This window comes from Zingiber officinale, chromosome 7A (genome assembly GCF_018446385.1).
Source record: "Zingiber officinale cultivar Zhangliang chromosome 7A, Zo_v1.1, whole genome shotgun sequence".
NCBI classification, from domain to species: domain Eukaryota; kingdom Viridiplantae; phylum Streptophyta; class Magnoliopsida; order Zingiberales; family Zingiberaceae; genus Zingiber; species Zingiber officinale.
In genome coordinates this window covers 8,862,759-8,923,706 of record NC_055998.1, presented here as the reverse complement: position 1 = coordinate 8,923,706, position 60,948 = coordinate 8,862,759, and the positions used below count along the sequence as shown (strand labels likewise).

The following is a 60,948-nucleotide window of genomic DNA, read 5'->3' as shown; positions in this document are numbered from 1 at the left end:
TAATTTAATATTTAAATTTTAATTTAATTGAGTTCTTAGTCATCTCACCCGATTTACGCTTTCAATCAGGGAATTCTGTAATTTTGCGAGCATGCTCTTGATCCAAGTCCAAGACTTCCGAGCACTAGGCCGGATTATAAGCAAGCATTCTCTCATGCCTCTACATTGTTCCCAAACTCCCTAGTTGTTCGATTGGGTTGTGAGCGAGCTTGATCTCACATGCATCTTATACATATTCCAAACAAATTAAAATTCTCGCTTGGTAGAATTGTGCCACTCGAGAGAAAAATTGTTTAGCCCATTTCAATAATGACAATTCATGGACTTATGAGTGTGTTGGCTCACATGTCTAGATATCCAACTACTACTCCATTCAGGATAATTCTTCTGTACGATCTTATTCTTCTAGTCGGTTTGATTATGTCACTCAACGTTATTCCGCCTAGACTATTATGTAGATCTGCTTAACAATAATTGCAATTATTCTTACCGTCCTGATTATTTCACTCGATGTAATTTCTCACCCAGCCCTTTGTCAACTCGACTTTAGTATAATAATTATTTATATGCTTAACCTCTAGATCTCCGTATTGTTGGGTCTTTCTCGAGGGGAAGTGCTCGCTCGAATTTCATCTCAAGAGGAAAGTGTCAACAAATAGTAAAAGTGCACAAAGATAAGTATGGTTTAATAATGGCCAATACATGTTTAGCATTTAATTTTTGTTTTCTTCGGCAATTACAAGGCATATAGATGATCATACTATACATTCACGTTCAATCTAACTTACTCAAAAGGTCCTTGGGAAGTTCTTTTAAGAGTTGCTGTAGGTCTATAAATCTTCTAGGTTCAATTGAGAGATAGTTGTTGGTGCAGTTAGCACTAACGATTTAACCCAGGTTTTGATGAATGACAAATAGGTTAAGTTAGATTTGTCGTTATCTAATGCTTTGATCGAGTATGCAGGCTAAGTCCAGACAGGTCGACGGGCTGACCGGATGTCTGGCATGAAGTCCAAGCGGGTCGACGGGCTGACCGAACGCTTGGCAAGAAGTCCAGCTAGGTCGACGGGCTGACCAGATAGCTGGCACAAAGTCCAAGCGGGTCGACGGACTGACCGGACGCTTGGCACGAAGTCCAGGTAGGTCGACGGGCTGACCGGATAGCTGGCACAAAGTCCAGACGGGTCGAAGGGCTGACCGAACGTCTGGCAGGTAAGTAAAGGTAAGTCACTGGAGGAGAGTGACTGTGAGGACGCATCCCAGTTAAGGGACAGTAGGCGTCGGTCCAGTTTAGGTCCATTTTGGATCCCTAAATTGAGACCCTGACTAGGTTCTGGTCTCGGGAAGACAGGACCTAACTCATAAATCTATATAAAATGTCTATACATATATTTTTTCTAACTCTATTTTGTAGATACAAATGTAGAGCTTCAAATTCTGCACGCGTAGCAACTACAGAGCTTGATTTCGAGTTTGAAGTCAAAAGTTATGACCTTCGGAAGATGACTGTGTCAAACAAGTAGTTGGAGACGACTCGGATTAGCCAGATTCGAATTCTCCTCATCTTATCCAAATTTTTGGGATCTGATAAGCTCTGGAGACCCCTCCAAAGGGCTATAAAAGGAGGGGGTGAGTAAGCTTCAAGAATACAACTCTCAGAACGAAGAATCTGCTTCCTTGTGCTCCTGCTGTGCTGCGATCTCTAACAAGCTTTTCCTTTCTGTTCTAAGTCTTTTTATTGTCGGTAATTTTTTCATTATTAGCAATATTGTACTTAACTTGTAATCTATATTTCGAATTGCTAGTGAATTGCCCAACGAAAGTACTCACAGAGTACGGGCCTTCGAGTAGGAGTCGTCACATGCTCTGAACGAAGTAAATCCACTGTGTTCAATTTTCTTATTTCACTGCGTTTATACTTGTTGTTTTTCGAATCAATATTCACCCCCCCTCTATCGACGTTTCACGATCCAACAATAGTCACCCTCGCATAGTTGTTGAACCGCCCCTTCAACTCTAAGAATGAGCATCCTTGCTATCCAATCGCCAAATATTACATTGAATTCTCAAGATTCAAGATAAACTTTTCGCCTTATCTCAAAACGCTCATCCTTTTCAACTTTGTAAAATGACAGCTCGAACTCAGTAGAATCTAGTTCGGCCTGTAATGATTCTATCTGAGCTTCTTGTGTATATAATTTCCGCTGATGTTCTAGGATCAACATATCTTTGGAGAATAATACTTTGGTTTGTTTAGCTGACCCTGAGGCATGAGAAATATTAATTCCTCTAGTAAGGCGGTCTTTTTAGCTAAGTCGAGTAAGACCTTATCTTTTATAGTGATTTTCGCTTGGAGCTTGGACTCACTGGTGTTCAACAGAATTTTTAATTTTCTTTTGTTTATCTATTGAGAATCTACCAGTTGTTGGGACTCCTTCAGGGTGGTCCCCATGTTTAATAGCAATCCAACTTGGTCATCTATTTCCTTCTGCAACCAGGCCACCACCTCGCTCGGGTTGGAAGTAGAGTTCCAACTCCTCTATGTATTCCTTCAAGATTTTGTTATCTCTCTCTAAGTCCACAACTAGGTAACTTAGATTTAGTCTGATAGCATAAAACTAAAAAAGAATATCATGAAGAATGTTATTAGAGAAAGCTTACCTATTGAAGGACATATCACCAACTTATCGCAGTGGCAACCCAAGCATGCTCATCTGCGCACTCGAAGTTAGAAGAGTCCCTTGGTTGTCTTCTTGTAGTCACGCATGTTTTGGCTAATGACTCTTGTAATCTCACCACCCTGTATGATTAAGAAGTGGAAGCTATTACATGTTAGGATGGCATACCATAGGTGAATTGGAATTGACAGTTCGGGACGGGACGAGAGTGTGACCTAGAAGAAGCACCTGGGACAAAGCTTATTGGTGGAGCTGGGCGGGCGAAAAATGAGGGCCTTGTACTTGTTATGGTTGGCTGGGGAGGTTGCTCGAAAGGCACAAGCTAGGTCATTCGGGTTAATCAAGTGGATGCAGGAGGCTTCAGAGAGAAATCGGTCGGCCTTAATAATGGGGTCAGTCGGAGAACGATCAACGGAGATAGGCTATTTTCTCGAGTGGATGAAACTGGAGGTGTACCGATAATGATATGCTTGGCCACTGGTCTCTCAGACAAAATAGGAACATTTAGTCAATGCCTTTTATGCTTGAAGTTGAGGGGCATGGTAGAATCTGACAACTCGGGAGAGGCAATTGGTAGTAGAAGGCGGTTAGAAGATGAAGATGCCAGTTCTGTCTCACCATTTCGCAAGATGGCTTCGCCTAACTGTTTTAGAGTCTCTTCATCTACTTGGGTATTTTGGAAGAGGAAAACTCTAGAGATAGTTGTCGCTGTATACATAATATTTGTGAGACACGACATAAATGGGGAAAGAGATTTCATACGAAATAAGCAAAGAGGGAAAATAATCCTTACCAAAGGAGGAGGTTACTCCAATTTTAGCTAGACTTAATCCAAACATATATAGCAGCTCCTTTTGAAGCAATACAGAGATATCAAACTTCAAGCTGGTTAATTTTGATATGGGCCTGTGGAGGGAGGGCTCCCTGTCAAGGTCACTCAAGGTTGGCACGAGAGGAAGGTCCTGTTGATAGGCATCTAGCCAAGATACCGAGGTTGGGAGATGGATGAAAAAAATACTTGTCCTTCCAGTCATCGCTCCGGAGAAGGGTCCTCTAAAAAAGGGTGATTTTCAATCGAGCGTGGAAGTGGAAATTACCCTTGACTACTCATTGAGGATAGAAAAAGTAATGAAACAAGCGCTAATAGGCGGAATACGATGACCACCCGACACATCAAACGAATGGAATAGGGAAGTAGTTTTTGGAGAAGAATCTAGAGGTACTTGCTTACTTCAATGAAAAATAAAGGAATAGGGAAGTACAATCCTGTCGAAACTTGTTTCTTAAAGATGGTTACATAACCAACAGGGGGAAAGTGGGGATAGTCTCACTCGATGAGTATGATTATGTGCATGGAATAGGGGACTTTATGTGAAAATCAGAGATGATCTGAATCTATCCTCGTAAAACTTGATACAAGACCATAATACCATAAGACAGAAGTATTCATGGCAGAAGTCGAGAAGGGAGGTTAAAGAAAAGTAAGAAAGTTTACCATAGTTCGTGAAAGAGAAAGGTTTGTTAACACTGATGAGGAAGAAGACGAAGGTGTTAGCATTTTTTTATAGGGTTTCTAAACAAACCCTTCAAATCCTCTTTTAATACATACAGTTGGATCATGGGGATAAAAGGTGGGTTGACGATCATGGTCGTTAAATTAGAAGTCGAAGTAACATGCACCTGGAGAACTATGAACTAGATGTTGTGTTAGAGGAAAAAGGTGTGTGAGCACGTGTCACCAATTAGGAACGCATGTTTATAACGGATGTGATGAGTAAATCATCACTTCAAAACGTCGACACACGCATCTAGATGAACCTTTGTTTTTAGTATTCGATGTTCAAGGCATTTATACCTTTATCGGTCCTAAGTCCGAATGGATTTTTAAGACTTCATTTCTCAAGCGTTTAAGTGGATTTTACCAAATAATTGATCGACTTTAAGGCTGGAAGAACCCTAGAGTCTAGGCGATCTTAGACCCGGATGGACTTAGTTCCGTATGTCTGGGGGAGACTTTGTTCTTGTTCAAACGATATTTATCTACACCCGACATGGTAAATATGCCCGACTGGTTAAAGACCCAGTCGGACATTCAAAGTTTTTACCACAAGGGATAAGACTTCCGAGTCACTTAGTACATGAAGTTGAACTCACAGGAAAAAATAATAGTAAAACAGCTAAGCGTAGCTTATAGGTAGTGATCCGGTTATAAGAACAGGGGATCCCCGTCCGGTGGAGTCAACGCCACATGGAAGTCAAAGTGGCAGGTGGCCGGCCGGAGAGGGGTGGGTTCGAGCGGCCGGGCGGTCGGTAGGTGTCCAGTTGATGGTTAAAGGCGCCCTGTCGAAAGTCAGGGTTCCGGCGCTCAGCGGGAAAGATCGCAGGGCCGAGCGGACTGCACGCTCGGCCAAAGCCATAAGGTAGCATAATGCTAATAGTCTCCACAAAGCACGTGGTTGAGAATCTCCCCAAGTAAACCACCGTATACGTCCGGCCGGATATCACGGGAGCTGGCCGGCCGGACGCCCTCCAGGGAGTAAGGGCAAAAGGACAAGTGACAGCTTTTTCTGACAGCGTGTATGTTCCACATGTAGGCCATACTCCAAATCTTATGACAGGGTTCCGTTGTCCCATCGAGGACATGCTTGGACTGTAGCAGTATGGGTCAGGTAAGCTCACTGACAAGCCCTTACTGGGGTATGGGCCATGGACACGTGTACACCTCGGTATGTGTACACTCGTTTCTCCGCTACCCTATATAAAGGCCCTCATCCTTTGCCGGAGGTACGCATTCTGATATTTTTGGAGCCACTTTTTTCACTGCTAGCTTGCCTGACTTAAGCGTCGGAGGGTCGCCGCCGGGAACCCCTTCCCGGCCCGACTTCTATGCAAGTTCGCCGGAGGTTCGTGCAGCCAGTCGAAGACCCACGTCGGCAACCGGAGAGCGCCACGTGCCCAGTGTCCGTTGATTCAGCGTTCGGACAGGATCAGGTAGATTAACAAAAAATAGAATTTTAGTTACATGGAAGGGAAGCTCAATTACATAAACTCTATTCATGAGGAAATTAAAGAAGACTACTTTAGAATGGGAAAGAAGCCAGGCGGGCACTCCTTGATTAGCCTTTGGCCGTTGAGGAAACGAGTAGGAGGTTCGTGTTAGATTTTGAGGAATGTACTAAGACAATCACTTTACGATTTTTACTAAATATAGATTCACTATTTGAGTACATATTATATGTTTGATTATCTTAAAGTCATTTATTGAATGTCAACAATATAATTCATAGCATGAAAGAAATTGATTGGATCACAACTAGTGATTATCTCTACATGTGCAATTATGAATATATTAGAATTTTTCTAGCCGTCAAATTGATACATTTGGACATCATCAATTATGTAAGAGTAACACTGATTATACTCCTTGGTTCGCCAAGTAGTTGTTTTCTCACTGGATGGAGACATTGAGATGTTAAGAGTTAAACGTGGATACTAGTTATGGTAACTGGTTCATTGGAGTGACTCGTTGTAAGACTTCATATGGTTATCTATATATATGGATATGTCTGTAAAGCTCTTACTGCAACTCGAGTGCAAGTTTCCTTCGACTTGAGGTATACAATATTAGATTTTGAGGGATGTCCTAAGGCAATCATCTTACAATTTTTACTAAATATAGATTCACTATTTAAGTGCATATGATATGTTTGATTGTCTTAAACTCATTTACTGAATGCCCGCAATACATTGTTAGTACTCTAAGATAGTTTTGATGTGATCAACCAAGTCAAGTTATGTCATGTTGGTTTTAACCCATGTGTCTAAGTGTGCAGGAACTTAGGAGCACAGGAAATCAAGCGAAAAATATAACTAGCGAGAAGAACGATACGGAAGAGAGCCGACGGGCTTGGTGCGTTTGAGGGACGAGGTGCTACGGAAAAGTATGCAGGCGGACGAGAAGGAGGTGCGCGACGTTTTCGAGGGGCGAGAAACCGAAGCGGAAGATTGCTCGAAGGCCGGAAGTTAGATTCAGGTGAGCCCTATTCAGGATGGCCGAGATCATCCAAGCGAGCAAAGCAGGAGCAGAAAAGCCGGACTAAGGCGAGCAGAATCAGAGCGAAAGACCGGGACCAAAAGTCAATAGGATGTTGACTTTCTTGGTCCGGGCGCTCGGACTCGCCGTACTCCGAGCACCCGGAACCCTTCTGGGCGCTCGAACCAGGATGTTCATTCGGAATGTGTCAAACGCGATCTGTTACGATGGGGATAAAGTTTTATCTCCCTCCAGGCACCTAGAACCCTTTCAGGCGCCCCGACCAGGGCTATAAATACAGCCCTGGTCCCAGAAGCTCAGATAGAACACTTGTGAACGATTTCTTTTGTCTAGCTTCATATTTTTAGTACTTCAACTGCTGTAAAGAGGCTTCTTCACCTGAAGGAGAAATTAGTGTGTTTTTCACTTCCTTGGATTAACAACCTTCCCAATTATTGTTGGTGCAACCTTAGGTCAAGGTTGACCTGGTTGACCCGACTCGAGGTGACTTGACTCGAGTTGTATTTTGATGTTTGACTTGGGAAGATTGTCGGTGCAACCTTAGGTCAAGGTTGACCTAGTTGAGTTGCATGTTGATGTTTGACACTCGTGAGAGAGTTCTATTCTTGATATGGGACAAGAATAGATGTTTGGGAGATTATTGGTGCAACCGTAAGTCAAGGTTGACTTGGTTGACCTGATTCGGGAAAAAGTCCAAGTATGGAGACTTGGCAACGGGAAAAGTCCAAGTATGGAGACTTGGCACTGGAGAAGTCCAAGCAGGGAGCTTGGCACGAGGGAAAGTCCTAACTGGGATGTTAGGCAGTTGGAAAGTCCTGGTAAGTGAAGCCAGGCAGTGGAAAGTTCCAACTGGGATGTTAGGCAGTTGGAAAGTCCTGGTAAGTAAAGTCAGGCAGTGGAAAGTCCTAACTGGGATGTTAGGCAGTTGGAAAGTCCTGGTGAGTGAAGCCAGACAGTGGGAAAGTCCTAACTGGGATGTTAGGCAGTTGGAAAGTCCTGGTGAGTGAAGCCAGGCAGTGGGAAAGTCCTAACTGGGATGTTAGGCAGTTGGAAAGTCCTGGTGAGTGAAATCAGGCAATGGGAAAGTCCTAACTGGGATGTTAGGCAGTGTGGAAAGTCCTGGTGAGTGAAGCCGGGCAAGGGAAAAATCCAGATGGATCAAGGGTGATCGGACATCTGGTTGGGAAAAGTCTAAGTGGGTCAAAAGGATTGACCGGACACTTAGCGGGGAGTGCTAGCAGGTCAAGGGAGTGACCAGATGCTAGGGATGATGTACCAACAGGTCAAGGTTGACCGGATGTTGGTGTGGAAGCCTTAGGTTTAGGGCTGAGAAGTTTGGATCGGTCTGGTGACCGATCCAGTGATACTGCGGTTGCCCTGATCGGTCTGGTGACCGATCAGAATCAGATCAGTGGCTCACTGATTGTAATCTGATCGGTCTGGAGACTGATCAGGAGGCAACGCAACCTCGCTAGGAGAAAGCCGTGGATCGGTCTGTTGACCGATCCACCCATACCCTGATCGGTTGGCAGACCGATCAGTAGCTCTACTTCTGGAGCTACTTCTTCTTCCTTCTGGAAGTTCTCTCCGGCCTGAAGCTTCTGCTTCTTCTTCCTGCTGAGCTTTATTGAGCTCGTTGGGTGCTAAAGCTTCGCGTGAGCTTCTTCCTGTTGCTGGTTTTCTAGCTAGGCTTGGATCCGAGAAGCTGCTGCTTCACCAGGGTTCCTGCTGACTTCAAGAAGGCAAGCAAGTGTTGTTTACATTTCTGTTCTTGTTTTCTTGTTCCTATTTGTACTCCTATTGCTGTTGCAAAGATTGTGGTGAGGTTTCTCCACCCACAAGGAGTATCTATTAGCCGGGTTTTCGGGGACTCATCCACCGACGGGTTGGTAGGCTTCGTCCACCTTACGGACACGCCGAGGAGTAGGAGTTCATCTCCGAACCTCGTTATATGGTTTGTCTTTCTTCTCCTGTTTTCTTTCTACGTTGTATTTCCGCTGCACTAACCTAATCGTAGGAAGAAACGCGAGCAATTGGGGTTGGCTATTCACACCCCCCCTCTCTAGCCGTACGAAGGGATCCTAACAAGTGGTATCAGAGCAAGGTTTGCTCTTCATCGGATGAACACCCGGGGAGCACGAGCTAGAGGATGGATCTACTCGGAGAAGATGTCACCATTCCACCCTTCTACGAATGCGGTGACTTCGCGTATTGGAATGTAAGGATGAAGTACTTTCTTATGACTAACATAATGAATTGGTTTTGTGTACAAGAAGGTTTTACTTCTCCGGTGGATAAGGAAGGAAAACCTCTTGAGAAGAAGGAGTGGACCAAAGAACAAATTCACAAATCCGAAATCAACGAAGAGGTAACGAGAATAATTGAATTTTCATTGCCTACTAACATCTTGTGTAAGATAGGTTACAACAATGCCAAGGAATTATGGGATAACTTGGCCAAGTACCATGAGGAGAGCTCCACTTCAAATCATGAAGAGGAGACAAGTAAGTCATCAAGTAGCTCACATCATGGAGGAGAGGAATTAGAAGTTGAGGGTTACTCAACATCTAAGGACGAAGAGGAGGAGAGTTCTTCTTCAAGTTCGGAGCAAGAAGAAGAAGCTTCTACCTCCGAAAGGGATGAAGAAGAGAGCTCGCATCCACCCTCAACCCTAGGTAACTCAAGCAATTTAAGTTCAATTAAATTACACATTATGTGCTTTGAGTGTAGGGAACATGGACATTACAAGAGTAAGTGTCCAAAGAGGGTAAGAAAGACTCCACCGGCGCCAAAGGTCAAGGAAGTCGGAGTCCCGAAACGCAAGGGCAAGGAGCACATCGTGTGCTTCCAATGCAAGCAAAGGGGACACTATAGGAGCCATTGTCCGAGGGGGAGGCAACCTCACAAGGGCAAGAGACCGGGCACATCGATAGGGGGAGCTAAGGCAAACCCTAAGGTAACCTCTAAGGTTCATTTTTGCAATTCTAATAAAATGCATGCTAGGAATTTTATTGCACTTGTCGATAATAACAAGCATGATAACCTTAGGAATCAATACATGTGCTTAGGAGCTAAACATGTGAGTCTAGGTAAGGACAATGCTAGAAATGATAACACTAGGATTAACTCATCTAAGGTTAAGGAGAACCTAGGTAGAAATCCCAAATCATCTAGACATATGCCTAGAAATACCTCAAGGAATAATGATAAATTAAAGCTTGAGGTATTAGAGAAGGAAAATCAAGTCTTGAGGTCAAGACTTGATAATTTAGAAAAGGCTCTTAAAAACATGGAGAAGTCATCTCTAGGGTTTAAGAGTCAAAAACCCAAGTCCAAGGAATACCTCAAGGAAGGTTTGGGTCACAAACCTAAGTCCCAAATGGTCAAGCCCACTTATCATAATGTTCCATTCGATTATGGAACAAAACCTAGGGCTAGGAAGACCACCACCAAGGTCACAAGGGAAGTCACCCCTAGAGTTGATCTTGATGAATCCCAAATGACCAAGACTTCAAAGCCTAAGAGGGTCATTAGGAGGGTTGCTAGGGAAGTTATCCCTAGTGAATATTTAGTGAACCCAATGAGCTCAAATAGGTATTGGGTTCCTAGGAGCATCTTCTCTACCCCATAGATGGGTTAGAGAGTGTCAACTCCAATTAGAAGGGTAGTTAATCCAACTTTGAGGAAATTGACACTCAAGGAGCATTTTCGAGGTTTTGATAACCTTTGAAAATGAAAAAGAATTATTATTTACTCCTTGAAGAGTAAATTGTGCCATATTTAAAAAATATCGATTTTAATCTTATTTGGCACAATTTAAGAAAACCTAGAGAAATACCATAATTGGGATTTTGGTTTTCTCTTAGGGATATATGGGCAATCTAGGGTTAGATTTTAAGTTAGCTAAGGCTAAGGATACTTAGATAGGGAATTTAGGTTTTTTTTTTTGTGCTAACTTGCCATGATTGGTTGCCATATGCCATGCCATGACATCATATTTATTTTATTATCATTTGAAATGTCATGATAATGCTTAGGCTAGTTGATATGTCATGCTTTATTTAAGTTTTCAAACCTTATGCCAAGACATCATGACATTGGCACATGTTTTTACTTATGATATCATTATATGCCATGTCATCATCTCTTGCATTATAATCAATGAAATTGATTTGAGGACAAACATATAATTTGATATTGAGATCAAATTGGTGTTTAGAAAATGCATGAGAACTTAGCCTAAGTTGACCTTAACCCATATCTCACATCGAATTGACTTGAATGTGGTTTGATACACCTTAGATGTGTGTGAGATATTAGGATCATGAGTTAGGATCGAGGTGCATTGTCCATGTACCTAGATGACCCTAATTCAAGAAATGGAGGATCATAGGGAAAACTTATGTACAAGTCATGTACATAGAGTCCTAAGATTATGATCCTAAATTAAAGGGTTGAAAATCATTTCAAAATTGTTTTGAAAAACCTTGATGAAGCTTTCCTAGTGATTGCATTCATCATTGAACATTGTGATACAAAGTTGAGTTAAACTTGAACTATTTCAAAGTTTTTGAACTTTGTATCAAGATTGAAAAATGGAAGTTATTTTCATAGAAAACTATTTTTCCATGATAGTGTATGATATGAGGAATGTATCCTCAAAGTTTCATAATTTTGGAATTTTCTTGAATTTATTAGGAGTTTCGATTTTCCGGAAGGGAACAACTGAGGTCGGATCGGTCCGGGGACCGATCCAGAAGATCTGATCGGTCCGTGGACCGATCCAGATTGTGGATCGGTCTGCCGATCCGAGTTCCGAGTACGAGTGCGATCGATGAAGGGGATCGGTCTAGGGACCGATCGTATGCGTCAATTTCGATTTTTCATTGTCGAAATTTCAGTTATGGAAATGGTGTTTTTGGATTTCTAACGGTTTGGAACTCACAAAGACATTGTTGGTGCAATGGTCAAGGGGGAGTTGACCTTTAGGGGGAGTTTTACCTAATTGTCAAGGGGGAGTTGACTTTTAGGGGGAGTTTTTACTCCTTGAGAGTTTTGAGGATTAGTGATATGAGATTATCACTAAGTTGATTGTTGAGTTTAGTATCAAGGGGGAAATTAAGAGTTTCAATGAAAGGTATGGGACTTTCATTAGGAAGAAAACTCTTGACCTTGATACCCTCCTTTTTTTTTCTTTTTGATGTGTGTCAAAAAGGGGAGAGTGTTCATTGGAGAATTATTGGAGAACCCAAGTTAGGTTATCGGGTTAACCTAAGCTAGGGGAGGAATGTCAAGGAATGTTCGAGGAAGAACATTGGAATTCTTTTTTATGTGTGTCAAAAAGGGGGAGAATTATTGGAGAACCCAAGTTAGGTTATCGGGTTAACCTAAGGGGAGAATGTCCAGAGAATGTTCAAGGAAAGAACATTGGACATTGGAAGATGGTTGGAAAACCTAAGTTAGGTTATCGGGTTAACCTAACTTGATTATGAGTTTTGTCAAACATCAAAAAGGGGGAGATTGTTGGTGCAACCTTAGGTCAAGGTTGACCTGGTTGACCCGACTCGAGGTGACTTGACTCGAGTTGTATTTTGATGTTTGACTTGGGAAGATTGTCGGTGCAACCTTAGGTCAAGGTTGACCTAGTTGAGTTGCATGTTGATGTTTGACACTCGTGAGAGAGTTCTATTCTTGATATGGGACAAGAATAGATGTTTGGGAGATTATTGGTGCAACCGTAAGTCAAGGTTGACTTGGTTGACCTGATTCGGGAAAAAGTCCAAGTATGGAGACTTGGCACTGGAGAAGTCCAAGCAGGGAGCTTGGCACGAGGGAAAGTCCTAACTGGGATGTTAGGCAGTTGGAAAGTCCTGGTGAGTGAAGCGGAAAGTTCCAACTGGGATGTTAGGCACGTTGGAAAGTCCTGGTGAGTAAAGCCAGGCAGGGGAAAGTCCTAACTGGGATGTTAGGCAGTTGGAAAGTCCTGGTGAGTGAAGCCAGGCAGTGGGAAAGTCCTAACTGGGATGTTAGGCAGTTGGAAAGTCCTGGTGAGTGAAGCCAGGCAGTGGGAAAGTCCTAACTGGGATGTTAGGCAGTGTGGAAAGTCCTGGTGAGTGAAGCCGGGCAAGGCAAAAATCCAGATGGATCAAGGGTGATCGGACATCTGGTTGGGAAAAGTCTAAGTGGGTCAAAAGGATTGACCGGACACTTAGCGGGGAGTGCTAGCAGGTCAAGGGAGTGACCAGATGCTAGGGATGATGTACCAACAGGTCAAGGTTGACCGGATGTTGGTGTGGAAGCCTTAGGTTTAGGGCTGAGAAGTTTGGATCGGTCTGGTGACCGATCAGAACTTCCCTGATCGGTCCGGTGACCGATCGGGCATGCTGAATTGGCTGAATCGATCGTGGTCTGAGACCGATCAGGAGGCAACGCAACCTCGCTAGGAGAAAGCCGTGGATCGGTCTGCTGCAGTTAATGCTATTGGCAGAGATCGGGAGAAAGCGCTGATCGATCTATGGACCGATCAGGCACAGCTGGATCGGTCCACAGTCATGTATGGGCCATCGCTATAGCTCGATCGGTCTATGGACCGATCAGGAGGTTCCCTGATCGGACCATGGACCGATCAGGAATCTAGCCGTTGCGACGCAACGGCTAGTTCTCTGCTCTTCTTCTTCACAGGTATAAAAGAGGGCTACAGGACTACGGTGAAGGTCTCTACTTCTGGAGCTACTTCTTCTTCCTTCTGGAAGTTCTCTCCGGCCTGAAGCTTCTGCTTCTTCTTCCTGCTGAGCTTTGTTGAGCTCGTTGGGTGCTAAAGCTTCGCGTGAGCTTCTTCCTGTTGCTGGTTTTCTAGATAGGCTTGGATCCGAGAAGCTGCTGCTTCACCAGGGTTCCTGCTGACTTCAAGAAGGCAAGCAAGTGTTGTTTACATTTCTGTTCTTGTTTTCTTGTTCCTATTTTTACTCCTATTGCTGTTGCAAAGATTGTGGTGAGGTTTCTCCACCCACAAGGAGTATCTATTAGCCGGGTTTCCGGGGACTCATCCACCGACGGATTGGTAGGCTTCGTCCACCTTACGGACACGCCGAGGAGTAGGAGTTCATCTCCGAACCTCGTTATATGGTTTGTCTTTCTTCTCCTGTTTTCTTTCTACGTTGTATTTCCGCTGCACTAACCTAATCATAGGAAGAAACGCGAGCAATTGGGGTTGGCTATTCACACCCCCCCTCTCTAGCCGTACGAAGGGATCCTAACAATTATAACCAAGTAATTCGTTGTGTCTCTTCTTTTATTTTTAATCAGTCTTATATATTTTATGCAAGTGTTAATTTTGTTAAAGTTATAAAAGCTCAAGGAAGGTTTTTCGTTTGTCTTTGCAGGCCTATTCACCTCCCTATAGCCGACCGCCAAGGGTCCTAACATACAATTCATAGCATGAGAGAAATTTTGATTGAATCACAATTAGTAATTATCTCTACATGTGTAGTTATGGACGTATTAGAATTTCCCTAGTCGTCAAATTGATGCATTCGAACATCATTAATTCTATAAGACTAGCACAGATTATACTCCTTGGTTCGCCAAGCAGTTGTTTTCTAAGTAGTTGGAGACATTGGGATGTCGATAGTTAAATGTGGAGCTAGTTAGGGTAATTAGTTTATTGGAGTGACTCACTGTAAGAATTTATATGGTTATCTATATATATGGATATGTCTGTGAATCTCTTACTGCAATTTGAGTGCAAGTTTCTTTCGACTTGAGGTGTACAAGTTATCTTGGTTATGGAGACTTATACTTTGACATCTTAAGCAAGCACCTCATTGATGTGTTGACCCGGGATGATTGGGTATATATCAAAATGTCCAAAGATGTTTGGATAACCCACAAATGATTCACTGCTCCTTATGAGGAGACGTATACGCTATGATCACTCGTTAGGATTATTACTCAAAGTCTTTAGCCAAAGTATCACATGTTAAGAGTATAAGACTCTTGTACACATGTACGAGTAATTGGAATCTATAGATGAGAAAGTATTACTTGGGCTAGGTGTGACATAGTCAGTGTAATAAGGATAGACACATAGACCATGTCCCGAACCAAGTGGGTATAAGATGAGTGAAATGAATAAGACACGACTCACTGTAGCTGTTAAAAGGTTTAGAATTAGTTCTAAGATCAATTATGATTTTTTGGCTAATTGGGGATCATGATGTACTACTAGGTGTCACTCATAATCGTTCTATAATTAAGTAGTTAATTATGGATAACTAAGATAAACCAAGAACCTATTGGGTCACACACACTAACGAGTCTCTAAAAGACATAAAACAAGTTAAAGAATAGGATTCTTAGATCAAGAGATAAATATTTGATTGGACCATATATAAGACAAATATAAAAATATTTATCATAATGGAAGCGTGGATGAGCTAAATCTCTTATGGTAGAGTTGAACCATAATTGATTTAATCATGAATTAGTCATGAATCAACTTAGTTTAGTTGTGAACCAAACCAAAGGGTTAATGAGTTAATTTTTGATTAAGGGATAATGGGTTGGATTTGGACTTTCTAATCCAACTCATTAAAGAGGATTATATATAGATATAATTGGGAGAGAATTAGATACAAGTTTTATTATTTGGTTGATTGGCATTTGGAAATCTAATCCTCCTCTCCCTCTCCTCTCTCTCCCACCACCATGACCACCACATGGGAGAAAAACTCTCCCTTGTATGCTTCTCTTCTTTTTTCTCTTCATCTCTCCTCTTCGGTCGTGTCTAGTAACTTCCAAAAGAGAGGCTTGTACTCAATGGGTTATTTTGAGGAGCTTGGTGTGGATACGAATAGAGGTGAGATTCGACAACGTCGCTATAGTTGATGTCCTTCTCGTTACAGGTCATCCATAAGATATACTTAGCGTAAATTTACTTCCCGTAAAATTTTAATTATGAGATCATGTTAGACATGTTGTATTCTTGTATGCGTGCGGTGCTTGTGATATAATAATTAGGAATTATTATTATTTTTTTTTCGCTGCGCATGATTACGAAATGTGTTCTAGCACGCACTCGTATCGGGCGTCTCCCAACAGTTTGGATGCTAAGTAGCTCCCCTCCCTGAGTTGTGTCACTACACTGTTAGCCCCATAGAGGAGAGCTTTGTTGATGAAGTTGACGATGGGCACAACGAAGTCACGTGATTAGAAGAGGGTTGTCTTTTTTTGCTTTAAACTGCTCATCCTCTCTCGTTCAGTAGGTTGCTAGCTCCACCCAGGCAGCTGTCAGCTCTGAAGAGAGACCGATCGATTTAGATTTTGAGGTAGCTAAAGCATTCCGGTAAACCTCTAAGTTCGCCCGGAGGGATTCTAGCTCCGTATTTTAGACGTCCAAGCTTTGTTGCTGCTCGGACGCCAATTGAACTTCGGTCGCTAACTCTGTCGCATGCCTGGTATTCATTTCCTCTAGTTGAGCAAAGAGGCGCTGGACTTATGATATCTTACCATCCAGCTCAGCCACTATGTTCACTTAGCGGATGTCTCCAAGTGGAGCCTATCTTTTACGATTTTCAGGACGACCTCTGATATTTTTACCCACTCGGCTTTAGCTTTACTCAACGTCTTAGCCTCTTGAAGTTCCTTTTCTAGTAGCTCAGTCGCTCGAGTTGTGCTCGACTCTCTTATGGGGACAAGGTTGGAGTATACAGGGAGCTGACCTCTGCTAGACATTTCTTCAAAGTCTCATTTTCTTGGGCCAAAGTTATGAATTGTTTTAGAATGCTCATTCCGAACACCCATTGCTGTAGAACAAATATCATCAAAAAATAGTCAAGGTAAGAGATAATTAAAGGGGTAAAAGCATATCGTTATCAAGTCAAAAGAATATTCATCCATCATCTCCGCCGGTGTAAAATCTCCTAACCGGTTCATAGCTGCCTCTCAGGCCTCCATCGCATAGCCTCTTAATAGTATGCGACCACTGATCGGTGGGAGAGATGATGGGGAAGCTATGACCATGGCGGACGATAGGTCATAGATAGCAAAGAATTTGCAAAGCCTCTTTGGCTCAATCCTAGTTATGATCAGAGAAGCCTCGACAATAGGGGTAGCGGGGAGAGAGGTATACTATTGAGCTAACCGACTGGAGAGTCGACCAGCTAGGAGGTGACCTCTTAAATTGGAATGCTCAAGAGGGGAGTTGACATTGAAGGATGAGTGGACAAAGTCTACTCGGAAGATTATGTCGAGGTCTCTTCCCGGATGTGCATGAGTTGAGGTGAAGGTACTGTGAGGGGGATGCTTGCCCCTCAGAGACTTGTGTGGCAAGGATAAGTTGGCGTCGTTTGCGCCTCCTCTTCAAAGGCGCCTCCACCTAATCGGGTGAAGAATCTTTATAGGCCAGGAGAGGTCGGCTGACACTTCTTCCTACGCGGCGGTCTCACTCGGCCGCCTGGCTACTGGACGCCCCACCAGAAGGACTAGCTTGCTATTACTCTTGTTTGGCCAGTAGTAGTGCTTTGTTTGAAGTAGTTGGTCCTCATGTAATAGAAGACGCTCAGAAACTACGGACTTGAAGGAAGCATCCACTGTATGAAACAAGAAAGACTTTAGTTAGTGTCAACTTAATAGACAAATTGATAAGATTTTCTGAAGGAGCACAAAAGCTTTTCCTGAACATGACTTAAACCGAATAGGTAAAGGAGACCCTCGCGCAACAACTTAGGAGCCTTGAATTGAATGTGTCCTAGTTTCTTTGAGTAGGAGAGGAAGGTCAGGTCTAGTTTAAAATTCCCACGTTTGGGAAGAGGGGGGGGGGGGGGGGGGGACACCGCCATATAGTTAGTCAGGAGGCATGCTCGGGTAGTTCGACAAAAAAGAAACCGGATTTCCATCCTTTATTAAAGGAGGGCAGGACCTTAAAGAACACTACTTTAGCACGAGATTGAAATAAAAAAAATCTCCGGGTTCGATTTCTTGGGGTACAAGAACAAGTGGAAATTATGAGGAGTCGGTGGGATGTCATACAAGCGAAACAGAATAAATATCCCATGCATGCTGCAGAATACGTTCGGAGCAAATTGAGAGAGAGGGATATTAAAATAACAACTTATCTTAGAAAGGAAACTAGGAATCGAAAAATGCAAGCCATCTTTAAGTTGGTCCTTAAAGAATGTAACAAAGGCCGGAGGAGGACGATGAGGGTGATCCTAGAAGGTTGGAAGGAGAATGTGGTAGTTCTTGGGGATTTCAAATGAAAGATAAAGAACCTCTCAATCACTACGGTCGAAATCCGAATGAGTAAAAGTATACCAGGAGCGATAAATTCTTGAGCCATGGGAGAATGCAAGAAAAACAGCAAGGAGTCCAAGGAAGAACTTACTGATTTAGATTGAAAGGAAGACAAGTTGGTCGAAGGAAATTACCGAGAGAGGATCGAAGAAGACGAAGCGCAAAGTGACTTGTCTCTATACCACTTAGGGGGTTTAAACACAAGCCATAAGATAAGACCCCACTACATTCGTCCGATTAAAACAATATGTTCATTTATGACCGTTGATTTGCAAGGGAGAATGTGTCATTGGTCTATACGAAAAGACGTACATCAACGGTCACTTCAAAGAATATGTTATTGGGACACATGACATATGCCCATAAATGAGTATTTATGATGGATGAGATAGTCGAATCATTACATTGAAGAGTGCTTTCCCGTGTATCAGTGGTGTACTACTGTGTATATCGATTATGCATTCTTTCAAAAAGTATGGCTAAGTGTAGTAATAAAGGGCGAGTGGGAGCCTGATTTAGAGTTCAGGCCGAACATATATTCGCCCTATCGGACCAATAAAGGAGATGATCGGGAAATACAAGACTTGGGTCAAGTCAGTCGGCTACCAAGCCTCCTTTGACTAGACTTGAAGGGGAGGCTAGTGATACGGGTTGTTACGAACGGACCTAGGTATGACATAGCAGTCAAAATCAAGAGGACGTGACAGTCAAATTTAAGATAAAGTGGTAGTCCAAGTCAAAGGGAGGTAGCAGTCAGGGGGTCACTCTCAACAGAGCCTAGTTCCTCACCCAACGTTAAGGTCCTCAATACGAGGACGTCCGACCAATAGGCCGGTCGGACCAAAGGAGCCTAATGCTTCTTGCTTATAGTAAGACACCTAGTATATACCCGATCAACCATTATCTGCTCGGGTTCAAGAGAATCTCGACCGACCATAAGGTCGATCGGGAATAATATTCGGATAGGACCTAGGGACCTAGCATCCCGCTTTGGGTGCTAATTAGTATACGGTGGATTGATCTGACAACCGGTTAAACATACGAGCTTTCACTATTCATTCTCCCATCCTCCTGAATATGGGCGATCAGATATACAACTGACTAGAGTTACAAGGCTCATTATCCTTATCTTCGCCGAGCAAACATACAAGGCAAATCTCAAAAGAAACATGATCGAATTTTCAGAGCTTAGATATCACTTCAGGGACAAGCCTCCCAGTACAAGGACGATTGTCGAAAAGTACCGGTCAGGCCTCTCAAGGCGCATTTCTCCATTCTTTAGAAATAAGTATCCCTACATATGGTCAGTCGGTCTTAAGAACCGTCTGGACCTATGGGACTTGACTTTCCATTACTTCATAATCAGATCTCCAGCATTACACAATATATATCCGAGCGGTCATAAGGGCTAAACGTCCTACCATACTCGGTACTCTATTTTTATATATACACTCGGTCGGCTAAATATCCGGCCGAGATATCTTCGGGGACCATATTATCAGAGAATTGCAACAGCTTGTTAGAGAATATTCTTCTATTATTGCATGAGCATTCAATAGAATCTTCCTCGAAGGTGACTCTACATTCTCCATTAGCCGACACTTTATAACAACATATTTCTTTCACCGCCTCATTAATGACGTCAGTTATAAAAATGGTACACACGAGTAACGAAAGATTCCTCAAATGGTGATTGTACACCTCCCAGGATATATATTCCTTTACTCGATAATTTCTGACATCCGACATTCTCTACCACCTCATGATTGCGGAGGTTATTAGAGGTGATATATAAAGGGAGTCTTCTCTATTGGTAAGGTATACTTTGGAACATATTTTTACTATGCACATGCTCTGCTACACGTCTACTGTTTAATTTGTCGCTCGGGTATTACACTGATTTGAGCATCGAAGGGCCTTCATCATGGACCGTTCCCTGGTTTTGGGCACTAATGTCTGATTGCTCGCTCGAGTGTGCGAGGAAGGATTTTCGCTCCCGTTCATAGTCCCTGCTCCAATCTAAAGTCTTCGTTCAATTAATCTCACCGTCACTTGCTCAGCGCGCCATCTCTTCAGCTTTTAGACATGATCAATCATTATGTTAAATATAGCTATAAACCACATTATTAATGAAACATTAGTACAAAGTAAAAGAGGTTTGAAACTCTTATTTAGTATACTAGAGATTCAAATGACAATATGATGTTCTGATTGATGCATTCTCTGCGATACTTAACTACAGCCATGCATACTTTTTGCCTCAATCAGTTACCTTAATCAACTTAGCACTGTTAAAATGGACTTCCTTTCCATGAATTAGTTCCAACAGAAGCCATTCAAGTCAAACTGCTTGCACCCTGATGCACCTCCATTGTCTTCATGGATTTTCAGTTCTAATTCTGTGGTAAGACATGGAAGACCAAACCCATCTGGTTGCTTTCTTCTATCGTGTTGCACCGATGCTCTCTTGCTGCTTGGATGTTCAAGCGACTTGTTCTCTGTTTCTGGATCTTTTAACATGGATAAAGTCTTCTTCTGCTCGCTTGGATCGCTGCACCATGCGTGTCGAGTATGCTCGAGCTTGCTGCGCCCTCCAAACTGTTTCATGCTCAGAGAAAAACCTTCCTGGTGAACAACAGCAGCAGTTCTCAACCCCATACCCGCATCATGCATGTCTTGGTCTTTTTGTGAACCCTCAGATGAAGTCAAGCAACTTTCCACTGAGCAATCAGCAAGTTGGGATGGATTTAGCTGTAGCATATGTTGGCTGCCATTTCCTTCAGAACCTGGAAATGATGAGTTGTTGATGTACTCGCTTGAGAGTTTGGAAGCCAACTCTGAGAGTTGGAGCTTAGTAACTTCCAGCCCTGCAGAGCCCAGGTTTTGCTGCCTAAGCGTCTCTTGAGCCTTTTCCAGCACCGACTGTAAATACTTTCCCTGCGCCTCTATTTGGAATTGCAAATGCCTTTGCACCTACATTTTGGTTGTTTCTTCATCAGAACAAACTTTTTTTTTTAAAAAAAAATAGGAAATTGGTGGAGGAGCATTAGGACTTGCCTCAAGTTGTTCATGTAACTTTTGCTGCACCTCAATTTGCATTCTGAGAGCTTCATTTATATGCATGGTTCTGAAATATATTTACTGTTAGAGAAACGTCTCTATAAATTTCAATAACCATAGTGAAAATTGATCTTCTCTTACTTGTTTGCCGGAGCCACAGTATTTATCGCGGATCCATTATCCTCTGTTCTCTCTTCTGGTATTGTACACCCAATAACTGCAAATAAATTAACCCGACCTTTTAACTGATGTATCTGGTTTGAAGGTCAATATATAAACCCCAGGATTTGTGTCACTTACAGTTCTTTAAACTTCCAGTGCTTGTTTGAGCTTGGAGGTTTTTGCCAAGCCTGTATTTCTAAAACATAAACGAACAAAAGCAAGTTAGTTATCAAAATGAAATTGGGGTCGCTTAGATATGACATTCGAGTACTCAAAGAGAACCTGAAGATGGCTTTTTAGATGATACAGAGTGAGTCCTGGAATGCCCATCAGTCTCATGATCGTCTTCGGAGTAGCCTCTGCGAGTTTATATACGGTGAAGATGGTTAATATTACTAGTAGATTCTAATATGAAACTTTCTGTATGTATACTCACTGTCTGCTCCACCTAGTTGATTGACGGCGTCAATAAATCTTTCATGGAGCTCAGGAGTCCATTTTAGTCTAGGCTTAGCATCAGTCGAAAGAACTAATCCAGACTCTCCTGGGGCACTTCCTCTTTGCAGAAACAAGTGCCTCTCTGAAGGATACGGTGTCCGAGAAGAAACGAGGCTACTGTGGGTTTGTTGAGCTTGATGCTGATACATCTGATTCAGGAAGCAAAATTTTAGGAGACAGGTTTAAAAAAAAGGAAAAACAGAGAGAAAAAGGAGACCATCACTGGCTTTCTATCATTTCCTAAGATTTTGTTACCTTGAGGTTTTCCTGTTGCTTTATCTACCATCCATTTGGGAGCTTCATTTCTGACAAACTGACTAGTTTCTGGAAAGCTAGGAGACACATTGTTATGCTCTCTCTCTCTCTCTCTCTGTGTGCTCCTCTTGTTTAGGAAGGAACTGGGGCTGCTTCAACTTCTCTCCTTGTTGCTGAGAGATGACTCCAAGGCCCTCCTTATAAGGCAATTGGAAAGAGAATTTGGAATCATTTGAACACAACACTCACAGGTCAAGCCTTCAATTCATTTCCTGCATTACCAACTTTCTGCGGGGCAGCTTTGGCTTGTCACATGTCCAAAGGAATAAATTCATAAACATTCATCCTTTTAATGCAAAAAGTCTCTTAGAATAAAGAGGGCAAGAACCTTATACTCATGGCAAGAACTTTCTTACTCAAATGTAAGTTTTTTCTTTTTCCCCTTCTGTCTCAGGCCCTTGCATTTCTCCTATATTACAATCCATCAGATATCGATCAGCTCTCTCTTTTTTCTATGGAGAACGGCTGTGTTCATGCCTTCATGGGACCCAAAAAGAATAAATTTACAAACAAAAACACCATTAGATATGAATTGGCTATGGTAGGAGGGAGAGGTCTGAAAAATCTGTTTGACTGGACGCATCCAGAAGCAGAATTGGATACAAGCTTTCTGTAAAGAATAGAAAACTCTACTGTTCATGATGCTCTTATGTACACTTTGAAAGCAAGGAATGGAATAAGGAATAAGCATTATATTCCATTTTGTCTCCTCCGCTAAGTTTGGTACTTATTCAGTTATCCCTTCGACGAAAAAAGAGAGGGAATCTTGAAACTTTACTACTGTTTTCTTTTCTCTCTTTTTTGTTTCAATCTTAAATTTCAGTATTTTTTTATTTCATTTTGAGTTCTTGGACCACTTCTTCATCATCCTTCACTAAGAACTCACTCGTGAATTTGAAATATATGCCAGAATCCATGTATGTCTCTTCATATAGGTCATGTTTTCTTGTTCCTGTGCTTTGAATTAGGTGCAAATACAAGTGCAATGAGCATATATACCTTGTCTATCATGACTGTGGTGCCTGTTCTTGGGGCCAAATAAAGAACAGGGATGGAAGTTGAGATTATCAGTGCCAAATTTCTATATTAGCGTGCGTTAATTATAGTGATTGACTGTTAATCCATCATGTTTTCTTCTACTAATAGTGGTCTTTGCTTTTCATAAACATACTTAATTAACTGATAATAAGAATAAAATTAATCTTTAAATAGAGCAACACTTTGCCCTGATCATATCTGAAACTTTTTTTACGCATGGAGTGGATATTATTCCATTGGAATGAGGAATGAGGACAAGGTTGGGCATAAAATATAATGCATCATCATTAGATTATTACTTTATGATCATCCAAGAATATATTGTTTGGAGTACATTTGAATTCGGAACATCAAAAATGTTTCAAGTGTTCTATGATTCTCCGTGGCACTTAGTGGCATATCTTCAACCACCTTCCTGATAAACAAATAATAAAATAGTGACAGGAATCAATAAAGATTTTTTTTTTAATTGAAAAAGGAAGGAAGAATTGATATTTATGTTTTTATCATTTTCACTTGATGTGGACAAGGAAATGCTTGTTGATGGGCATCTTGCAGAGTAATATGCTTTTCTCCTTTGATATGGAATGGGCCTTAGTGGGCTACACCGAATAGTAGGCCCTAGGCCCATATGTTAGGCCATGCAATGATAAATTAATTAATGAATAAGATAAATGATTAAATTTAAATGAGGTGAGATCAAATTAAATCTAATTCGAGTTCTTTCTAATTAGGGACATCCATCGCCCGATTTCATTCGCTGCACGAGTCCGATCGGGGGATTCTTACCGCAGCTCGTCTCCCTAACGGTACGGAGGGGAAGCTTTCTCGCCGAGAGATCGATGGGAGCCCTTCGAATCAAGTTTTCTGTTACGATCACTTGTCTTTTCGCGTTGTGGATCGCTGGATTCGCTTCTCTCCCGGCCCGCGAGTTTCTGGGAATCGCTCCCCAAGGTCTTCCTTCCCGTCGCATTGTTTTTTTTTTAATCTTTTGCTTGATCTGCGTTTTATCAGATGTTTTCGGGTTATTTTGATTTTTATTCGATTCGTAGATGAGGGTTACTATAAGTCGGACGTGATCAAATGCAAGGATGGGGCCAAGAAGTTCACCAAGCAGCAGCTGAATGATGAGTTCTGCGACTGTCTTGATGGAACTGACGAGCCGGGTGAGTGTTTCTAGAAGGGACTTTGCGTTTTGACTGTTTCTTTTGCTTGCTGAGGTTATTGTTGCAAAAAGTTGTTCCTTTTCTGTCGGTTTCGTGAACATAGTAGGATGTTGCTAGGAAGACAGCAAAAGTAGCTGATTTTTTTTTCTTCTTCTTTTCTTTACCTCAATGTTAGTCAATTGGGTTTTTGGAATTTCTTAATTGTGGCTGGAGTTTTGCAGGGACATCAGCCTGTCCAGAAGGCAAATTCTACTGCCGGAACTCGGGTCACATTCCACAGATTATTTTTTCTTCCCGGGTGAATGATGGTCTTTGTGGTAAAAATCGATCTTTATTTATTTTTTTTTCATTTTAAAGCTAATTTGTCGCTTCAATACTGTTTAACTGGACCAGAAGTTTCTCTGCATACGCATATAATTTTAAAGATAAAACATCAAATTTAGTCATACTACTTATAAAGTTGGTATAGATGCACTTATTTGTGGCCAGGTACTACATATTTGTAGGCTATAATATTCAGTCACTTGATGATTTTATTGGTCCATCAACCCATCATTTTCTCAACTTTGTTTAATTGACCTACTAAACAATTAATTTAAAAAAATAGTATACTATTTCTTCTATGATAGGCTCATGCAAAAGTTGAATCATTCTTTTCTTAAAGGAATTAGAACAAGATGAAATGAGACGAAGTGAAATTTGACTTTGATATTTCTAAATGCCTTTTTGTAAGCCTTAATATATACCATTAACTTTATTCAACAATTGCCTTGTTGGTTCTGTTGGAGCATTAGGTTCTAGTGACGTGCCTTTTTGGTTCTATGTACTTAATTATTCTTCCAATCATATATGGAGTAAGAATTCTCTATGCTTTAGATCAACATACCCTTGAACCATTCCTCTTTTTTTGCTCATAATGGTACATGTAGATTGCTGTGATGGAAGTGATGAATACAATGGCAATGTAAACTGCTCAAATACATGTTGGGAAGCTGGAAAAGCAGCACGAGAGAGATTGAAGAAGAAGATAGAAAAGCATCAGGATGGTTTAGTTATCCGGAAACAAGAAGTTGAAAAGGCAAAACAAGAGTTTGTGAAAGAGGAGGTGGAGCTATCAAAACTGAAAAATGAAGAGAAGATACTTAAAGGACTAGTTGAGAAACTGAGAGGTGCAATATTCTTTGCAACTGCACTGAAGTTCACTTGGCTAGTTTTGATTCTCATAATTGAAGATTCACATGTCTCATAAAAAAAATCATGTAGACTACCCTCCATACTTGATTGTTTCAAATAGAACATAGAAATTGAAATCTTATGATGAAATGATCCAAAATTCCTTTTCCTCTTATTTCTAACCTGCTACACAGAGCATAAAGAAAGGATAAAGAAAGCAGAGGAAGAAGAACGTTTGAAAAAGGAGAAGGAAGAGGCACAGAGAGTTGCTGAAACAAAGTCAAATGAGCAGAAGCAATTATTAGATGAATATCCAGAGGATCTGCCTGAGAGGCCTCATGACAAGCTGGAAAAGACTAGTCAGGTCAGTTAACTAATATGCTTTGTTACATAACTTTTTATCACACCTGAGTTATGCATTAAAATATCACATGGAGAGCAGTTAAGGGCATCCTATTCTAATGCATTATAAGCTCATGTGAGTTTTGAAATGACAACATCATTAAGTACCTAAAACTGACATGGGAGTAATCATTTAAATTCACAATATAAATGTGCAGTTTTGTGACTGAGTTACTTCTCTCATTTTTGAAAAAATTCGGCGAAGTTCTTATTTGTGCTATTCTAGATATTTGTTTGGTCAATGGGCAGCAAGTAAATTGATCTCTAAAACCTTGTAAGGAAGTTATTCAACTGATTAAGGAAAGACAATCCATGTATTCTATGTCTATAACGCTACACAGGAAGATATATTACTGAGTACGTGGCTTAAAAGACTCTGAAGGATCTAGCTTATTTATATTGACTATTTGTTTGGCAAAAGAAACAAGTTTGCAACAAATGTTCTATAATTGTATATGATGAGTAGGTTATCAAGGGGCATCTTGTAGACATATTGGTATATGTAGTATGTTAATTGCCTTCATGATACTAAAGGAAGTTTAATATATGTTCATGGGTTCATTGGATGCAGTTCTGTGAACCATATTGGCACTATCTGGAATTGCAAACATTAAACTTGTGTTTGAAACTTGTCAATATGATATTTTTCTTCATGGTATTTAGATTGACTGCTGAAATTGGTACAATTTTCTTTCTTAATAATTTATATTTCATTCTATTTAAGTACGTCAAAGATGATCATGGTGATTCCATTGCATATGATCATGGTTCTGATCATAAAAGCCATGAGGTACCTTCAGATCATTCAACAAATCAGGTAAAAGATCATCTCTCGTAAGGACATCATTGCATTTGAAAATTTGTGTTTGTTATATTTTTGGTTTGGTGATAACTTAATGTCTTGGTTTCTTTTACTAGCATGTCCTAGAAGACAAAGATATTACCACAGTTAAAGCTGGTGCTAATGAGGAAACTGGAACCAAAGAGGTCCATCCAGATGATGCTGCTGACCAGGTAATGGCAGATCCTTTGCTTCTGTTTTATTGAATATTGGTATAGTGATTGCATCTCTTCAGTGAGGTTCGAAATTTGAGATAAGAAGCTAATTTGGAATTGTTCATTGATTATGACTCTGAACTTTGAAGTTTGAATTTTTTTCATATGGGTATATTTGATAATGTTACTATTCCAATCTTCTACTAATGTATAAACAAAATCATGAAACCTTAAACTTAAAAATAAAAATTTGCCTACAACAGTGCCATTAGTAATTTTTGGGTACATCACCTGCATGCTATTTGAAAACTTATCTAAGCATGCGTGAGCATCTAATTTTTTATGATTTAACTTGAATTGTGTATCAGGGAACTTAAGTTTAAAAAAAAAACTTTATTGGACGCGTGGGCATCTAACTGAATTGCATTTCAGGGAATTTAAGTTAAAAAACTAAGCATGCAGCTGCAGCTGCAAATGTTGATGCATAATTGAAAGTTAGAACCATCAAAGATGCTAGCAGTTATTTTCTTGGTTGATCCAAAACTTGAAACTTAAGTATGAGAGATACACTGATGAGGACAATATTATTGAAGGATGATTGCTGTTGATGCAGATTTCTAGAAAGAGATATATTTTACTGTACTTCTATGATAAGTTTTCATTTTCAGTTGCTTTTAAGCTACTAGTTTGTCATCTCAGACATGCATTGATGTGACCAGGTTAGTAGCTAATTAAAAGGTAGGGTTTGTACTTACTTCAGTGGGTATCCTTTTTCTCTGTTTTCTTATAGACTACATGAATTCTTTTATACTAGAAATATGAAAAAATGTCACTGGTAATATATAAGCTATCATGATAATATTCCAACACTTGCTACAATGGAGAATCCTTTCTTATTGAGCAATTAAATTCCTAGATCCATGGATCGAAGTTATCTTTCATTTCTCATGGTGGATTCTTGCAGGTGCAAAGTCCTGAGACCACTGAGGGCTTATCAAGAGAAAAATTGGGTCGTCTTGTAGCCTCTAGATGGACTGGTGAACTCTCTGACAAACAGACAAAAGAACACAACGATAAAAATGAGGAAGAGAAAGAAAATCATGATTTTGCCGAGAGTGGGGAAGAAGAAAACTATGACAGTTATTATCACTCTGACACTGATGATGATAGGCATCAGTATGACGACGAGGATGATGACAATGATTTTCAAGATGATGCTGATGAGCCATATGGCAAAGATGAAGTCGAATATGATGATTCCAGTTACACTGACAAAGATTTTACATCAGAGTCTCCAGGTTTTGCGCAGTTTGATGATTTAGCTTCAACCATACAGTGTCTGATTCTTTAAGAATTTTGTTACATGAAAATGTTAATTTGAGTATTTGTTTCTGATGCATGCAGATACAACTACTGGTAGCCTATCATGGCTGGATAAGATACAGCATACTGTTCAAAATGTCATTCAAGCATTCAACTTTTTCAGGACTCCTATAGATATATCAGGTAAGCCGACATGTTTCTCATTCCTCACCTATGGTCCATGAAGCATGAGATTATTTCCACATTTGTAGAGTCTTCTCGAGTGAACAAGGAGTACGATGATGCCAGCTTAAAACTATCCAAGTTACAATCAAGGATTTCCAGTTTATCCGAGAAGCTAAAGCATGATTTTGGTGAGTATGAGGACAACCAGCATAGTTTGCTGATGAAAATCATTTTCTGCTAGGTGTTGGTTTTCTGCGAAGGGGAGCCTTGGCGCAATAGTAAAGTTGTTGTTTTGTGACCAAAAGGTTACGGGTTCGAATCCTGAAGACAGCCTCTTGCAAAAAGTAGGGTAAGGTTGCATACAATGGATCCTTCTCCGGGACCCCGCATAGCGGGAGTTTCGTGCACCGGGCTGCCCTTTGCAAAATAAAAAGATTTAGTTTCCTTTTTTAACTGTTGTTAGTCTCAGGTTCTAATCATAGAGCAGAATGTTTCATCTACTTGACATTTCTTCTTAAGCTTCTTTTTCATGGCTTTGCGCATTGATTAATTTGCCTATTGTGCTTATTTCTGATTTATGAGGTGTATTTATTCTTGTAAGTGCAACTAGTCTCTTTCTTTGATTTTATTTTTAAATTAATTTCTATGTCATTGTGGCTTTGCTAGGTGTCTCACAGGTTGTCTGGGCAGTCATCGGTTGTTGTAGGCCAAATAATTTATAGCTTAATATTCATAATATATAATTTACTCCACCTCATATATCTATCCGAGATGCCATCGGATTCTTTTTTGTAGTATGATGGTAAATTGTTATCAAGCGTTCACGTTAGTTACATTTTGTTGACTTTAATTTGCACAATCTTGTTATTCCTATCATTTGATTATAATGCCCAGCTTAACTACTTTTGCCAGGGAAAGAGAAAGAGTTTTATTCGTTTTATGATCAGTGCTTTGAGTACAAGCAGAACAAGTATGCAGTGCACACTTCATGTGTCCTTTTTTTGTTGGTCTCAGATGTGCACTCCAGATCTTTAATTTTGGCTTTTGCCTTTTTTTTGTCAGGTATGTCTATAAGGTCTGTCCATTTAGAAAAGCTTCCCAAGTTGAAGGGCATAGCACCACACAATTAGGGTAACTTCTGATTCACCTTGCTTGCAAGTTATTATTGTTTTTATAGGCCAAGGAAGCTTATGAGAGACTTAACTAGTGTCTTTTGGTGTTCCTCACAATGCTTTTTTTGCAAATTTGAATTCAAAGTTATTAAGTCTAATCGATTGATGTAGGAAAAAGTTGGTTTACTGATTTGATATCAAACACTTATAAAACGTGCTAAAAGTTGAAGGACTTATTTAACTGCATAAAATTATTAGGTCTTTTCAATTGTTCTGAAATGCATGCTGACAAACTGAATGCAGTACAGTAACTTTGGAAGTTCTGATGAGTTCTTACCGCTTTGCCAATCTATTAAAGCACAGCACCTCCTTTTGCACGAACTGTTTTTCATTAAGACATGAACACATTGCCGTTACCTTGACATTGACTAGGCTATCAAACTAATGTAGAAAATGCGACGTTCTTGCATAATTGATATACAGTGAAAGAAATGAGTGAAGGTCGATTAAAAAAACTTCAGCTTGTCATTATTTTAGGTTTAATACCAAAAAGCTGAAGCTCAATTAACTGAATTGCATGCTTCATTATCAGGCGATGGGCAAATTTTGAGGAATCTTACAGTGTGATGCAGTTTTCAAATGGAGAAAAATGCTGGAATGGTCCTGATAGGAGTTTAAAGGTACTTATCATAATTAAATTGGCACATGTGAGTTCCAGCAATGTTGCTTCTCAATGCTTGACATCTATCTATACAACAAACAGGTAAGACTCAGATGCGGCTTGAAATATGAACTTGCAGATGTTGACGAACCAAGCCGATGCGAGTATGTATCTTCCTATCTCAAGCCATTCATCTCACAACTGTTTTGTATGTTATTTCATAAAATATTTGTAGGTGACACATTCCATTTCTTTCTTATTTTCAGGTATGTTGCAATTCTCTCAACTCCTATCTCGTGTCGAGAAGAAAAGTTGAAGGTACATTATTAGTTTGGATTAAAATGCCCAAAATCCATTTTTACTTGGAACAAATATAAACTTGTTTAAATCAATTTAAAGCTTACCATACCAATAATGAAAATTGTGGTAGGAACTGCAACAAAAACTTGAGGATTTGAACAAAAGCCAACCCTTGGCTCATGACGAGCTATAGTTTTCATGATTTGCAAGATCTTGGAAGTTCCGGTCACCCCTTGACTTAGGTTTGAAGAACAACACACCTCCTACTTATCGACAATCAACTGCTATTTATTGAGAAAGCAGCATGCCGCACCGCCTGTTAGTTTTCAGGCTTGCTTCTTTTGATGTAATTTTTATCTGCTTCCAGTTTCACTAGTGACTGATTAGAAATAGAGGCAAGCTATGAGTAACCTTTTCTTTGAATTCTGCTATGGCATCCGTGGATTTATTGTGTTTTTTATATAGCTGGCGAAAGCTCCATGTAGAGTAGTTATACTTGAGACGGCTGATTCCTGGAGAAACATAAACTGGAGCCTAAAAGGGTCTGCAACTTGAGGATTGGAATGGCATCATATTTTGGCTGCTTAATCAATGTATATGAATAATACTATGATAGTTTGTTGACACCTTATGGTCTTCTTTGATGAATTTGTGTTCTAAAATTCACTCGTGTAAATTTATCAATGCTCTTAAAAAAGAATCGTAGCAAGTAGTCATCCTCGACAGAGATACAAAAAAATTTTGTAATAAGTGGATCTCAGTGGAAATTTCACCAGGAGGCTCCATAAAATTTCGTAACATTTCTCCGTTTGTAAATTATTTATTTGATTGACCGTCAAAATGACAAAAACTACAATTGAACACAAACAAGGAGACACGACTTAATTAAACGGAAGACTGTTGATTATCAAAGTTGACATCGAACAGAAAATCTAAATTATTTGGTGATTGAAGGCTGCATGGGTACGTAACAATCACGACATTCGTTCAGCGTGCTTGATTCGCTCAGTCTCCACCGCCGATTCCGCCACCGAACCCACCGCCTCCTCCTCCTCCTCCTCCTCCTCCTCCTCCAAAGCCTCCGGCACCTCCGAATCGGCCTCCCCCAACGCCACGCTTGCCAAAACCGCCTCCAGCGCCCTCTCCCAAGCCACCACCTAATCCTCCGCCGGCGCCACCACCGAACCCACCTCCGACATCGCCACCCTTGCCAAAACCGCCTCCAGCTCCACCTCCAAAGCCACCTCCTAGCCCTCCGCCGGCGCCGCCGCAAAATCCACCTCCTTTCCCTATGCCGCCACCGAGCCCACCGCCCTTGCCAAAGCCACCACCGGCTCCGGCGCCAAATCCACCTCCCTTTCCAATGCCGCCACCAAGCCCACCTCCTTTGCCGTAACCACCGCCAAGTCCACCGCTTCCACCCTTGCCGAAGCCGCCACCTGAACCGCCGCCGAACCCACCTCCTTTCCCAATGCCACCACCAAGTCCACCTCCCTTGCCGTAACCGCCGCCAAGCCCTCCGCCTCCACCAAGTCCGGCACCGGCGCCCCCTCCTAACCCAACACCGGCACCACCGCCCAGCCCACCACCCTTTCCGATGCCGCCACCAAGTCCAACTCCCTTTCCAAACCCACCACCAAGTCCACCACCGCCACCCCCTCCAAGGCCACCGCCAGTCCACCTCCTTTGCCATAACCATCACCGAGCCCTCCTCCTCCACCAAGTCCACCACCGGCGCCCCCTCCAAGGCCATATCCGCCACCAAAACCTCCTCCTCCGCCGAGGCCCTTGCCAAAGCCGCCACCTTTGGTAGGCCACAAGACCTCCTCCCCGGCCTTCCTGCCGACCAGCTGCCTCCCGAAGGCAGAGGCCGCGACAGATGAAGCAGAGCAGCAGCGCGAGCACGCTCCTGCTCCCCATTGTTAATGTGCCGGTGTAGAAGAAGTCTAATGACACTAGTAACTGTGTTGGAAAAGGAAGACGAAGGGATCGAATATTTATAGGAAAGAAGAACCAAACAGTTACTGATTTATGATTCCCAACTGTACGAAAGCAAAGCATTCATAGGGACGCAACTTCCGTCACCATCATCCTGCTCATAGCTCAATACTTTCTCAATAACGGATGCTCTGGAACAAGAGATTACAACTCAATACTCTCCACAGAACACTAGCTACTTGACCTGCTGTATTTGACCACTACTTTGTCAGGCAATTTTCTGCACCACACAAAGACCATGCATGGATTTGGATTGGTTGAGAGAAACAATCACACACAGCGGTTCGGAAAAATATTTTCCTTGCAAACTCGATCGTCAAGAACTTTAAACTAATAGCTAGAAAGGTGAGATTTAGTATCAAAGGCCAATCAATCTACAGAGTAAAATTAAATGCCCTTCTAAGAAGTGAACGTCATTGAAAGCTGAAGCTAGCGAATAAGATATCCTACAGTGCCGTTGTCCTGTGAACGAAGGAATTAAGCATGTGGGGAGAGACTGTTGATGGCTCTGTGCTGATGTTCAATGAAGACACAGAAATTGTTTCTGATTTGAACGAGGCATTGTATGATCTTAGCCATAAATATTGCATGTGCTCTAGTAGCAAAAGCTTCCAATCCACTGCACAGTTTCAACACTACGCTTCATTGATTGCCAAACAGACGAGAGTTTGATCGTAGGCTTCAAAGATAGGAGGATTCGATATGATGCGATTGCTAGTGCAAGTTAAGAACATTTAAAACCTTAGGGTCGAAAGTGGAGATTTTGATATTGGCTAGCAAATTGGCATTTGGAATTTTGTTCTTATATCTTTATTAATTAACTTTCATTTTTTTATTTTCTTTTTGAAAAGTACACAATAAGAGTGCAAGTGCTCACATCCAAGATTCAAGAGCCCAACTACATTCAAAGGAGTTGTCAGTGTTTATGTGTGCAAGAATGTCCCAGTCGAGCATCTCTTCTTCCTTCACAGCCACCTACAAAATTAGTCAAGCATCCTTTGATTGTGATTAATTATGTGATAACATGAGCAGCGATCGATAGAAGAGCATGCTTACTTTGTGGAAGTCATGGTTGCCGATGGCAGCATCCTTGGTTCCCTGACCTCGCTCATCATGCTTAACAAATCGCCCGCGGACTCTCGGTCGACTATCTGCTAGAGTTTTTCTACATGTATACTGATCATCGAATTTGATCATCAGACAGAGGATGAATCACTTACTACCTCTTTGAAAGTCTAGCAAATTAAAGTTTTAGGGCTTATTTTCTATTAGAACTAAGTTTAAACAAGACACATGATTGGCTCAATTACCTTGATTCTCTTGGTGAAGTTTCTATGGTCTCTCTTCTTCATGTATCTGTGGATCTTCTCCTTCCTCTCCTCCGGTGATAGTCGGAGGCCTACTTTGTCTTTGGAGAGGGTTACCTTAATTAAATTTCAAGGTAAATTAATGAGAGTTTAATTAATCTCAAAGTGCTAAAAATTGTGAAACACGTTTTATTTTTATAGGACAAGAAAAAAAAAATCATCTAACACAAAAGTATAGTAGATAGTGGGAGTTGGGGAGGATCTTTCTGTAGATTCGTCTTGCCATAATTGATAAGCTTACTCATCTAAACTTGATTATCCAGAACTAATTTTTAAATTTGATTGTGGTAATTTTAAAATTTTCAACTTTAAGGTGATATGTTGAATTTATAGGGCTAAATTAATTAACTTCCACGACCTTCACGTCAATGTATCATCACCTGCGACACTGACTGCGCTGGTTCGCAGACCGTGAGGCCACTCTCCTTCCGATGACCCTCCGTCATGTCTAGGCCCACAAATTCCCCAACGGCGCAGGTGATCCCACCTCGGTAGACCAACCCTCCGAGCTGGAGCAGCGTGCAAGACGACCGCGGCGGCGGCGCTTCCATTCCGATCGTCTCCATCGCCCGCTGGTAGTTTGGTTGGCCGCGGGAGTAGCTATCCGGGTAGTTGTAATCAGTTTCACAAGCGGAGCCGCCAGTGACCACCATGGGCAACTGGGCGAAGGGGCAGCGGTCGCCGGAGGGCGGACAGGGGACAGAAAACATGGCTGGACAGGTGACAGAGGAAGGAAGTGCTGTTGAGGGTGAACAAGCACGCCTGCTTTGCCGCTGCTATGGCTAGAATGCAAGGACACTTATAAAACAGACCGGATCATCTGGTCCACTGTTTTTATATCCACAATTTAATTACAGTTGAATTTTGATCGCAATCTGATCGTAATTGGGTTGCGATTTCGTTTGAGTTCATCTTCCTATTTAGGTTATAATTTGAGTCGGGACATATGGCCGGAGGCCCCTCTCTCGCTCAGTACCTGATAGCCTAGTCACTCGTCCACCACGATAGTATCTGGACAGCCTCCACCGCCTGTCTCAAATCTCGATCTAAATTATAATCTGGATGAGAAAGTGGACCTAAGAAAATCACAATCAACTGCGATCCTTTCCCTGATAAAAAGGGTTGTGATGATGAGTCTTAGCTAGTACGAGTCGGGCTACTTTTACAATAGTTCGAGGCGCGTTTCAAGCAAATTTAAGACAGGGGAATTGATCTAACTAAAGTAAACTAGAGCATGGAAAGAGACAATTAAAATTGTTTTAAGTATTTAGGAAAAAAAAAAGAAGAGACAAAGTTACCTATACAAAATAATTTAAATGCCAATCTTAATCTGTAATGCCACTTTCTGACCTGTTTTTAGCGTGCTGCCTCGGCTATATAAGTGAAACGCGTGTCTCGGCGTTGACTTCATTGTCAACTGAAGGTTTGACTAAAGTTTGTGGCCGGAGTGGTAGGTTAGGTTTTGAAAATGAAAGACACAGGGGCCGGCCGTAACGCATTGAACAAAACTTGAATACAGGCACCTTCACAATTTACTTGGCACTCAAATATCCATAACTTAAATATGATAAACAGATAAATTCAACGCCCCTTAACTGTGATCTTATCGCACGATATCTTTTTATTTGTGTATACACTTTAAAATAGTATAAGATTTATATATATGCATGGTTCGATTATATATGATTCTAATAAATTTGAGAAGATTCAAAGTGAGTGCTCATGCAATCAAATCCAACTCCCTGGCCTCGTCCAGCCTGGCTACATCAGGCTGGAAATCTAGTCCCACCGTATCTCATATTGAATAGTCCAACTGACCATTCAGTGACTCTTTGTTGCGCATATACGCCAAGCGTCGCATTCGAATAACAAGATTAGCATCCACTAGCACTCCATCAAACACTCTACGAGCATCACCGCTTGCTGTGAGAATAATCGAGATTAGCTACTAAAATTTTGGTTGCTAATTGATCACTAATTATAGTTAGAGATTGATTAGTGATTGAAATATTCGATTGCTAAAAGTTCAGTCGCCAATGTTGATTAGCGATAGAATTCAATTTCCATCCCTAAATTCGGTGCTAACATTAGTGATGGAAAAAAAATATTCCGTCGCTAAAATTAGTGATAGACGTAATCTTTTCATCACTAATTCAGTGACAGAAGTATACTTCGTTCGTCGCTAATGTTAGCAGTGGAAGTAAACTTTCAATCGCTAATTCTCAGTAAAATTTGAGTATCACCTCCTCTAATTGAGTTTTCGATCTTATTTACACATATCAATGATTTAAACAACAATATCACATAAACAACGATATCGACATCAATAATGATATCAACAATTACATTAACATTCATTGTATCAACAATAAAACAAATATAAATCAACAAACCAACACAATTACAAACTAATGATACATCCAACATTCATTAATTATATCAACAAACCAACACAGTTCATTGCTCAAAAACGTTCCAAATATTTCTATCACAAAACCAAACAGACAATGTTCAAATCTACATCATCATGGTAAAAAAAAATCAATACACTACTCATCATTATCACATCTCATCATCCAATCTTGCAACAAGTACAATACGATATATTATTATAAAATACAAACACATAGTATAAGCTTCACTGTATTTTCTATTTTGAAATAATCCTACGTATATGAATCTAAAATTAGACTAGATATACACAAACTCTAATTATTTATCAAAAAAAATGCAAAAACTTATTATAAGTGATAAATGAGAGTTTGTAGAAAAATGAAAAAAATACATACCTTAATGAGAATTTGAATATCTACTCAGGATGATAGTGATAGAATAAACCTTTATCTAGGTTATTGTTGAAAAGATGAAATCAAATACAATTAGAGATGCATATAGTATACAAAATAATAAAACCATTTTGTATTTTTTATAAGTGATAAACAAAAAAGTTAAGTCAACACACCTCGGATTGAGCTACTTATCAATATCGTTTGGATCCTAAGTCTCCTGGGAGTCAAAAACATATGGCGTTGGAAAAGCAAAATGACTCATTAATGGAAAACGAGTGAAGAATTCTTGCATATGATGCTCTGCTGTCATCTGGACCCGATCATCAATCAATGCCTCTATTGCCATCATTCGATCATTCAATTATTGATTTTCTTTCCTTAAGACTTCCGCTTCAGTAGATGATAAGAACCGAGCCGATCCCTAGGAACCATCACATGCTCATAAGTGACTTTTTCCTGGGAGCCAAACCCGTAGTGGAAGTTTGATACGGGTTATAAGGAACGGATCTCGTACAATAATGTGAAAAGAGATATAAGGAGAAGAAAGAAGAAGTAGGGAGGCTTGGGTGAGATAGATATGCTTGATAAGCAAATCCCGGTTGAGAATGTCGGCCGTGCTAAACCCGACTAAGGGCATGATACATGTAGATATGCTCGGTAGGCAAAGATCAGTCGAGCATGGAGTACCGGACGAATCAAAATAGGTGAAATATTAGCAAGCGCACATACGCTCGGCAGGCGAGCCTCGGTCGAGCATGCAATCCTGACCGAGAATATAAGATTGATTGAGAATGCAAGCCTGACTAAACTAAAACAGACAAAGGACTAGTGCGTTCAGATACGCTTGACAGTCGAGGTTCGACCGAGCATCAAGTACTGGTTAAACTAAAGCAACAAAGTGTCAATGAACCTAGGAACGCTCAACAGGCAAAGCCAGTCCGAGCTTAAAGGTACGCATTCCTAAGCAATCTCCATCATATAACCGGCCAAGCGAGGACCAATTGCGTATCATAAGTCTCAACGTGATTCGGTAAGCAAAGTCCAGTCGAGCATAAACACAATATAAATATAACACACTCGGTAGTAGAAGCCTGACCGAGCATAAACATAATCCGCTCGGTAATATAATCTCAGGCGGACGAGCAGACATATAACTTACTAAGGTTATTAGAATGGGCTCGGCTTGAAAATATCCGGTCGAGCATAAGTATAATACACTCGATAATAGAAGCCCGGGCGAACATATAGACATGCACTTTTCTAAGACTATTAGTATAAGATCTACTTGGTAAAATCCAGCCGAACATAAACAACCTTCCTTTACATTTACTTGACCAAAATTAGCTTAACAGAAAATATTCTCAATATACAAATACATCTGTTATATTAATGATATGTGAACAATATGTGATCATATGACAGTTTATTTCATTTGACGGAAAATATTTTCTAGAGACTTCTGTAGGTGAATTAAAAGACAAAGAAGGTACATCTGGGGTATAAAAAAGATTCTTTGAACTATTATTGCAGATGACGTCATCTCTTAACAAACTCTAACGAAACAGGGTCCACCTCATGACTACGGAGGTTATATGAGGTGGTATAAAAAGGGGAAATCCTCTCCGCTGGCCAGGCAAGGTGAACATCATCACTCAAACCCTAATTCCATTTCAGTTTTACAGTTCTTTTTCCTCTTCTTCCATCTTAAAAAGAGGGAACTGACTTGAGCGTTGGAGGGCCTATAGCCTGGGATTCCCACCCCGGTTTTAGGTCACTAACGCTTTGTTGGCGGATCTCGTGGTGTGTAGGCGAGGTTCTCTTTAGCAGATCTACTTCGCCGGAGTTCTTCACCGGATCCACTTCATCGGACTTCATCTTGTTCGAATCTACTTCATTGGAGGTTTCATTCTTCAGATCCACAACATCGAGAACTTCTTCATCAGTCTTCCTCGTCACCCCTCGGAGTCTCGTCGGAGATCCACCGCATCGGAGCCTCTTTAGATCCTCGGGATTCATTTTCTTCACCATCTTCATCCACCAGAACACCAGCGTTTCATCTCATCGGATTTAAACATGATCAAATTTGTAGCTGTCTGTGGGAACTCTCATTTGAATTTAAATCTTCGCGATGGAGGACACTGGAAAAACCCACACCGTCACTTTAACACAAGAAGATCTGGAATTACTTATCGCTGCAAGGGTACAGAAAGCTTTACAACAGCAACAACAAGCTAATACTAATGGAACACTGTCCATGACAGTAAATCTGGCCATCTCTGCAACCAATCCTCAAAGGGAAAGAGGTATGGATGAGGAACATAATATTTACATACCTCCTGCTATTGTTTCTCCCACCCGTCGTCCTCGGGCTTTTTTCCATACTCCTATCGAAGAAGGAGGACGTCGACCAGTGCTTCAGGAATCCTCTGGTGAAGCACCAGTAAAGGACAAGCATAAGGGGAAAATGGTGGTAAGTGATAGTTCCCCTGAGAGAATAGTCACTCCTTTCTCTCAAAGGGTACTAGATGATTCCTTACCTAAACATTATCAGAACCTAAATATTAGAGAATACTCTGGACCAACAGATCTAGAGGATTATCTACTCAAGTTCGAGAACGCGGCTCTGTTACAACAATTCACCGACGGAGTCAAGTGCCGAATGTTCCTAACCACCTTCGGAGGTGCTGCTCAAAGGTGGTTCAAAAGGTTGCCAGAGAACTCTATTAGGCGTTTCAAGGATTTTAGGAAGATATTTCTCCACCATTTCTCTAGTAATAGGAGATATCAAAAGACTCCATGGAGTCTTTTCTCTACTAAACAGGGGCCCAAAGAAAGTATTAGGGTTTATATTAAAAGATTTTAATCAAGTGGCTATTGATGTTTCTTCTGCCACTACTAAAATTCTAGTGAGTGCCTTTTCTCAAAACCTCAATGATAGTGACTTCTTCAAGGATCTGGTGAGAAATCCTCCCACTAACTTTGATTTATTAATTGAAAGAGCTACTGAATTCATTAATTTTGAGGAAGCTCAAACTGCTCGTAAGAAGGAGGGCATTCAACCTAATCCTACTCGAGTTAATGAACGTCCTATGGCTCCTGTTCAACCCCCCAGAGGACCACAGGCAGGTCATCCACATTGTCCACCGGAGCCACGACCGCAAGCAGTTCAGCATGTGGAAATGTTGCAGTCAGCTCCACGAAGATGGTGTACGTATCATATGATGAGCACCCACAACATAGAGAATTGTTTTGCTCTGAAGAATCAGCAAATGAATAATGCTCAGTATCGCTGACGTGCTCCATCTCTAATCAGTCATCTTATCCACGATAGAATAGTCCCCTCAAGTTGGAATATAGAACAACTGAACCATAATCTGCGGTGTTACAACTCCCGACCAGACAAACACAGGTGCAAATGCCCAAGCGGGTGCAACAAGAACCATCCTCCGCTCGACAAGAAGAAAATAGAAGTAATATCGCCTGGGACAATATTAACATGATAGCAGGAGGGCCCACCGATGGCGACTCAAACCGGGCGAGAAAATCACACGCTCGACGATTAGAGATTCATGTAGTTGGGTGCAGCCGAGAGAGAGTGGAAGGGCCTGAAATCAACTTTGGGTCCAGAGATCTAGAAGGGGTGGGAATACCCCATGACAATGCACTGATCATTAAAATTGTTATAGCTAACTATAATATTTCACGTACTTTTATTGATATAGGAAGTTCTGTTAATATTATCTTCAAGAAGGGTTTTGATCAATTATAGATCGACCTGAGCAAGCTGCAACTTATGGTAACCCCGTTATATGGTTTCACTAGCAATGAGGTACATCTGCTAGGTCAGATCAAGCTGGCTATATCTTTAGGGGAGGAGCCTCTGATGAGGATGAGACAATCATACTTCATGGTGGTGGATGCGCCTTCCACTTACAATGTTATACTGGGTCGACTTGCCTTGAATGAGTTCAGAGCAGTCATTTCTACTTTCTGTTAGAAGATTAAATTCCCCGTAGACAATCAAGTGGGGGGAGTTAGAGGAGATCAATTAACTGCACGAAATACTATGTGGAGATCATTAAAACATAAGCCAATGTAGCTAGAAAAATTCAAAGGATGAAGGTCAACACTATTCAAGAAAAGCCGCTCATCCTGGTTTATGAGGAGAAAGAGGAGATACAAATCCAGGCTAACCGACCGGAAGTTGTTACTTATATAGCATCTGACCTCACGAATATATAAGGAATAGATTAATAGTAAAATGATGAAATGAATGTTTAGTGGGTACGATAACGTACCCTGGCCCAAGGAGACGCCCTCTGGTGGATCAGTGAGCTAGTCAGGACGCTGCTCGAGTTATCGTGACTCGGAAGAGCAGATGACTCTGAGCAGGATGAAGAGTTGGATCTGACGACACCTAGTCGAGCGCGACCTGGATCTGGAAGACGACATGCAGGCCGAGACCTTGTCGCGCCATGCAGATCGAGATATGACATCGGTACGTAGGCCGAGATATGACATCAACACTCAGGCCAGGATAAGACATCGGCTCTCAGGTCAGGATATGATATCGGCACGTAGGCCGGGATAAGACATTGACTCACAAGCTAAATAGTAACAACGGTGTACAGGCTGAAACATCACATAGGCACGAAAGCAGAAACACAATAATAACACAGAGCTAGAACAACGGTGGCCCGAGGGTCAGATCAGTACCGAAGACATACGTCGACACGGATCAGATATAGAATCAACATCAAAAATGTATGATAACGTGGATCAAAGGAACGATGGTGAGTGTCGTCTGGGCAGATCAAAAGGCGAGACACGAGGAGGTCGGATCCAACGACGGGTATGCCATGGGATGATGCCGGCGGTGGAACGATACTCACCAGGGGCTATGGAGTGGGTGCTCTCATGGGTGCTGTGGTCGGCAGAGGCTGAGAGGGAGAAAAGGAGGCGGCGGCTGGCTGTGGCATGAAGGCGAGCTGCAACACCAGTGGCGGCTTCGACGACTAAGGCTATGAAGAGAGAAGAAGTGGAGAGGGGCAGCGTTAGTGTCATCGTTCGGTCGTGAATAGTGGAGAGGAGGCTATTCGGCAATGGAGGCGGTTGTACGCGTGTAGGGAGGTGATGGTGAAGCGTGCGACGAGCAGCAAGGGAGATGACGAGCAACCATTAGCAGTGATCTGGTCGCGGGAGAGAGAGGAAGGGACGACGGCGTCCTCGCGTAGGTCTACGCGGCGGCGATGGAGTGAGGGGGAGGAGGCGTTGGAGTGTGTGGCTTTGTGGCGGCGGAAGAGCCCAGCCCCCCGTGTGAGGCGGCGGTGACGAGTACAGAGGAAGAAGGAAAGGATATCGTGGTCGGCGGCGTCCGTCGCGGCGTCGATGTGCAGGAGGCATCAGACGGAGAGGCGGTATGAACCTAGCCTCGTGACGAAGGCATGCGTGAGAGAAGGGTATGAAAGTCGACGACGAAGGCGTCGGGGTGCACCCACCTGCTTGGGCATGCATGCGAGGGTGGGCGACGGTGGCAGCGCAAGCGCCGTCCCCCTTCGCCTTTCTCCTGGCAGCGGAAGAAAACCACGATGAAGATACCCCCCTCTCGGATGAACAGTGCCACCTTATAAGCCCTAAATAATCTAATGACTAAACTGCCCTCCTCTTTCTCTCTAATTCCTCCTAAGTCCTGTAAGCTATATCCATATCATATATAATAAATAAGTGTAGGACACATGGAGTTGTTGAGAGTTTTTTTTTTATTATTATAATGGAGAGATATATGTGCTTCTTTGCTTTTGATGTGACACAGATGTGGTAACAAAGGAGCTCTCCAAAAGTATTTACGATTGTGGATACCCTAAGGATATGTTTGGTTTAAGTTATCATGTATAACCTTGATTATGTGATTACCAAGTAATCACATAATCAAGATTATGGGGAATAAAATATAACAAAATATTGTTTGATTAAACATAGGTAATGTAATAAAAAATTGTTTGTTCGAAGGTTTTAATAAATAACTTAATTTAATATTTTACTATATTATCCTTAGTTACAAAACTAACCATATATCTTTTAAACTCTACGTTTTTTATTTTTTATTTTTCATGTTTTTCTTTATTTTTATGTGTTTTTTATTTTTTTATTTCTTTTCATTTTTTTATTTATTTTTATTTTTTTAATTTTTAAAAGTTTTTTATTTTTTTCATTTTTTATTTTTTAAAGTTTTTCATTTTTTTTAAGTTTTTTTATTTTTTAAGTTTTATAATTTTTTTAATTTTTAAATTTTTTTTACTTTTTATATTTTTTTCTATTTTTTTATTTATTTTTTATTTTTTTACGTTTTTTTATTACTTTGGTACGTTTTTTAAAATTTTTATACATTTTTTCTATTTTCTATTTTTTTTAATGTGTTTTTAACTTTTCTCCATTTTTATTTTTTTTTACATTTTTAAATTTTTTAAAAGTTTTTTATTTTATTATTATTATTTTTTTTTACATTTTTTATCACATTTTTCTCTTATTCGAGGATATTTTAAGTAAAAAAATTTCTTTAACCTTAAAATCCAAAAAAACCTCAGTTTTCTAAGATTTTCCGATTCCAAATTGCATATCCCTTTTACGGACGTATCGAACATAGAATATTACTTGAGAATCATCGATTACCTAAATCAAATAGAATTTTCGTTGATTATCTTAAATGAATAACCAAGATTATAAAAGATAAATTTTAATCAAACGCAATTATCACATTGTTTATAATTATTGAGTGTTATAACATGTTATTGATGTTAAAATTAATATAAGAAAAAGTTAATTTTAATGTGACGTTGATCGCGTTCAAGGTTTTCGATATATTCATTGACCGTGTTCAAAGGTTGTTTTTATATATAAAAAAAAAATTCTTTGGTATGTGCATGCACGCACAATGAGATAGAAATATGATGAATACTCTCCCTTTTTTTTTTATTAAAAGAATTAAAATTTTTAAAATTTTAAATTAAAAATTAATCAATTAAATTGAATTGATGATATATTTTTGATGAGGTTAAATGAAAATTATTTTATGTAATAAATATATTTAAAAATAATATTATTATATATTTTAAATAATAATTATTTAAATTATGTAAATAAAATTAAAATTATATTTATTTAATGTAAAATAATAATAATAATAATAATGAATGCGTGGATAACGAGACTTATAAATAATGAGTCTTAATATTATTTTATAATAATAAATTTTAATATTAAAATAAATATAAAATCATTAAAAATAAATTTTAATATAATATGTATATAGATTTCATATTTTTTTTAGTGAGGTAGTGGATATTATAACATCGATATTATAATTACCAATAAATGAGGATATCCCAACAAATTTTTGGCCTGGCCGTTCTTTGTCATGGAGCGAAGCTGGGGGTTAAATTTTTTAACCATTCGGTCGACTGTGCTATTCCATCAATTGACCATGAGTTTAATTTGTGGACATTTGTCTTCTAAAGACGATTTAATGACTAGCACATAATATATTGTCATCATGAAATCTGAGATTTAAATATCGTCAAAATCGAAGTAAATGTCTCTTTTATGTGTTAGTTATTATTTCAAAATCTAATAGTTGTGTATGATTTAACTTTCTCATGTTAATCCTGAAATAAATTGATAGAGATACAGAAGAGGAACGTATTTATGTTTTACCGTCATAAATTTATCAGCATTTATTCTGTGTCGCCGAGTATTTTTGAATTTTTCATCGTGATAAGAAAGAAGTGATCTTTAATCAATTGTACAGTTGTACTAAACGTACCATTTGAAAAATGTTTTTGACTTTCTATAGTTGCGAATAGCTGACCATGCTCATCCTTCGTCATAATATTTTTCGCACCGCGATCACTTTTGACTTTCTGTAGCTGCGAGTTCACGACAAATCACTTTGAAATTAGCAAAACCACCATAAATTAACAAAATTCAGCGGCTAATATCTTCATTACGTACACAAAGTACGATATTGAAGACGACCAATTAAATCATATATACTTAGGGTAACATTATTATATATCAATAAATCTTGTTGGTTAAAATCTCACCATTCATAAAATAAATTTATCTAGTTAAAAATTAATTAAGTATTAATAATAAAAATTAAGTAGGTATTATCTTGAAAAATTAAATATGAAAATAGATGGAAAAAAGATATAATTGATTCATAAAATATAATATTATTTAAAAAATTAAATATAGTGACCCTAAAAATTATTTTTTTTAAAAAAGCTCATTTTACGGTGTTAGAATCTAGTTATTTTGCATTTTAAAACGTGTTCTTGAATGTCGTACTTTGTGTACGTAATGAATATATTGGGCGCTGAATTTTGTTAATTTATGGTGATTTTGTTAATTTTGTAGTTCGATTCAAAGTGATTTGATGAGAAAAGGTCCAACTCGTGGCAGCCTTCATGCATGTCCGTGTGGACTTCCATGTTTTTTCCCGTTTGAAACAATCAAACTCGCACCCACTATTTTATATCCATTCAAAGATAAATGATCTTTTACACATATATATATCTCACTTCCCTTCTCTCCAAGACACACAATTAATTAGCTCATACTTGTCTAGCTACCTAAATCGTTCTCCAAGGCCAATCGATCAGCTATTAGCTATAGCATTAAGTATTTAATTTGGAAGCAGCTTGCAATAGATCATATGGCGTCGATGATTCCCAGATTAGCACTTGCCCTTTGGCTCTTCTCCGCGCTTGTTTCGGCTCAATTGTCTTCTACATTCTACTCGGCGACGTGCCCCAATTTGCAGCAGGTGGTGCGCTCCGCCATGGCCGACGTCGTGCGCCAGAACCCCAGGAACGCTGCCTTCATTCTCCGCCTCTTCTTCCACGACTGCTTCGTAAATGTACGTAAGATCATTCCGGCCCCATGATATATCTAGATAGTTAATATATTCGTTAATTATATTGATCGATCGAGCAATGATTAACAGGGGTGCGATGCGTCGATCCTTTTGGATGGCACGCCGGCGTTCGCAAGCGAGAAGTTTGCGAACCCCAACAGGAATTCCGCCCAAGGCTATGAGATCATCGACGCCATCAAAGCCAGAGTGGATGCCAACTGCCCGGCCACCGTCTCCTGCGCCGACGTCCTCGCGCTCGCCACACGCGACGGCGTTGCCTTGGTGAGTAATTTAAAATTCCCTGATTGGTATCGGAAGGTACGTACGTACGTACGTGTATATGTAATTAATCGGACGGCTGTGGTTTCTATGCAGCTTGGCGGGCCGACGTGGACCGTAAGATTGGGTCGTCGGGATTCTCTGGCGGCGTACCAGGAAGCTGCCAACCGCGAACTCCCGGCGCCGTTCTCCGACCTTTCGGTCCTCATCTCTATGTTTCGCGACAAAGGCCTCACCCCGCGCGAAATGACGGCCCTCTCCGGGGCGCACACCATCGGCCAAGCGCAATGCTCCCAATTTGACGACCGCATCTACAACGACCGCAACATCAACGCCACCTTCGCCGCCCTCCGCAGAAGAACCTGTCCGCCCGGCGGAAGCAGCGCTCTGGCGCCGCTCGACGGCGAGACGCCCTACCAGTTCGACAACGGTTACTACCGGGAACTAGTGGCGCGGAGGGGGCTTCTGCAGTCGGACCAGGCGCTGTTCAACGGCGGGTCACAAGACGCGCTGGTGAGAAGGTACAGCGTCAACGGGGCGGCGTTCGCCAGGGACTTCGCGGCGGCGATGGTCAAGATGGGAGCAATTCGCCCGCCTCCCGGGACGCCGGGAGAGGTCCGGTTGGTTTGCAACAGGGTCAATTGATCACATATTCATTAATTATTATTATTTTTTAAACAAATCAGTGGATTAATTATTTTTTCTTCAAAATCATAATGGCAAAGTTAAATAAAATTTTATATCGTACATTTTCTTTTTTTTTTTTTCTTTTTTTCATGTGCGGAAAGTATATGTTACTGGGGAGTGTTAATTACAAAAACAAGTGTAATAATCGATTATATTTTCTTGAATAAAATCCTCTTTGTACAATATGTTGTTGTATGTGTCATCGTGTTTGTTCACGTTTCAACGTCTCAGGCTCCTCTTTCACTCACGAATACAAGAGGGTGCAACATATACAGATAAGTACATCGCCCACTTACTTTAATTTACTTAACTGATATGATAGCCTTCCTCAGTTCTATCTACTCCATCAATTTGATTACCCACTTAGTTGGATCTTCTCCACCTATCTGAACACCTTGCTCAGTCGGATCTACTCTACTGATTTGATCGCCCACTCAATTGGACTGCTTCACCTATCTGATCACCTTGCTCAATCATATTTGTTCCTCCGACTCAAGCTCTTGTCCCCTCGGTCTCGTCGACCAGACATTCAAGTTCCTATCTACTAGGGCCCATCAATCGGATCCTCAGTTCCTATTTGCTCGCTCCGTTAATTGGACACTCCTGTCTACATGACCCCAACTCATTCCTGTTGGGATCTTTGAGTTGGTGCAATCTGATCACGGGCAGAATGACGGTATACCACTGCTTTGGTTGAGTCAAGGCTAGAGTTAGATTCTATCTCTTTAAGATGAATTTGTCCCGCACACAGTACGCTCACGGAACACGGCAATCATCTCTCAAGATACAATGACTTTATCTTACGATAGCAGCATTGTAAATCGCAAGACCTCCGAACCGAAAAGACTTCTCGAACTCTCCAATGCAAGTATGAAATGCAATGCTTGCTTTTCTTGAAAGGAATTGAGTGAGTGAAATGAGGATGTGAGGGACTTTATTTATACTAAATGAAGGAATATAAGAACCTCTTGGTTCAATTAGATCTCATCCATCCATTTTGAATTGAATGATGTAGATCGCATCCTTTCCTAAGAAACACACTACTTCTTCATAAGATGTCACCCTTTAACTATCCAAAAGACACTTAAACCTTTTAATTTCTCATTTATAATTTCTAACAATCCTCCACATAAATGAAAATTAATTCAAGCATGTTATCACCTATGGAGAGTTCAATCGATAAGTTAATGCATTGGGAGAGGTAGTTTGTGGCTTTGAACCTTCCGTAATGGAATGTTATCGAGCATACTAGACTGCGCAGTGAACGTGATGTCTTGAACTGCTCAGCTATTTGTGTATACTAAGACAATAACATCCACACAGAGACTTATCTCACATACTTTTTGTTCTCATGGTTGGTTCCGTTTTGACCATGGACATCATCTTGGATTCATGAGTATTTCATTGAAGCGTCCGACGATAAATTTCTTTCAGAAACCGTCCGACGATAAATTTCTTCAATCCATCCTTTTCGGTTTTGTATTTCTATTTTTTTTCAAGTGATTCCCACAGAGATTTTGTCGTTCCCATCGAACAGTACATGTTATACAACGTATTGTCCAATGTGTTGAGAACGTAGTTGCGACACAGGAAATCTCCGTGCGTCCATGTATCGCATGCAGCCTTATTATCGGACTTACCTTTCGTAGCAACCGGTGGGTCTTCATACAAAAATCGTACAAGGTTTAGCGTTGTCAGGTAGAACAACATCTTTTGCTACCATCGTTTGAAGTCAGTTCCGTTGAACTTCTCCGGCTTTTCTCCGTGTGGAATGATGGTCGAACCGTCATTGATCCTAGCCATCAACTTGCACGGTTAAAAAAAAATTAGTCTTAAAATTGTTGGGATTTTTGTGTTGGTGTAATCTGAGCGTGGGCATAATGACGGTATACCACCATTTTGGTTGAGTCGAGGCTAGAGTTAGACTCTATCTCTTTAAGTCGAATTTATCCCGCACATAATGCTCATGGAACACGGCAATCGTCTCCCAAGATACAACAACTTTATTTTGCGATAGCAACACTGCAAATCACAAGACCTCCGAACTGAAGAGACTTCTCGAACTCTCCAATGCAAGTATGAAATGTAATGCTTACTTTACTTGGAAGGAATTAAGTGAGTGAAATGAGAATGTGAGACTTTATTTATACTAAATAAAGGGGTATAAGAACTTTTTAGTTCAATTAGATCTCATCCATCCATTTTGAATTAGATGATGTAGATCGCATCCTTTCCTAAGAGGCACACTACCTCTTTATAAGATGTCACCCTTTAATTATACAAAAGGCACTTAAATCTTTTAATTTCTCATTTATAATTTCTAACCGTTCCTTTTGCCCTCGCCAATATGGCTTAATGGGCTAGGCCCTTGGACCCAAGTACTTCTACATCTTGATGCCTGGAGTAGCATGCGGGACAATACATTTTGACTGGCGTAGCACATGGGATAACACGTGGGTGATCAAACCACAAGAAGTGGTATGATTATACATATACGTAATATGGGCGACGTGACTATATGATACAACAGAGATACAATGACATGACGTTTTTTTTTTCGAGATGTGACTCTTCGTTAATTAATACATAGAGAAGGTATTGTTTCTTCACCAACAGTATTATAAAAGGAGCTCACTTCATAGGCAAAAAATACATAATGTCTCGCGCGTATATATATATATATATTCTATTCATCTTTTCCATGGTTGAGACGGAATATCCTTAACCTTCAATCTAATACTATTTTTCTCCATTTCTTTCTTTTCTCAACTTCACTAACTTATCCGGTGATAAGTATGGGGGACCCCCTTTGAGGGGAGCCAATGACACATAGAGGTCAAAAGTCAAAAGGGTCAGCATGAGGTCCGGCCGATCGGATAAGGGTTGGGTCGACCGGCCGAACGGGTTCGAGCGGAATCAAAGACAACCCGACAGGGAGTCGGGTTTCCGACGCTCATGGTGAACAGGGTCGCCAGGCCGAGCGGGTAGCCCGCTCGGCCGAGGCGTAAAGCATCAACGCTGTGAAGGAACAGTCTCAGCCAAGCACGCGATGGAGTGAAACCTTCCCGGCAGGACCGATACCTACGCCCGGTCAGACCGATGCCTGCCGAGCGAATGGACGCTCGGCTCGAGGAAAAAAGAGACAAGGACAAAGGGACATTGGGGAACATCTTCTGACAACAGCCATGTTCCATGTTCGACGACCAGGCCATATGCAGAATCCTACGACGGAAGGTTCTGCTGTCCCATCAGAGAGGTGCTCGGACTGTAGCAGTATGGTGTCAGGCATGCTCCTTTGGTAAGCCCATATTGAGGTATGGTAAAGGACACGTGTACGCCTCGACATGTGTGCACAAGCCTCCCTAGAGCTCTATATAAGAGCCCACAAACTTCACCGGAGGTACGAAATCTCTCATCTTTGGAGCCACTTCATCGTTTTCCTCTTGCCTGACTTGAGCGTCGGAGGGTCGTCGCCGGGAACCCTTTCCCGGCTCGACTTCCTTGCAGGATCGCCGGAGATTCATTCAGCCAGTCGAAGACAGCGGAGAGCGCCACGTCCCTAGCGTCCATCGACTCAGCATTCGGACAGGATCAAATTGGCGACGTCTGTGGAATGCACCTGCATCCGAGCGGACGAGATGGACGAAGCTGGACGACCTCACACCGTGATGCTCTCCCAGGAGGAGCTCGACGTTCTAATCGAGGCAAGATCAGCTAAGCTCGTGGAGCAACAGAAACAGAAGGCACAAGCCGAGCAACTGGAGCAACAAGCGACGTCAGCGTCAGGAGGCCGAGCGGCAGCGGAGTTCCGGCCGGAGAACATCTCAGCATGGGGCCGAGATAAGGATCCGATCAGCATCCAAGGAGAAGCACCGCCTGCCCCGGTTCCATTTTATCGGGCCCTATTCTGTACGCCTCCCGAAGTCGCACCAGCTAACCTTGATCGAGGATCTTCATCCGACGAGGCACCCAGGCGAGACTACAGAAAAGGCAAGGCTCCCCGAACGGACGCCTCCCCTGAGCGGATCAACTGGCAGTTTTCAGAGGCCATCCTGCGGGATCCTCTGCCAAAGCATTATGTGCCCCCGGCGATCGGGGAATACAACGGAACCACCGACCCGAATGACCATCTAGGTAAGTTCGACAACACAGCTACACTACATCAATATACAGATGGAGTGAAATGCCGGGTGTTCCTTACCACCCTCTCGGGATCGGCGCAACGATGGTTCCGGAGGTTGCCGGACGAATCCATCACCAGCTTTAAAGAGTTTCGCATCGCTTTTCTCCATCATTTTGCGAGCAGTCGGCGTTAACAGAAGACCAGTGTCAGTCTATTTGCCATCAAGCAAGAGCCCAGGGAGCGGCTCCGAGCTTACATCCAACGATTCAATCGGGTGGCCATGGATATTCCAACGACCACATCAGAAACAATGATGAATGTGTTCACGCAAGGCCTTGTGGACGGTGACTTCTTCCGTTCACTTATTCGAAAGCCGCCCCGAAACTATGATCATATGTTACACCGGGCCAATGAGTACATTAATGTGGAGGAAGCCCAGGCGGCCCGAAGAAAAGAAGCTCCGACTGAGCGGCTAGCCCCCGTAGAGCGGAAGCCGCTCACTGGCCACCAGCCGCCCAGAGGACCGCGAGCCGAAGCAGTCTGCCCTCACCACGCAAGATCCCACGTCATCCAAGAGGTAGCCGCCGAGCGGCCCAAACCAAAAAAGAAATGGACCCCCATGTTTTGCTCGTTCCACCGGACCGACACGCATAATACCCGAGATTGCCGGAGCCTTCCCCTGATCACCCACCCCGCTCCTCGGAGTGGCAGGCGCCGATCAACATCGCCCGACGGGCGACAGCGACACCATGAAGCTGGTCGGCGGATATCCAGAAAGTCTCCCGAGCGGTATCATCCTCAGAGGCACGAGGACAATCCCCGGGTATCCAAGGAGCGACCTAGGCCATCCGCACGGGAGGAAGAAAATAGAAGCAACACGTCCTGGGGAGAAATCAACATCATCGCTGGCGGACCGACCGGAGGTGACTCCAATAAAGTGAGGAAAGCGAGTGTCAGGCAACTCAAGATCCATGCGGTCGGCTGCAGTCAAGAACGGGCGAGCGGGCCCGAAATCAGCTTTGGGCCCAGGGACCTTGAGGGAGTCGAAGTGCCACATGACGACGCCCTCATCATCAAAGCGGTAATAGCTAGCTATACTATTCACCACATTTTCATCGATACAGGTAGCTCGGTCAACATTATATTTAAAAAGGCTTTCGACCAACTACAAATTGATCGAGCTGAGTTGCTACTCATGACAACCCCCCTCTACTGGTTTACGTGCAATGAAATTCTACCGGTCGGACAGGTCCAACTGGCTATTTCGCTAGGAGAAGAGTCGCTCAAAAGGACGCGGACTGCCAACTTCGTCGTGGTCGACTCTCCCTCAGCATACAATGTTATCCTGGGGAGACCAACGCTCAGTGAGTTCCGAGCGGCCGTCTCCACCTTCTACCAGAAAATTAAGTTCCCGGTTGAAGATAAAGTTGGAGAAGTGCGAGGAGATCAGTTGGCGGCTCGGCGATGCTACGTCGAAATGGTCCGAGTCGAAGCTAATTCCGAGCGGAAGATGTCACGGATCGAGGTGAACGCCATAATCGAAAAACCACTCTCTTTGGTTTCTGAAGAAAAAGAAGAGGTGCAGATCCACCTGACCCGATTGGAGGCCACCACATTCATTACGGCCGATCTGGAGGCAAGCCAGAAAAAGGAGGTGATCAAATGTCTCCAGAGAAATTGCGACGTCTTCGTGTGGTCGACGCACGAGCTGCCGGGAATTTTGCCAAGCATCGCGCAGCATGAACTGCACGTCCGGCTGAATGCTCGGCCAGTGAAGCAGAGGAAGAGAGACTTCAGCGCCGAGCAGAACGTCATCATCCGAGCGGAAGTGGAGAAACTCTTGGAGGCCGGCCACATACGGGAAGTGCAGTTCCCGAGCTGGCTGGCGAACGTGGTGCTAGTCTCCAAGTCGGGCAAGAAGTGGCGAGTCTGCATCGACTTCAGAGATTTAAACAAGGCTTTCCCAAAGGACTTCTACCCCCTGCCCCGGATCGATCAACTGGTGGACTCCACAACCGGGTGCGAGTTGATATGCATACTAGACGCCTATCAGGGCTACCATCAGGTACCGCTCGCCCGAGAAGATCAAGAGAAGGTCAGCTTCGTCACAGCTGACGACACTTACTGTTACAATGTAATGTCGTTCGGACTGAAGAACGCGGGAGCAACTTACCAGCGCTTGATGAACAAAGGAGCAGATCGGACGCAATTTAGAAGTGTACGTGGATGATATTCTCATCATGACCGTCCGAGCGGCTGATCTTTTTACGGACATGGAGGAGACTTTCCAAACGCTGAGGAAGTATGGAGTCAAGCTGAACCCTCAGAAATGTTTGTTTGGAGCAAAAGGCGGGCGTTTTCTGGGCTATATAGTGACCGAGCGGGGCATAGAGGCAAATCCCAGCAAGGTAAAAGCGTTGCAAGTTATGCCGCCCCCAAGAAATCTGAGGGAAGTACAGCACCTAACCGGGCGGATAACTGCATTGTCAAGATTCATCTCTAAGACTGTCGACCGGAGTCTCCCTTTTTTCAAGACCATACGCAAAGCTACTAAGTTTCATTGGGACGAGGAATGCGATCGGGCGTTTGAGGAGCTGAAGACGTACCTGAACTCCTTGCCTGTGCTAGCCAAGCCACCTGTAGGTGAGCCGCTCTGTATTTATTTATCTTCAACCGAGCAGGCAGTAGGCTAGGCATTAGTGAGGGCAAGCGGTGAAGAACAACCCATGTACTTCTTGAGCCATATTATAAAAGATGCTGAATCTCGCTACACTGGGCTCGAGAAGCTAGCTTTTGCTTTGGTCCTCGCCGCTAGTAGACTTCGTCCTTATTTCCTAGCATATACAATCATCGTCCGGACAAATAGCCCATTGGGAAGAGTGCTGCTGAACCCTGAAGCGTCCGGACGGCTCATCAAATGGACAACGGAGTTAAGTGAATTTCACATTCAGTATCAACCCCGTTCGGCGATAAAGGCGCAGTCCTTAGCAGATTTTGTTACCGAAGTACAAAATCCCGAGCCCGAAGCTATGTGGAAAATATTTGTGAACGGATCGTCCACGCGGCTCGGGAGCGGGATTGGTGTGCTATTACTCTCTCCCCAAGAAGAACGGATGCACCTATCCGTCCGGCTGAACTACAGAGCCACGAATAATGAAGCGGAGTATGAGGCCCTCATAGCCGGCTTGCAGGCAGCCCGACATGTAGGAGTCGGTCGGGTGACAATCCATTCAGACTCTCAGCTGGCCGCCCAGCAGCTCTCAGGCACTTTTGAGATTAACAATGCTCGGCTCAAGCTCTACGCTGAGACCTTCGAAAAGCTCAAGACCCACTTCAGAGAAGTCATTATCCAGAAGATACCCCGAGCAGAGAACCAGGCGGCAGATTAGTTAGCCAAGCTCGCAAGTTCAATACATCGGTCGTCATCCAGCAGCCAATTGAGCAAGTATCCTTGGTGGCGCACATTGACCGGATGGAGGGCCTCACATTCCCAAGTGATTGGAGGACAACCATTATGGAGTTTCTGCGCTCAGGTGCGACACCGTCCGATCGGGAGGAAGCCCAGCTATTGAGAAGGAGAGCCGACCGGTTCACACTCGTTGGAGACCAACTATACAAGAAGGCTTTCTCCCGGCCACTTTTGAAATGTGTGAGCTCGGAGGACGCGGAGTACATCCTACAGGAAGTACACCAAGGATCGTGCGGAGGACATCCGGGCGGGCGATCGCTGGATAAGAAGATCCTGCTGGCCGGGTACTTCTGGCCAACCCTGCAAGCAGACGCCACTCGGACCGTCGCGACGTGCCTCTCCTGCCAGAAGTACCACAACGTCTCCCACCGACCGGCGGAGGAGATGAAAGCATCTACAGTGTCATGTCCGTTCGATCAGTGGGGAATGGATATCGTAGGTCCGTTCCCTATGGCGACCGGTCAGCGGAAGTTTCTACTAGTGGTGGTCGACTACTTTTCCAAATGAGTGGAGGTCAAGCCACTGGCCAAGATCACCAAGCAGATGGTCAAAAGATTTATCTGGCAGCATATAATCTGTCGGTTCGGCATTCCTCGCCGGCTCATATCTGATAACGGGCGACAGTTCGTCGGGAAGCAGCTCGAAGAATGGTGCAAAAGTTATGGCATCGAACAGCACTTCACGTCCGTGGCGTACCCCCAAAGCAATGGTCAAGCCGAAGTAGCCAACCGGGAGATCCTTCGCATTCTTCGGACTCGGCTCGACCAAATGGGAGGAAGCTGGGTGGACGAGCTGCCGCGCGTCCTATGGGCTATCCGCACGACCCCAAAGGAGGGAACGGGCGTCACGCCATTCCATTTAGTGTACGGAGGCGAAGCAGTTATCCAAATTGAAGTCGGCGTAGAGTCCGTCCGGATCCAAAATTATGATGATGACAATGCCGAGCGGAGGAACATGGAGTTGGACTTGATCGACGAAGAGCGAGCCAAGGCGTCCTTCCGGCTGATGGCGTACCGACAGAGAATAAAGCAAAACTACAACCGGTGCGTGATCCCTAGAGCATTCCAGGTCGGCGACCTAGTGTGGAAGAAAATAAAGCCGGTCGGGGACGTTGGCAAACTGGAGGCTCCTTGGGCGGGGCCCTTCAAAGTCATCGAAAAGCTCAGCTCGGGTGCCTATTATCTGGAGGATGAAGACGGACGGCAGCTGGATCGACCATGGAGTGCAAATCATCTTCAACCGTACCGAGCTGGGTGAGAGGTGCACCGATGTAATGCATTTTTATGTATGTCTTGGTCGCCTGTGTCCTTTTAATGCAGGAAGCAAAGTGATGAAACACATTTGTCATTATTCGCCGAACGACCGACTACATGAAGACCCCGTGCCGCTCGGCAGGGCGTATATCATCCGTGTTGAAATTAGCCTTTAGGGTCGTCGAGCTCCGACGTTAAATATCGAGAGTCGGACCGGCGACTATAAACCCCCCGGACGGAAGACCGTCGAGCTCCGACGTTAAATATCGAGAGTCGGACCGGCAACTATAAACCCTCCGACCGGAAGACCGTCGAGCTCCGACGTTAAATATCGAGAGTCAGACTGGCGACTATAAACCATCCGGCCGGAAGACCGTCGAGCTCCGACGTTAAATATCGAGAGTCGGATCAGCGACTATAAACCCCTCGGCCGAAACGAAAAACGCTTGAAGATGAGCGACAAGGGAAAGTAGTGACAAGTCATATGCCACCTACACCTGCTCGGGAGGCCTAGTTGGCCGAGTTGTGTATCATAGGCCTCGACCAATCACCCACAAGCATGCAAAGTAAAAACGAGGTTGCACAACACAAATTTTTCATTGAAATCAGGGGAATCAAGGCCGAGCGGCCGAAGTACAAAAAGGAAAGTTTGTGGCCGAGCGGCCGAATTACATAAAGACTTCTATTCCAGAAAATCATAAAGGTCCTTAGGGATGGTGCTAAGGAGCGCCGCATGGTCTTGGGCCGGGATGCTGGCGGAGTCAGGGAGCTGACCCTTGGACTTCAGATAGTCCGTCGTGGCGGTGATGACAAGCTCAAAGGCACCATACATCCGCTCGCACACTTTTTCTGAAAATTCGGTCGAGCGGATGTGCTTCAGCCTCAGGGCTGCGACTCGGCCGGGTTCCGCCTCTTGATATTCCTTGAAGGCAGCTTGGGAAGCTTCGAGAGACTCCTGCAAAGTCTTCAGTTCATCCTTATGGTTAATCGCTTCACCCGAGCGGCTCGCCTTCTCGCCGTCCAGCTGCTCCATCAGCTCTTTGACTCGTTGCTCCAGGCCCCGAGCCTCGATGTTTTTCTTCTCCAGATCGGAGATGGCCGTCTTCTTCCGATCGGTGGCAAAACTTATTTTCCGCTCGAGTGTCTTCGCCTGTCTTTCAAGTTCTGCTAAAGTATAGGCCTGATCGGCCATCTTCTTCCGTTCCGCCTCCAACAAATCCTGGGCCTTCTTGAGCTCTTTCTGCAGCTCGGCGTATGAGGGGCCTTGGGAGTCGGACGGGCGACCCGAAGCCTTCAGCCTCTTTAACTCTTCGTCCACCATGGCCAGACGATTAGAGACAGCGATCTCCTCTACCCATCTCTGACATAAATAAAATCATTAATAGTCGATCGGAGAAAGCGCGTAGAAGACTCCAAAGAAAACATAGTTACCCCAGTGGCCTGCTGCATGTGGCTGTTGGCCAGATTGCCGAGTGAAATCATCGCGACACGTGCCCGAGCGTCGGCCCACATCTCGACTAGGGGCCCCTTCATGGTGATCATGTGCTCAGGCGCGGTTGGCGGATCGGACTCGGGCATCAACTCTTCGGTGGGGAGATGCAGGGAGACCCTGATGGTACGGCGCCGACCGGGAGTCGTCTGAGCGGAAGCTGGGGAAGGATCGGAGGCCGGTGCAGAAAACTGGGACAAAATGGCCGAACGTTGAACTCGGCGGGAAGAGGGCGGAAGGGCGCTGACAGGTATGGCCTCGAGGGGGTCTGCGGACGCGTCCAGTTGGGATGGGGTCCGATCGGACGAGATCGCCTCCACCGCTGGGGCTTTGCCGCGAGAATCGGCAGTGGTCCGTTCGGATGGCTGAACCGCGAAAGTGGCCGATCGAAGTGGTGTCTCCGTTCGACGCCTCTTTTGTCGGAGAGGGCGCTCTTCCTCTTGACTGGAGCCTTCCTCCTGGACTGTTGGTCCCCTGCTGGGGGTGGCGCCTCTTGCCACATCCCGGGGAGAGGCTTGAGCGGCCGACTCCTTGTGGGTCTCGCTCTCCCCTTCGTGTGAGCTGACCGGCTCAATGCCACGCAACTCCATCTCCTTGGCAGCTGCGGCCTCGAGCGCCGTCGCTTTCCTCTTCAAAATCCCGGCCATCACGGATTCCATGACAATGTTTATTGGAAGGGGGCATTTTATTAAAGAAGACTAAATCGGGCCGAGCTTGGAACATGTAAGTACCTAGCTCGGACTGTTTAGGATAATAAAAATAGTAGAAGACCTCCGGTCAGAGGGGAGTGTTGTGGATTCTGAACAAGACAACAACGCCACATAAAAGGCGGAAGGTGTTAGGGACTAAGCTTCCGAGCGGAATGCCGAAAAAGTTACAGACTTCTACGATAAAGGGATGGAGCGGAAATCGCAGACCGGCTATGAATTGGTCGCGGAAAAAACAGATAGCTCCGTGCGGCGGTCTGTGTGGCCGAGCGGAGGGGGAGGGTAAGATAAGTTCAAAGTCAGAGGGGATGTCAAAATTGTCCATCAGAATATCGGCGTCGCGCCGATCGAAGCGCGACTCTATGGTGGTATACCACGGGCCGAGGGCTGGGTCTTGAGGTTGAGAAGAGCTGGCCATAAGCTGAGCGGGGAAAGGAGCAAGAGATGGACGAAAGGGCAAAAGGCTTAAGAGAGGAGACCGAATCGTAACCAGGAGACGAGAACGCGAATAGAAGAAGAAAGCACGAGGAAAAACAAGAAATGAAAAGAAGATGGCAGAAGGACCTTACGGAAGCAGACGAAGATCGAAGGAAGAATGCGAGAGGTCGCCGGAAGAAGCAACAGTAGGATCACCGGAGCAAAAACAGCAGGGAAAACTTCTGGGCACGCGAAAGCAGGAATGCGGCGGAGGAAGAAGGCGAGAGCTTTATAGGGTTGGGCTCGAACGGCCTCAGCCGTCGGATGCAGGTCGCAAAAACCAAGGACTCCATCGAGTCGTCCATTTCAAACCGCCTCAGTCTCGTCGCCCGCGACACCGCCGCCGTACGATAACGGCAGCAGCGCCACGTGACATTCGGCCACTGGAGTGCATTTAATGAGCGCCTTAACGAGGCACAAAGCGCATGCCCGACTTTAATGTCAAAGATTGGCGTAAATTTCGAAGAGATCTGAGGAATGTTGGCGTTGACTGACGTCATAGCTACCCCTGTGGGGGTCGAACGGAGGAGAGTTTTGCAGAGACGCCGCTCGGCGTAACTGGTGGTCCAGTCAGTCGGACTAATCGCCTCCTTCAACTAAACTTGAAGGGGAGGCAAGTGATCCGGTGATAAGGACGGGGGACCCCCTTTGAGGGGAGCCAATGACACGTAGAGGTCAAAAGTCAAAAGGGTCAGCATGAGGTCCGGTCGACCGATCGGCCGAACGGGTTCGAGCGGAATCAAAGACAACCCGACGGGGAGTCGGGTTTCCGACGCTCATGGTGAACAGGGTCGCCGGGCCGAGCGGGTAGCTCGCTCGACCGAGGCGTAAAGCATCAACGCTGTGAAGGAACAGTCTCAGCCGAGCACGCGATGGAGTGAAACCTTCCCGGCAGGACCGATACCTACGCCCGGTCGGACCGATGCCTGCCGAGCGGATGGGCGCTCGGCTCGGGGAAAAAAGAGACAAGGACAAGGGGGCATTGGGGAACATCTTCTGACAACAGGCATGTTCGACGATTAGGCCATATGCAGAATTCTACGACGGAAGGTTCTGCTGTCCCATCAGAGAGGTGCTCGGACTGTAGCAGTATGGTGTCAGACATGCTCCTCTGGTAAGCCCGTATTGAGGTATGGTAAAGGACACGTGTACGCCTCGACATGTGTGCACAAGCGTCCCTAGAGCTCTATATAAGAGATCACAAACTTCACCGGAGGTACGAAATCTCTCATCTTTGGAGCCACTTCATCGTTTTCCTCTTGCCTGACTTGAGCGTCGGAGGGTCATCGCCGGGAACCCCTTCCCGGCTCTACTTCCTTGTAGGTTCGCCGGATATTCATTCAGCCAGTCGAAGACAGCGGAGAGTGTCACGTCCCCAGTGTCCATCGACTCAGCGTTCGGACATGATCATTATACATATACGTAATATGGGCGACGTGACTATATGATACAACAGAGATACAATGACATGACATTTTTTTTTTCGAGATGTGACTCTTCGTTAATTAATACATAGAGAAGGTATTGTTCCTTCACCGACAGTATTATAAAAGGAGCTCACTTCCATAGGCAAAAAATACATAATGTCTCACGCACGTGTGTATATATATATATATATATATATATATTCTATTTATCTTTTCCATGGTTGAGACGAAATATCCTTAACTTTCAATCTAATACTATTTTTCTCCATTTCTTTCTTTTCTCAACTTCACTAACTCTTCCGGCGATCCACCCTCTTGCTAGTGGCTCACACATCTGTAATCAACCAGGAACATTATATGATTTTTATATCTTAAATTCTTTGGAAATATAAAAAATAATTTTCAAATTCTCTGTTTCACGAAGTGATGAACTGTTATTTTAACATGAATAAACACGATGACACATACAACAGCATATTGTACAAAGAGGATTTTATTCAAGAAAATATAATCGATTATTACGCTTGTTTTTGTTTAACACTCCCCAGAAACATATACTTTCCGCACATGAAAAAAAAAGAAAAAAACAAAAGAAAAGAAAATGTACGATATAAAATTTTATTTAACTTTGCCATTATGATTTTGAAGAAAAAATAATTAATCCACTGATTTGTTTAAAAAATAATAATAATTAATGAATATGTGATCAATTGACCCTGTTGCAAACCAACCGGACCTCTCCCGGCGTCCCGGGAGGCGGGCGAATTGCTCCCATCTTGACCATCGCCGCCGCGAAGTCCCTGGCGAACGCCGCCCCGTTGACGCTGTACCTTCTCACCAGCGCGTCTTGTGACCCGCCGTTGAACAGCGCCTGGTCCGACTGCAGAAGCCCCCTCCGCGCCACTAGTTCCCGGTAGTAACCGTTGTCGAACTGGTAGGGCGTCTCGCCGTCGAGCGGCGCCAGAGCGCTGCTTCCGCCGGGCGGACAGGTTCTTCTGCGGAGGGCGGCGAAGGTGGCGTTGATGTTGCGGTCGTTGTAGATGCGGTCGTCAAATTGGGAGCATTGCGCTTGGCCGATGGTGTGCGCCCCGGAGAGGGCCGTCATTTCGCGCGGGGTGAGGCCTTTGTCGCGAAACATAGAGATGAGGACCGAAAGGTCGGAGAACGGCGCCGGGAGTTCGCGGTTGGCAGCTTCCTGGTACGCCGCCAGAGAATCCCGACGACCCAATCTTACGGTCCACGTCGGCCCGCCAAGCTGCATAGAAACCACAGCCGTCCGATTAATTACATATACACGTACGTACGTACGTACCTTCCGATACCAATCAGGGAATTTTAAATTACTCACCAAGGCAACGCCGTCGCGTGTGGCGAGCGCGAGGACGTCGGCGCAGGAGACGGTGGCCGGGCAGTTGGCATCCACTCTGGCTTTGATGGCGTCGATGATCTCATAGCCTTGGGCGGAATTCCTGTTGGGGTTCGCAAACTTCTCGCTTGCGAACGCCGGCGTGCCATCCAAAAGGATCGACGCATCGCACCCCTGTTAATCATTGCTCGATCGATCAATATAATTA

At 43.1% G+C, this 60,948-nt stretch overlaps 6 protein-coding genes across 9 annotated transcripts in view; 2 read left to right on the top strand and 4 right to left on the bottom strand.

Annotated features, from left to right (window-relative positions):
* Positions 1-19,833: 19,833 nt before the first annotated feature.
* Positions 19,834-22,199, bottom strand: LOC122000930 (myb-related protein 2-like). Of its 2 annotated transcripts, XM_042555435.1 has the most exons (8): positions 22,000-22,199; positions 21,683-21,893; positions 21,529-21,605; positions 21,385-21,442; positions 21,226-21,301; positions 21,082-21,151; positions 20,297-20,997; positions 19,834-20,100 (listed from the first exon to the last, which is right to left on the bottom strand). In XM_042555435.1, the coding sequence occupies exons 2-7, from the start codon at positions 21,891-21,893 to the stop codon at positions 20,341-20,343; spliced, it is 1,149 nt and encodes a 382-aa protein (XP_042411369.1). In that variant the 5' UTR covers positions 22,000-22,199; the 3' UTR covers positions 19,834-20,100; positions 20,297-20,340. The 2 variants fall into 2 exon arrangements, with proteins under 2 accessions (XP_042411369.1, XP_042411368.1); XM_042555434.1 differs by lacking the exon at positions 19,834-20,100 and having other exon boundaries at positions 20,126-20,997.
* Positions 22,200-23,807: 1,608 nt separating this feature from the next.
* Positions 23,808-31,061, top strand: LOC122000929 (glucosidase 2 subunit beta-like). Of its 3 annotated transcripts, none has more exons than XR_006117243.1 (17): positions 23,808-24,051; positions 24,150-24,263; positions 24,485-24,580; positions 25,193-25,432; positions 25,631-25,800; positions 26,563-26,655; positions 26,757-26,852; positions 27,799-28,132; positions 28,239-28,340; positions 28,409-28,510; positions 29,235-29,292; positions 29,385-29,453; positions 30,027-30,114; positions 30,198-30,259; positions 30,362-30,413; positions 30,526-30,713; positions 30,861-31,061. XR_006117243.1 is itself a non-coding variant. In XM_042555433.1 (17 exons), exons 1-16 carry the CDS (start codon positions 23,940-23,942, stop codon positions 30,586-30,588), a joined length of 1,851 nt encoding a protein of 616 aa, XP_042411367.1. In that variant the 5' UTR covers positions 23,808-23,939; the 3' UTR covers positions 30,589-30,637; positions 30,861-31,061. The 3 variants fall into 3 exon arrangements, 2 of the variants coding, with proteins under 2 accessions (XP_042411367.1, XP_042411366.1); XM_042555433.1 differs by having other exon boundaries at positions 30,526-30,637; XM_042555432.1 differs by having other exon boundaries at positions 30,526-31,061.
* Positions 31,062-31,400: 339 nt separating this feature from the next.
* On the bottom strand, positions 31,401-32,315 carry LOC121999182 (glycine-rich cell wall structural protein 1-like). The gene is made up of 2 exons (XM_042553900.1): positions 32,164-32,315; positions 31,401-32,079 (listed from the first exon to the last, which is right to left on the bottom strand). The coding sequence occupies exons 1-2, from the start codon at positions 32,313-32,315 to the stop codon at positions 31,401-31,403; spliced, it is 831 nt and encodes a 276-aa protein (XP_042409834.1).
* Positions 32,316-33,209: 894 nt separating this feature from the next.
* LOC121999905 lies at positions 33,210-34,526 on the bottom strand. The gene is made up of 4 exons (XM_042554532.1): positions 34,141-34,526; positions 33,704-33,817; positions 33,450-33,569; positions 33,210-33,368 (listed from the first exon to the last, which is right to left on the bottom strand). Exons 1-4 carry the CDS (start codon positions 34,468-34,470, stop codon positions 33,267-33,269), a joined length of 666 nt encoding a protein of 221 aa, XP_042410466.1. The 5' UTR covers positions 34,471-34,526; the 3' UTR covers positions 33,210-33,266.
* Positions 34,527-45,165: 10,639 nt separating this feature from the next.
* Positions 45,166-46,510, top strand: LOC122000926 (peroxidase P7-like). Its single transcript, XM_042555430.1, has 3 exons — positions 45,166-45,466; positions 45,554-45,745; positions 45,839-46,510. The coding sequence occupies exons 1-3, from the start codon at positions 45,263-45,265 to the stop codon at positions 46,385-46,387; spliced, it is 945 nt and encodes a 314-aa protein (XP_042411364.1). The 5' UTR covers positions 45,166-45,262; the 3' UTR covers positions 46,388-46,510.
* Positions 46,511-59,922: 13,412 nt separating this feature from the next.
* The window catches only part of LOC122000925 (peroxidase P7-like), a 1,380-nt gene continuing 354 nt past the window's right edge, over positions 59,923-60,948 (bottom strand). Inside the window, exons 2-3 of the mRNA XM_042555429.1 lie at positions 60,723-60,914; positions 59,923-60,629 (exon numbers count right to left, since the gene is read on the bottom strand). Of these exons, the coding sequence (XP_042411363.1) occupies positions 60,081-60,629; positions 60,723-60,914 (741 nt within the window). The 3' untranslated portion in view covers positions 59,923-60,080. The remainder of the gene's footprint in view (positions 60,630-60,722; positions 60,915-60,948) is intronic.

Coding starts and splice junctions, on each gene's coding strand:
- LOC122000930 (XM_042555435.1), bottom strand. CDS start 21,893: ATGTATCAGCATCAAGCTCAACAAACCCACAGTAGCCTCGTTTCTTCT. Junction 21,302..21,384: donor CACTGGAAGTTTAAAGAACT/GTAAGTGACACA, acceptor ATTTATTTGCAG/TTATTGGGTGTACAATACCA. Junction 20,998..21,081: donor AGTTACATGAACAACTTGAG/GCAAGTCCTAAT, acceptor ACCAAAATGTAG/GTGCAAAGGCATTTGCAATT.
- LOC122000929 (XM_042555433.1), top strand. CDS start 23,940: ATGGGAGCCCTTCGAATCAAGTTTTCTGTTACGATCACTTGTCTTTTC. Junction 25,433..25,630: donor ACTAGTTGAGAAACTGAGAG/GTGCAATATTCT, acceptor CCTGCTACACAG/AGCATAAAGAAAGGATAAAG. Junction 25,801..26,562: donor AGCTGGAAAAGACTAGTCAG/GTCAGTTAACTA, acceptor ATTCTATTTAAG/TACGTCAAAGATGATCATGG.
- LOC121999182 (XM_042553900.1), bottom strand. CDS start 32,315: ATGGGGAGCAGGAGCGTGCTCGCGCTGCTGCTCTGCTTCATCTGTCGC. Junction 32,080..32,163: donor GGGCCTCGGCGGAGGAGGAG/GTTTTGGTGGCG, acceptor GTTATGGCAAAG/GAGGTGGACTGGCGGTGGCC.
- LOC121999905 (XM_042554532.1), bottom strand. CDS start 34,470: ATGTTTTCTGTCCCCTGTCCGCCCTCCGGCGACCGCTGCCCCTTCGCC. Junction 33,570..33,703: donor ACTTCACCAAGAGAATCAAG/GTAATTGAGCCA, acceptor TTCGATGATCAG/TATACATGTAGAAAAACTCT. Junction 33,369..33,449: donor GCAACCATGACTTCCACAAA/GTAAGCATGCTC, acceptor CTAATTTTGTAG/GTGGCTGTGAAGGAAGAAGA.
- LOC122000926 (XM_042555430.1), top strand. CDS start 45,263: ATGGCGTCGATGATTCCCAGATTAGCACTTGCCCTTTGGCTCTTCTCC. Junction 45,467..45,553: donor TCCACGACTGCTTCGTAAAT/GTACGTAAGATC, acceptor AATGATTAACAG/GGGTGCGATGCGTCGATCCT. Junction 45,746..45,838: donor CACGCGACGGCGTTGCCTTG/GTGAGTAATTTA, acceptor GTTTCTATGCAG/CTTGGCGGGCCGACGTGGAC.